The 71380-nt window shown below is 50.9% G+C and overlaps 1 protein-coding gene across 10 annotated transcripts; it reads right to left on the reverse strand.

Moving 5' to 3' along the window:
• Positions 1–982: 982 nt before the first annotated feature.
• On the reverse strand, positions 983–59546 carry Bin1 (bridging integrator 1). Of its 10 annotated transcripts, XM_057788265.1 has the most exons (20): positions 59277–59546; positions 30261–30341; positions 24084–24138; positions 23862–23956; positions 23396–23491; positions 22316–22423; positions 21586–21678; positions 17062–17147; positions 16846–16921; positions 15259–15341; positions 13967–14011; positions 12514–12661; positions 11122–11250; positions 8175–8282; positions 7786–7809; positions 6240–6347; positions 5310–5381; positions 4954–5064; positions 4643–4744; positions 983–1578 (listed from the first exon to the last, which is right to left on the reverse strand). In XM_057788265.1, the coding sequence occupies exons 1-20, from the start codon at positions 59358–59360 to the stop codon at positions 1471–1473; spliced, it is 1812 nt and encodes a 603-aa protein (XP_057644248.1). In that variant the 5' UTR covers positions 59361–59546; the 3' UTR covers positions 983–1470. The 10 variants fall into 10 exon arrangements, with proteins under 10 accessions (XP_057644248.1, XP_057644249.1, XP_057644250.1 ...); XM_057788266.1 differs by lacking the exon at positions 13967–14011; XM_057788267.1 differs by lacking the exons at positions 13967–14011; positions 21586–21678.
• Between the last annotated feature and the right edge of the window lie 11834 nt (positions 59547–71380).

Below are 71380 nucleotides of genomic sequence, written 5' to 3' on the forward strand. Positions count from 1 at the left end.
TGGCTGTAGAACCCGATAACAGCCGAGGACACCTGTATCCTAGGCTCAGGTCTGGGCTCCAAACCCAAGGCTCCCAAGGGAGAAGACTTCACGGAAAGGAAAGAATGAACTGGAAAGCTACAGCTCCCTAGGCAGATGACTAGAAATGAATGTGTTCTATGGGTGTGTCCAACCTTCGGGGCAAGAAAGATGTCTCCTACGAAGTTCACACCCAAGAGCCAAGAATTGCACTATCAAAAAAAAATTCTTATGATTTTAAATAAGTTTATAGTTTTGTGTCAGGCCTCATTCATAGCTATCCTGGGATGTTAGTAACCCGCAAGCTGCAGGCTGGGCACCCCTGCCCACAGTGCTACTTTGGTGGCAGCTCGCTCTATTTGTCCCCTACAGAAGGCTCAGGTTGGAGCTGACAGCAGAACAGCCCAGTCACCTACAGGAAGGCACAGGACTTCATTCTAAACCCTAGTTGGCCTTCTCTGGAGGCCAGGCTGTTTCTGCAGTCCTGGATACCGAACCTCTTCGGCTGTTCATAGCAAACATCAACAGCTATTTCCAGAGGGGTTGTGGGGAGAGGGAACAGAGGGGTAACCACGGAACTGGTTCACCATCTACCTTCGCCCTTCCCCTGCTGGACATGTGCTCTCCATAGAGTCCGAGGTCCCATCGCAGGCCACCAGGGTCTCCTCAGGGCTCCGATCCGCTGTGTGCTGCCCTGGCATCCATCTGCCCACCCTCTGAGTGCCGAAGTAATAAATAAGGTCACCTAGGACAGTTTCCAGGAGGTGCCCATCACTTGTCCTCTAACCAACCACCAGTGGACACCCCAGAGAGCATGTGCCCTTAGCCTAGGGGAGGTGGCATCCATGCAGACAGAGTCTCCCACGCCCAGTACCTGAGGGGCATCAGCAGTATAAAGGCCTCAGCTGGCCCGGGTCCCACTCACACAACAGAGGCGAAGAAAGACAAGTGCACTGTTCCTGGGTGGTTTTGTCAGGTTTTTTGTTTGTTTCGCTGCATTTTGAACACTAGGGCTTATATTCAAACAGCACACGGATGGTCTGCAGAGCGGGACCAGGCTGGGCCAGTGTGCAGGCCCCACCCACGGCAGCTGCCAGAAGAGGACCCAAGCCCCGCCTGGCGGCGCGGCCAAGCATCAGGCAAGTGTGGCGGTGGCTCAGCGCCCCCGGCCCGCCCTGAACATGCGGGCACCGGGAACTCAACTAGGGGACACAGCAGCTTCGGGAACACCGGAGAAGTCCACTGAACTGGGCCGGACGGCTCTTTGGAAAACCACTTCATCTTTGGGGGAACACCTCTTGGCTTAGGTATCCACTCCCCAATTTCCCGACATTTTTCAAGAGTTTCAAAACAAAAACAGAAAAGAGGGGAAGAAAAACAAAGAAAAAGAAAGCACACATCTTTTGGGAAAAGGTGTTCTTCACACACCGGAAGGCTGCAGGGGCTCCGCCGTCACTGCACCCGCTCTGTGAAATTCTCCGGGAAGACGCCCCGGCATTTCTCTAGCTCTTTGTGCTGGTTCCAGTCGCTTTCCTTCACTCCCATGAGCCAGCCTTCATCCTGCGGCCAACAGAGCGTGGGTAACACAGGTCCACATCACAACACCCTCCAGTACACTAAGAAGACCCAAGGAGGCCTGGGAGGAGCCTGTCAGCCTGCCTGCTATTCTGAATCCTCTGTGCCTGACTGCACTGGTCTAAGCCTCAACTATGTCCTCAGTACCAGCCCATAACCATCTGCTCCCTGCAAATGCATCCCTCCTAGTATCCAGACCCTTCAGATACAACGAAGGGCCAGGACAGGCCACACCCAGCAGCCGCCTTCTCCTCTCATAGCTCTTACAACCAGTTCTGGGAAGGGGTCCTAAAAGAGGGGCTGTAGACCATGGCAAACGGCAGCTGTCACATGCTAACTATACCACCACAGACAGTCCTAATCCAGTCCTTGTGACTCCAAACACCTGCCTCAGCCAGAAATACAAGCTTACACAGTATCTCACAGCCTAGTTGTGATTGCTGATGATCCTAGGCACACTCCCTTGTCCCAACACACCCGCCCCTCCTTTCCTCTCCCCTCTCCCTTCTCTCCCCCTCCCAGCTGAAACTTCCTTCAGATCCCATTGCTTTGTCAACTCTAAGGAACCCGGAGGGTGCTCTGACACCTGTGTGTCTCTCTAGAAGGGGTTTCCCAAACCCTAACAACTTCCAAGAGGACCCCAACTGTCCACCCAAGTCCCCAGATGTCTATAAACAGTCAGAAAGTTCTGGAAGTACTAGCAGTTAAAAGCTTCTAATCAGACCTTCTGAGGTGGGGGTGGATGGGGCTGAGAAAGGATGGTAACACGGTCAAGGCCAGCCTGGACTACAGAGTGAATTCAAGGTCATCTTGGAACAATTTAGTGAGTTCCTGACCCAAAATGAAAACTTAAAAGAGAGGGCTGTGGATCTAGTGTGGTGGTAGGGTATGCACGTGGTCCTTGATTCAACACAACACCCAGTGCTGAAAAAGAAACATGGGAGGGGAGGAGGGGAGTGAGGTGGCTCCGTGGATAAAGGTGCTTGCTACCAAGCCTTACAACCTGAGTTCAATCCCTGAGGCCTGCCTGGTGGAATGAACGAAAAAAGGAAAGGCTCCTGTAAAGTGTTCTCTGACCTCCACTCATGGACCATGCCACATGCATGCACAAGTACACACACACACACACACACAAATAAATAAATAATGTAATAAAGATCTCAAGCCTCTAGTAGATGTGTCCAACGTTTAGATGCTGTGGCAGCTGCTCTCCTCTACAAAGTTCACACTCAAGAACTGTTCAGTGGAGTTGGAAAAATAAAAGAACAGAAATCCCCTACTGCCGGGGATTGGGATATGGTCGAGCTGGCAGGGTGCCTGCCTGGCATCCACCAGGTTTCGTCCCCGACACCGCACGAACAAGGCATGGTGGTCAGCAAGCCCAGAACTCTGGAGGCAAAGGCAGGAAGATCAGAACTTCAAGGTCATTCTCAGCTGCACAGTAAATTCTTGGTCAGCCCAATACACATGAGACCTTGTCTCAAAACAAGATGTTTTAAATAGGTTCACTGTTTTATGTTAGGTCGCATTCACAGTTAACCCAGGGCACATGTGAGCCACAGGCTACAGGTCAAACATGCTTGCTAGAAGGTCCCAAATCCAATCTATGAAGCCCTTCAATCCCAACTTGCTTCTTCAACACTAACCCGCACAGGGGTTTTCTCTGCAAGCCCTCACTGCTGGAGTTCCATGACTGTCCCAAAGCTGAACTGTACCTGGCAACCTCCCGGGCCTTTGCAATTTTATTCTATCATTATCTGCATTGTTATAGATCTCTGCACTTTACTGAGTCTGTACATAACCCATCTCAAGCTCTCTAGTACCCATACCCAACCTCCCTGCTGGCTGGTGGCCAGGGTTTATGCTTCTCAAAACCCCACCCAGCTAGGAAAGACCCACCAAAGTGGCCAGAAGATACCTCTGACTTTAGAACAGCAGCAGATGGGGCTAGAGAAATGGCTCAGTTAATAAAGTCCTTGCCACTCAAGGCATAAGGCTCTGAGTTTGAACCCCAGGACCCACATAAAAAGCCAGAAGTAGGGGTATGTATTGAAATCGCAGCACTGAAGGAGAAAAGGGCTAACCTTATCACAGATATAGGTAGATGGCTCCTCAGGAATAAGTAAGATTGTCTTCTATACACATACACACACAAGGCACACAACACACAGGCATACGCATGCACACAGGTACACAAAACATACACACACACACACACACACACACAAGCTGCTGCGGGATAGTCAAGCCTGGGCACTCCCTGCAGCTCGGCCCACACCTACTGAGGGCAAGAGCCAGCCAAGGTGCTCAGTGTCAGCATGGGTGCTACCAGCAATGTAAAGGCTCGCTATGCCAACAGTGCACTGGGGCAGAGGAGTCAGCCACAAGCAGGTCCATTAGGGGCTGCCTTCCCAAGTTAACTGATGTTAAGGTGGTGGCAGCCGTGAGAAAGACCTAGAAGACCCAGCTAAGAACACAGCTGAGGAGCTGGGCAGAGTGGAGCCAGCTCGGACGGCTGATGTGAGCCTGCCTAGTGCTCTATCACTGCAGGCAGGAACCCTGCAGAAAAAAAGGACAAGCCTCGTGGCCAAGAGCATGGCAAAGACACGAAACAAACTCAGATGCAGAAAGTTGGCAGGGCAGCTGGAAGAAAGAAAAAGAACAGGCTAAAAAGAGAGGTACAGACAGAGGGGGGCAATGGGAAGGAAAGGCCGGAGGGGGACAGGGAGAATAATACAAATAAAATGGGGGAGGAAAAGGGAGTGGCAGGTAATGAATGGCAGTCTAGACGCGCCCTGCTACAGTGGGCCTCTGCTGCCCCCTACTGGCCATACCCACCACTGCAGCAGCCCCGGGATTCCCGTCCTCCACACCCCACACTACCCTCTCAAACACCCACTCCACTAGGCTCACCGGAATTCCCATCCTACCGCACCCCACACCCCCCCCTCCATCCCCTACTCCACTAGGCTCACCGGAATTCCCATCCTCCTACATCCCCGCACTCTCCACTCCCCCACCCCTCCACTCCCTACTCCCCTCGGCTCACCTGCTCCTCTGGGTTCTGGAAGGGGATCACCAGCACCACATCGCCAGCTTTGAGTTGCAGCTCGTCCGTGTCAGTGGCTGTGTAATCGTGCTGGGCTTGCACCTGCGGAAGTTGGGAGAGCATGTCCGGGGGCTGTGTCCCCCATCCAGCCCACAAAAAAAATGGAGGCTTTTCTTAAAGTAGACTCAGAGGCTCCGTTAAGAGTGAGCCACAGGGCTCCTGGGCTAAGCATCTTAGCCTGTAAATGAGGGTGACCCTGGCTCCCAAGGCACCTGGGACAAAGGCTGCAGGGTTAGCTAGGATAAGCTCACCTTGAACATGAAGCCCGGGGGCAGGTCCAAGCGCCCGGTCCCACTGCTGCCCTCCACGGCACCGTTCACAGTCGCTGAGAAGGTCTCCACCACCACCGCAGGAAGAGAGCTCTGCGAACAGGGCGGGAGAGTCAGTCGCACCAATGGCAGCGTGGGTAAAGTTAGGGCACCACGAGGGAAGGGGACGCGTTCATGTCCGGTGCCAAACTACCCTGCCCGGTTCTCTTCCAGGTAACTGTGGCCTGCACCAGCATGGGTGAGGCACACAGGGAAGCTGCAGGCAGGCAGAAGACAGACAGCACTAGACAGACAGACAATGGGGAAGAAAAAACAGGGCATGGTCCCTGCCATCTTACGGAGGCTGCTTCACTGGCCGCTGTCTCCCCTGGCTCCTGGGCTCCACCCACCACCTCGGAGGCCTCTGCTGGCTGCAACATAAAATGCCAGCAAGGGATCAGACACGGAGCGGGATGCCACATCCAGGACACATCACAGGAGGGCAGGGTACAAGTAAAAGATCCTGGTTGGCCCAGAAATGTGTCTCGCACAATCCAGGAGCATCCCGCAGGACAGACATCTTTGTACAGGAGGCGACTGGTGAGCAAATGCTGACTGACACAGGGGTGACACGTGTGTGCAGAATGCTCTACACCTCACCGAATGGCATACTACCATGCATGCTGCCCCCACCTCTGCCTTACAGGCCCTTCCCTCTAAATACCCAGCTTCCTTCTGCCCGCTCTGTCAGCCACGCTGGCCCCTCACAGCTTAGATGGAGCCCGCTCCAGAGCACGGACCCACGAAGCATGTTTAGGATGTCAGCCAGCCTCTTCCAGCCTGGATGCCATCTTCTCCACAGGGACAGCATCAGAGCCAGCACCACAGGAGACCACGGTAAAGGCTCCACTATGGGCTAGCCTCTACCCACACTCAGACTCAGCCACTTCTGAGCACTGGAACTTAGTTACTCGACCTTTCTGCCCTCCACTTCCTCAAATGTAGCAAAAGAAAGTATCTGATTGATTGGGTTATGATGATGACAGGCCAGGAAAATTCTGGGAAGTGCCTAGGAAAACCTGTTAGGGCCTCTGAAATGTCCCTCTCTTCCCTCTCTGAAGGGCTGCTCTGAGGTAAGAGGGTGGGTGTAATCTGAACCACGATTACCACTAAGGTACCACCTAGTGACACCATCTCAGGTCTTGTCCACACTGTGTGTTCCCTCTGGCTCTTTGTCCATGCTACACCCGAGATGGGAAGACGCCAGATGGGGACAAGGGGGCACTTACTTGGACAGGCCCTGGCTCAGCCGTCTGGCTGGGCCAGGCCACAGCAAAGGTACCCTCAGCAGAACTGGGCTCCCCGGAAGGCAGGACGCCAGCTTGACTCTCTGTGGGCTAGTGACAAGCCACCAGGATGGGGAAGGGGTGAGAAGGCCGGGGTGGGGGAGGTATATTGGACAAGGGCAGGAGACAAGAGAGGGTGGTCTTGAGTGGACAGCAGTAACAAGGGATGTGGCCTCCGGTAGCAGCCTGGTCAGAATTTTGTGAGGTCAACTGCCTCCCATTGCTCTGGTCCTGCCACCATCAAGGGGTCAGGCGGGTGTGATGCCACCTTATAGCACAGGATCTACCAAAAGGGTCATATGACCCTGCCAGCCCACTCCAGCCTTATTTCTCTGGCAATTACAAAAAGACGTGTGTGTGGTGTGGTGTATGTGTGTGTGCTATGTGGTGTGTGTACATGTGTGTGCTTATGCACATATGTGATATAGACGATCTTGTGTGTGGAAGCCAGAGGTCCAGCTCTTTGTCTCCTCAGTCACTACACCACACACACACACATACACAGACACACACACACACAGACACACCATACACACACACCCTTGGCTTTTCTGAGGCAGAGTCTCTCTCTGAAACTGATGCTCCCTGCTATGTCAGGTAGGCCAGCTGGCAAGCAGTATCCAGTGATACCCCCACCTCTGCCTCCAGTAACAAGTGCTGGGGTTACAAGCGTGGACCACCATAGCCGGTATCTTTTTAAAAGATTTATTTCTATGTATTTACTATGTATTTACATGTATATGTGTGTGCCCGTATAGGTGTATATGTACCAAATGTGTGCAGGGGCCTGCAGAGCCTAAGACTCAGACCCCACGGAACTGAAATTACTGGCAGTTGTACACCAGCTGGCGTGGGAACCAGGACTAGAACCCAGGAAGGGCAGGAAGTGCCCTTAACCACTGAGTGACCATTCCCAACTAATGCCTGGGGTTTTTACCTGAGTACTGAGAATCAAACTCAGCAGCACTTTATAGAACGAAGCTTTTATAGAAACTTTTGAGCCCCCCCAGAGTCCTGGCTGATATGCAGCACCTGCCACATTGACTGGGCCCTTGTTAGATTGTGTCCTGGAACCCACATTTTATGCAACTGCTTACTGGGCACATTCCAAGTGTGCGTCTCCGAGTCTCTCCAAGTCTCTGAATCCCCATGCCCAGGGCTCCCAGGGGTGGGTCCCCAGAAAAACAGTGTTCTAATACTGCCTTGTAATCAGGACTCCTTGACTCTTCTAGATGACCTGCTGGCTATTTGTCAAGGTGAACAGCAAGACCTGAACTCTAACCAACGGAGGACACGGTCTTGAGACACCAAGGAGCCCACTCCTGTGGTTCTGACAGAAGGCTGGAGTCTCAGTGGCCCCCTGTGCACATGAACATGGAGAAGCGACTGTGCCACATGCAGACTGGGTGCAGGGACGAGTGCTCCTCCGCACAGAGAGAAGCAGCCACCAGGGCTGTGGGCACTGGTGCGGAGCAAGGGCGTGGCTTACCTCCCAGAGGTCCCACGGGATTGGCTGAGTGAAGCAGTAACGGGAAAAGGACAGAGTTAGTACAGAGGTTAGAGACAGCGTAGCAAGCACACCCAGGGACCCTACCCACACCCCAACCCGGCAGGCTCTGAGGGCTTCAAACCCCAGTTCAGGGAGGCCCACAGTCTGGGCAGGATGCTGGAGTGACCGGAGGTTGTGGGACATGTCCGGAGTGACAGTAACCCAGCTAATCCACATCTACTCTGCCCTATGTCCGAAGAGGTAACGAGGCTAGGGCACTGGGCAAAAGGCCAGTCCCCTCACCCCCGAAGACTTGCATCTGTATGGCTCACACAAGCACAAGGCCTGGTCCTCAGGCGCATGAATGGGCACTGGTGGGCACAACCAACCTGACCAGAGGGTGTGGGTGCCTTCACAGGGCTTGCCACTGGCGGAAGGGGGTCGAAGTCCAGGTCTAGTAGACTGGCCTGCTCTGCGAAAGGCCCAGGGGCCTCAAACTTGGTAACAGCAGCAGCAGAGGAAGAAAGCAGTTAGTAACAGACTGAGCCTATGCCTTGCGCACACCAAGGAAAATGGAGTCACACACGTACACATTTGCACACACGCGTGAAGAAGTATTGTCCACAACTACACAAACTAGTACAGGCCCCCACCTGCGTGAAGATGCCAGCTAGGACAGATTTTTCCAGCAGCCAACAACAAATCAGTACCATGGCTTCTCAGCCCTTTGCCCCCACAAGCTCACCTGACTTTGCCCTGTGTATCAAGAGCAGCACAAGGCTGTGGCCTGGGCTGAACATGCCCGCCTCAGTCTCCCAACTCAGAGACCCCAGGTCAAAGGTTTCGCACTGGCACCTATCCAAACCCCTCTCTGGGACACCCCAACCTGCCATCCAACTCTAGGGAAGGGGAAAGAGCACCTTCATTGTGGGATCCCAGTGTCAGGCAGTTTGGGGTACCTACATTACAGCTGTAGACAACACCCACAGATACCTCAAGATTCCCTTTTGGGGAACCTGGATGCAGCCCAGCAGTATACATGGAGCTAGATCTCCACCAACAATATAAAGCTCCAGTATACGCCATCATGAGAGGTGTCTCTCTCCAGACCCCCGAAAGCGATCCTTGAACAAATCAGCAGTAGCTGACCAGACAGGCTTCCAAGGCTGGGTGGGTGCTAGGCAACTGCAATTCCCCAGGGACACTCTGACTTAGCTGCCTTCAAGGCACTACAAACTTGTCTTGCTTGTGGGCTTCCCCCTCAGAGCTCTGGCAGACGCCACCCCAGTTCGATCAAGGATATGGTGCAGTGTGCCCACTCCACAGGCCTCAGGAGACAGCAGAGGGGCTACAGTCCTACAAGTTCAGGTCAGCAACTTCTTACCTCCACTTGCTTTCCATGGGGGCCCAACTTGGAGATAACGCCCCAGGTCCATGTCCCTCCCGATCAAGAAAGGCTAGAAACATTGTGATGTGGCCTGCAGCTCTTCAGAGGAACATAGGGTCTTGGGGACACTAAGAACCCAAACAGCATGAGAATCTGGGATCCCTTTCAATTGGGTCCGGCCAAATGGACCCCCTTCTCAGAACAAGTGGCCTCCGCTTGACCCTTAGCTGACTCTCCTTCCAGTCCAGTCTTGTCTGAAAGCTGGGCTAGAGACCTCGTGGCCATGGACTCAGGACGTGGAGGTGCCTGAGGCACCGCTGTCACACAGCCACCAGCCTCACCCCGTCTGCACTTCTTAGAAGTCACCCAAGCCCAGACAGCAATACTCCTGGAACACTGTCGGGGGAGGACCACAGCCAGGGTGTTGCTCGTCTCCTCTCAGTCCTGCCTCTGGCAAATGACTCTTTCCCACACAAGACCAAGACACTGAGACTGCTCACCACATCACACCAAGCAGCCTGTTGGCACAAGCACCGTGGACGACATGAGCCCTCCCCCCCACGCATGCAATACCTCCCAAAGTACTCTCCCACCCCGACAGACCGGTAGTCCCGGCTCCCTGCAGATGGAGATGAGAAGCAGCAAGCAAGGTGTGCAATGACATGGGGGGGGGGGGAGGAGCAGGCATACAAGGAGCCTGGTGGGCCATTCAATGGCTCCCTCTGACATATGACTATGGGAAGCTCAGCAGGTAAACGGGGTATGGCCCCTCACAGGGGGTGTTGAAAACCAAACAAGATGGCATAAGTAAGTAGCTATGACATCTCCCCCCAGCATCTACAAGCTCCCATGATACCCCATATCTCTCACCTTAAACACATGCCGGCCACCTGCCCAGGCACCCTCAGGAAGGGAATGGCCCCACAAGGAGCGAGCCTGGAGATTTTCAGCCCCATTCCACACTGCCTATTCCTACCGGCCTCTGGGCTACCTTCTTGCATAGAGGAGCTTTGGTTCCACCCCCAGTCCTTCCACGGGAGCTAAAAGCCCACCCCCTCTAGGTTCCTGTTGTAGTGGTCCCTGTTCTCCATTCTAAGCTGCCTCTTCCACAGTCCCATCCTCAGACCCTGGGATACCCTCCAGATATCTGGGATGTTCAAATGATGCTAGGGAAGGTAGAGTCTAGAGATACCTGTGAAGGGAAGGGCTCTGGCCAAGTCCCCCAGGATCTAGGATAGCCACCTCCTCGAAAGGGAAGCCCTGCATGGGGTGGGAGGCTAGGAGGCTGAAGGCCAGCTTGAAGCAGGGAGCTGATCACCCCAGGCTGCTTTGATCGTGTGTTAGCCTGTTCCAGTCTTAACAAGATGTTTTCCCAGCACAGAGGGTGCCTCTGTCTTTGTCTCCACCTGAGGGTGGGCATTTCATGACACTTAGAAGCATCAGCGCTGGCAGATTAGTCATTACAGTACCCAACAGGGCTCTGCCTGACTCCTACCTGCACCATTTGGTGAGTCAGTCTCTTGTCCCTTCTGGCCCAGTTCTGATATCTCTAACTAAAACAATGCCTGCGACTCCTTCCCAGGTAAATGTCACCTGCGCCAGGGAACGCCCATGGCTGCCCAGTCACTCCATGTCCCCATTATATCACCAATCAGTGTGAGGTGACAGCCAAGCTGAAGACCGCCATGAAGAACAGGAAGACCTGTCGTTAGCACGTCCCTTTATCCCGCCATGATGCATGCTCGGGTGGGTGGAATGGCTGATGACGGGAGAATGATGGAAAGGGGGAGATGGATGGATCAAAGATGGAGGCTCCAGCCCATCTCTCCAGCCAAATTCTTGGCTCTTGAGAGAAGCTTGGAGCTCAGGGTAGACGATGGAAGGCCATGCATGCCGTAAGAGAAAGAGTGGCAAGGGGAGACGACTGGGCCGCGGTGGACACGGCTGACCTGGGAGGGGGTGGTCACGCTGATCTCGGGGACAAATGCGTCATCAAAAAGGTTGAGAATCTGTTCCTGCTTCATCTCCTTGGATGGGGTGTGTTTGGGAGGCGGAGGGACAGGTGGGCCTTTCCGGAGCTGTGGGCCAGCAAGGGAGGAAGCATGGGAGGCGTGGCGGAGCACAGTACGGGGAAGACAGAGACAAAGCCATGGTTAAATTAGTCAGCCACTCCCAGGCCGTGGAGGAAAACAAACAAGTCATTGATCCCCTGGACACACACCAAGGGAGCAGGCCACCCCAAGAGAAAAAACCAAGACTGGAGGTCCAAAAACACTGTGCAAAAAGAAAGGAGAAAGAGGGAGGAGACAGAAACAAAGGGGGTAAACAAAGGCAGAGCGAGTGACCCATTAGGCCACAATGTGTGACATGTCCCCATAGCCCACTGGAGGAAGGTCCGCCCTACTTACCTAGGAGGGAACTTGGAGTTAAAGGCCGCCTCCCCTGCCCATCCCTTCTCCCCACAGGCCTTACCTCCTCTTCCCTAGGCTGGGATTGCCCAAAGGAGCTCCAGCTCAGGCTCAGGCTATGCCTACGGAAGCCAGCCTGAACTAGGTCCCCACAAGGACCGCATATGTAGATCGGGTGAAGGATTGCCCTAATCTTGGCTTCTACCACTTACCCAAGGCAGTGAGAGACCCAGTGAGCAGAAGGGTGTCCAGCCCTAGCCTGGGACCCAACCTCAACAAGGGCAGTACATTATCAGGTGTGGGTTCTTACTGCCACTCTTGACATCCTGCCCTAATTTCCCATGGGCAGAAGCAAGAGAACTCAATTCTTTCAACCCCACCCAGATGCTAGCTCCTGGGACCTCTGCGGGAACCCAGAGGGCTTGAGAGGACAGGACAGGAAGAGAGGAGAGACTGAGGCCATGTACCTGTCCCCCCCACCTGCCTTTCCTCACGGAGCCCGTTCTCTTTCTGTTCCTTGATGGCGCTGTGAGGCCATCTGATAGGGTTCTTCTCTCAGTCCCTACCAGACAAAGGGCAAGACCTCCTGAATCTGGAGAGAGACTGGCTACTCAGAGGTTGAACATCCAGAGAGCTAGGGAGGATGGAAGATAGAGTCAAGGAGACAGGACAGGGAGACGGGAAAGGGAAAGATGCTCACTTCTGTGGAATGTTTACAGAAACCATGGTCAAGTAGACCAGGAACACCGAGAAAGTCTAGGTTCAGTGTAGCCCAAGGAGACTGAGGTCAGAACCAGTCCTCCACAGAGCAGAACCTCAGGCTCAAAACCTGTGTGGCCCCAGGTAAGGGATGATGGAGAAAGGAGAAGGGACAAAAGCAACAGAGGAAGAGAAGGAAAAGGGTCAGGTCGTGGAGACAGCAAGCATGCCTACCTGAGATGGGGACTTGGGGATGGTGGCCCCCGGTGATGCCCCGCCGGCTGGCTCTGGCTCATGGTTCACTCTGATCTCGGGGGTAGCAGCAGGGGAGCCATCTGGAGGAGGTGAAGGGCTCTTGTTCCCCTTGTCAGGGGCACTGTCACTGCAGAAGGACAAAAGGAGAATGATGTCAGTGGGACCAAGGGCTAGAAGACGCGGAGCAGTTTGTGAGCACCTTGTGGGTGCCCGTGGGGAATGACATGTGTGTATGCGCCAACTCCACGGATTCACATGTGGAGCCGTGTACCTATGTGAGCTCCTGAGATCCGCGTGTGAAGCTGTGTGGATGAGTAAGCCCCGTGGGCCTGTGTGTAAATCGGTGAATCCATGTGTGAACCCCATGAATCCACGTGTAAAAAAAATATAAAATTGTGTGCTGATGTGTGTCCTGGGCATCCTGTCTGGAACTGTGTGCACATGTAGATTGGAAGTGTAAGGAACAAGGCATGATCCTGTGTGGCTCAGAGGGGGCTTGCCTTAAAAGCAGGGGTGAATCAGTGAGAACCAGTCTCTTCCCCGCCTATGCGCCCAACGTCCACAGCACAAACAAGCCATACATCCTAGAGGCAAAGTGAGTCTCTCTTTCCTCAGACATCAGCCTGTCCACCCAGGCTCCTCCCCTCTGACTGCTCCAGCGGTCTTCCTGCCTGCACAGATCAGATCACAGCCCAGGAACCCTGGCTACCTCTGCACTTTCCTTCCCATGGTTCCTCAACTTAGTGCACACCCTGGAGAAACGGCTCCACGCTGGTGGCTTCACTGCAGAGAAGTGACAGTTGAGAGAGGGCAAAGCGAGCAGCAGGGTCCACTTGGGGACATGAAGGGTCGGGGACACACACTGCAGCCACTGGACATGCAGGAGCAGGGGATGGCAGCAGGTAGTAGCCACTGCAGCTAAATAAATTAGCATCACCATCATGGCTTCCAGAATCAAAATACACACATTTCAGCTGCTCAAGAGCCATTGAACTATGGCTATGGTGCTGGCATCTGAAGATCTAGACATTCTAGAAGGACCACTAGAACCAGTTCCCCAGATGCCTAGTCTGAGGAGACCTTGATTTTTAGGGGGTGCACTTGCCTACCTAAAGAATATATAGCAAAGTAGAATACAGTGTAATGGGGATGCTTTTAAGAGTGGGGATCCTTGTCCCTGCTCAGTACCTGTGTGCTAGTGGACTCAGGGTGTGCATAGGACAGGGGTATACTAACCTTCCAACCACCCGCCTTGTACCGCCTCCCTCCCTCGCATCCCAGGTCCTCCACCCCTCCTGACACATGTTCCCAAGCAACAGGACACACCGGCAGGTTAGGGGTTAGTGAGCCCTTCAGCAGGGCACAGGTCACAAGGCACATGCGCAGTCAGGGTGGGGCCCAGAGGCCCACGGCACTGCACTCACGGCGGTACCTGTTCTTCTTTCTGCGCAGCCGTGAGAACAGTTTAGTTTTCTTTCTGTGGGAATGGTGGGGTGTGGGTGCTTCATTTGGAGGAGCCATGGGAACTAGGCTTTCCTCTGATGCCTGCTCCTCCATTTCTGCTCAGGGGCCTCTAAGAAATGACCTACCCTCTACCTGCCCCCCCCCCAGTCTGGTCCATCCAACCTGTCTGACCTTCCCACACTGCCCTCAGCCCGTCCCTGTTCTCTACCTGTTCTTAGCCTTCCTCCCTCTGCCCTTTCCCCAGGATTTTCCCCCGTCCTCAGCCTGCTCCTGATACCTCTGCCTTCACCTTTATCCCTCCTAGCTTCCCACCCCAGGACTCGCCCCCCCCACGCCCTCAATCAGTACCCCATGCTCCTCCTGGCTGTCCTCTGCCGAGTGTAGTTGCTAACCAATCGTGGAAGGCTATAGGACACCAGGGCTCACCCAGCCTGGGCCCCACAGTCTTTCCAACTGGGTAAGGTCTTCCTAAGGTGATCACAGACTCATATCTGCTCGCATCCCCCCTTCTCCCTCCCATGCTCCCCAGGAGACCTGCAGGCTCCTCTTTGCCAATCGCATGTTTTATTTTCAGGGCAAAGAAAAGAATAAGACTGGTTCACTGAAACCCTCAAAGTTTTGGGCAGGGGACAGTTACCCAAGAAGCAGAGACCTTGCAGACACGTGGGGTACTCATGCCCATGTACTCAGTCAAATGTACATACACATACACAATCAATACCCACCCCTCCCCTTCCTTCACTCACACACGTGTGCACACACGCGTGCACATGCACACACACACACACACACACACACACAGAAGGAGTGTAATACCAGACTCCAGGCTGTTTCTGCTGCTTCCCCTCTCCCTCAGGTGATAGGACCCCCTAGCAGCTGCCCAGGAAAGGCAGTGAAGGACAAAGCATGGAGACACTGCCCCCATCCTTGACCCTCACCTTGAGCAGGAGGAAGGAAGGCTGGTGTGCCAGGAACCACAACCTCTGTCAACAATCAAGCTCCGCCTCCACCCTGTCCTTTACCTCTACAAAGGCCCAGGCATTTGCAGGCCTGCTGGCCATATTCTTTCCTCCACAGAACAGGACTAGAGGAGCTGCTTCCTGATGCCAGGGGGCAGAGAGCTAGGAAGGTTCCTGGCGACTCAGGTCAAACGGTGGAGACCAAGGGGGACAAAGAGAGTCTCAGGAAATAGCTGCCCCTGTGGTGCTGGCCATCAAGTCACAGGGCCCCACAGACCTCACCCTCCCTGCCTTGACCCACCTGGGCTGGGCCTTGACTGTGAAGGTGTTGCTCCCGTGTTGCTTCTCCAGGCTGACCAGGACGTCGTTGAGGTTCTGATTGAGCTGCAGGGGAAGAGTGAACAGAAGCAGGCTTGGACAAGCACATCTCCTGCAGGAATCCCCCTTTTTCCTCACTGCGCCCCTGCCTCTACCAGGAGTGAGCTCCTTTGACCCCATCAAAGGAAGAAGACTAACACAATGAACCCCAGACAACCAACAGCGTAATCAGGGGACATGAGCTGGATTGCCGACAGCTCCTATTTCTGAGGCCACCTTTTCTCTCTTGCTCTTTAAAGGGATGTCCTAAATGCCACAAGAAAGCCACTGTTTTCACCTTTTCCCAGTCAGGGAAGAGTTGAGCATTTGCCTAACATGGCTTTGCATGTGTTAGGTAAATGTTCTACTACTGGACCACGTACCCACCTCTTTGTCCATTTCAGTCGGAGATAAGGTCTCACTAAGCTGCCTGAAGCCTCAACCTTACTGGATTTCCAGCACAAGGAACTTCACCATTTTATTTCTTAAAACTCGTTTCTGCAGTCTACAGATTTAATGTTTGTTAACCCTAGTTATTAAGGTCATTTTGGCAAGAAGCTTCTCAACCATCCTACAACTTCCAGAAATTTCTCCAAAAGGCAAGAGGGTTGCCCCCCGCGGATCATGGGTCTCATCACCGACAACATTTCTCTTTTTGCTTTGGCCACTAGGAAGTGCAGAGATAAATTGTTTTCCTACTTAATACATAATTGTGCCTTTTGTGCCTTGAACTAACTTTGCATAAAGATTTTTTTCCCTAAAATACCCGTTTTGAATTTTTTCTCAATTTACGTATTTATTACTGGGGGACAACCCTGTAGAGTCGATTCTCTCTACCATTATTTAAGTTCCAGGGACTAAACTCATGTCACCGACCAGGCCTATGTGACAAGCACCTTTGCCCACTGAGCCATCTTGCCAGTCCTAAGTGTTGTAGGCTTTGCCTCAAGTCTTTAAGAAGGAGGAGGAAAAACAGGAAGAAAAGAGAGGCCTTAAACAGTAGGCTGTGGTCAGGAAAAGGCCCCAAACCAACTCGTTCTCTTTAGTCCCAAAACCTGGGATCCACCATCGTCACTTCATTCCTCTGAGTCCAAGAGACAAAGTCACAACAGCCGCCAGGAGCTGCCCCAGAAGGTGTCTCGAGTGGCCCTGTTACTCAGCTTCCATTCTAACACAGCATACAAGTGTGAGGTGATTTGCCCCTCCTATGCCAGATTCAGGAAGAGAAGCAGCCCACTTCACTATCTCAAGAAACACAGGAGACTTTTTTTATTATTATAAAAATTCCGATAACTTATTTATTATTTCCCTACAGATCGAGGAAAATATCCATCAGAGTTGCCTGAGAAGATTGTTAGAGTTGGAGAAGGGGCGGATCATGTTTCAGCAACATGGATCCAGGCAAGAAGAGAAGGACAAGGCATGGCAGGCTGCGGCTGGACTGGAGCACCCACAGCCGTCCCCAATGTGCCCAAGCTCCCCATCCCTGCCTTTGACTGACCCCTTGCCCTGCAGGATCGCTCTGGCCTACCTTGCTCATCTCTTTATGGAAGTTTTCCTCCAGGCCCGCGATGCTCTGGAACGTGTTGACATAGAAACCTACACGGCTGCCGGAGGGAGAGGAGGCGACATGGTGAGAACCACATGTGACTGCATGCTGCATCCTCAGAGGCACAGAGCCGTGGGGTGGGTAGGCGGACACAGGGTCGGGCTGGCCACCAGGTATATGGACCCCTCCTGACTTCACCTGTTCCACAGGGATGGCAGCTCCTCCTGCAGGTCCACATTCATCTCCTCGAACACCTTCTGGGCTTTGATGAGCTCCTCCTCTGCCTGGGATGGAGAGGCAGTGGAGTCTGTTAGCCTGCGCCCGGAACTCTGCCCTGGGGAGCTGAGGCAGACCTGCCCAAACAGCTGGTACCCTCTCCTGCTTGGATGTAGGCCCCAGGGCCTAAGCAGGATAGACACTAGACTGGATGTGGCTACCCACCCAGAACTTCCCACTGGAGACCTGAGGGCTGAGACAGCTGGGCCTAAGGGGACACTCTGGTAAGACGACTGGAGACAAGGGCTGGGGAGATGGTTCAGTTGGTAAAGTACTTGCAGGATAAGTAGGAAGGAGGACTCGAATTTGAACCCCAGCATCCACATAAAAAGCCTGATGTGGGAGAACACATTTGAAACCCCAGTTCTGGGGAGGTACCTATAGGAAGATCCTTGGAGCTCACTGACTAGCCAGCTGAACTAAACCATGTGCCTCGGGTCCCAGTGAGAGATCTGTCTCAAAATGCTACCGTGGACAACCTCTCAGGGACAGTACTGGAGCTTGATCCCTGGCCTAAACACACATACACACAGCGGGGGCAGGGGTTGGCCACAAACAACCTAGAGAGTTGGAACACAAAGGCAGACCCCAGACGCAGTGGAGCCCCACTTTCATTAACTCCCTTGAGCCAAGTCTCAGCCCTGAGATTCAGCTAGCTGGCAACTGCTTTCTGTGACCCCCTCCCAAAGGTTCCTACTAGCTTTCTTAGGGCCAGAGTCCACTTGGCTTTGGTTTCCAGTTTCTGTTAGTTTCTTGGGGAAGCTTTTTTCCCCACAAATCGCTCTCCCATGACCCGTTCCCACCAGGGGCCAGAGGCAGTGGCTCAGTACCTCTAAGAAGGACAAAGGAATTAGGCAGGGAAGAAGGAGCTGGGCTGAGGTGTCCATGCCCAGTACCCATGATTCTCCCTACACCTCTTATTCTAAAAAGTGCCCGCATCCACCAAACGGTGGCACTAGACCCCGCACCAGGTGAGGCTGTGAATCAGTCACACAGACAGGGCTGACTCAGTCAAGTCTGACTCACAACCCGGCAGCCTCCCATTCTAAGGCTGGTGTTGAGCCCACAGCTGGCCAGAACACCACTCAGACAAAAATCACACCCAGCTTAAGACACACCAGGACCTGCCTGCTGAGCACCCAGCCCCAGTGGACCCCAAGCTGAAGCCTTGGATGGAAGAAGGAACGCCCGTGGCTTCTGATTATCAAACATACACTCCCGGTAACACATAGGGCTCCTGGGTGTGTGTTATCAGAATCTAATTAAAAACGGGGGGGGGGGGGGGCGGGGGGATACACACGACAAACCTTTAAAAGTGAGGCTGGGAAGAGGGCTCAAGAAATCGTGGTGCTCACTGTGTACGCATAAGGACTTCTGTTTGATCTCCAGAACCCACTTTAAATTTGAGAGTAGGGAACAAAGAGATTGCTTAGTAGTTATGTTAAAGGAGCCTTCCTGACTATCCAGAGGACTCAAATTCAGTACCAGCACCACATCAAGGAGGTCACAACCCCTTTTAATTCCATTTCTAGGTGACCTGACTCCCTCTTCTAGCCTCTGAGGGCATCACACACACACACACACACACACCACACACACACACAGCAGGAGGTGGTTGTGTCTGCTGTCCCAGCAAAGAGATAAGTAAGTCTCCTGGGCCTACCAGCCAGCCAGCCCAGTCTATCTGGGGAGTCTCTGGCCAGTGAGAAAGCCTGTCTCGTGTGGTAGAACACTCAGCAAGGAGAAGCACTTGCTCCGGGAGCCTGGCAGTCTGAGCTCAATCCCTGAAGACCATGGAAGAAGGGAAGGAAAAAAACAGCTCCGTAAACTTGTTCTCTGACCTCCACATATTCATGACCACATTAAAAAATTTAAAAAAAAAAAAAAAAAAAGGAGATGGTGCCTGTGCTCCATAGTTTTATGTCAACTTGACACAAGCTAGAGTCATTTGAGAGAAGGGAGACTCAGCTGAGAAAAAGCCTCCATAAGATGTAGCTCTAGGCAAGCCTATAAGGCATTTTTAAAATTAACAATTAGTGGGGGGAGGACCCAGGCCATTGTGGGTGGGGCCATCCATGGGCTGGTGGGTCCTGGGTTCTATAAGGAAGCAGGTTGAGCAAGCTATGAGGAGCAAGAGAGCAATCAGCATCCCTCTGGGGCCTCTGCATCAGCTCCTGCCTCCAGGTTCCTGCCCTGTTTGAGTTCCTGCCCTGACTTCCTTCAAAGATGAACAGTGACGTGGAAGTGTAACCCAAATTAACCCTTTCCTCCCCAAGTTAGAAACCATAACTAAGATAGTACCTGAGGACACTTGAGTCCTCTGACACACACACACACACACACACACACACACACACACACACGAGAAGGGAGGAAGGAAATGTCTATCTAAACAAACAATTCCCTTGGGGCAGCGCAGGTCAGAGCGGCAAGACACGGAGCACAGGCCCGGTGCCCCAGCAACACTGCACAGAACAAGAGCAGGTCCATTTTAAAGCCCCTGAAGACAGGGCCTGAGTCCTTTGACTTGGCCCTCATATCCTGGCCTTTTAGGACGCACTCGGAAGGTAGCTATACACACTATACCACAAATCCCACACCCCAGGCAGTACAGAGGAATGACAGAGCAGGGCAGTGCTGTGGGCAGTGCGGGAGTCCAGCAGCCCCCACGCCCCTCTCCAGTCTAAAAGCAAGGCGCTGGCTAGAGAGACTGGGTCAGTCTTGCAGGCAAGCCTGAGAGACTCAAGCAAGTCTGGAGAGCTCCCAGGACCAACCAGAGCCACAAGAAGCCTCAGTTCTACAAGCTCAGCTGGAAGAGGATACAATGTCTCCTAAACAGTCAAGTCCACCCTCAGGGCAGATTACAGTCTCCAGTTCAAGCTCATAGTCAGCCAACAGCCCACTGGTGACAAAGGTAACTCCCAAACTGCAACAGTTTTCCAGTTAGCATTAGGAGGGGAGGTCCCAAAGAGAGAGAGAGAGAAGTCACAAGGGAAAATGAACAATCTATAGCCCAGCATTTGAAAAGGTAACCCTGTGCCTCAGCCTCCCCTGCTGCTCTCCCAGAATGAACTGAGGGCCCTCCCGAGCAGGATTCCCCGCCCACTCCTGTCTCAGGGGCCCTAAAGAATCAGGTAGACCCCACCCCAGGCCCTACAGCATCCTGGGGGCCTCTCCAACTCATTCAGAATGCTCCTTGCCTTGTCGCGAGGGAACGAACAAACCTGGTCTCAGCTCTCCCGCCTATCCCCTCTTAGCCCATATACTGCCCGATAGTCCTCCTGCTCTACCTCCCAAGGCTGCCTGAGTATTTTCCAGACCTGTCAGCCCGTGCCCACAGGCTCTGAATGACCAGTCACCTTGATCCTAACCTCAGTACCTCCCAAGTGAGCCCCAAACCTTGGCCTTCAGGAAATCAGGCAGAGGGTCAGGTCAGAAATTTGGCAGCTAGCCATGTCAGGTTGGAGCTCCCTCCCTCCCCTTCCTGGACATCTGATATATGTGGCTGGCGATGACGAAATCAGGAGGTGGCCCAGGAAAAATGGGGCACTGTCCAGGAGAAATCTGACCTCTTCCTGGGTCAGGTCTCAACTACCTGCCTTATCCCCACTACAAAGGGAGGGTTTCCTGAGTCTCAGCAAGGTGGGAAGGAAAAAAAAAATGTGATGTATATCTCTTGGTCTATTTGCTTCACCTCCAGCAGACCCCAGCCAATCTTTAGCCAGTTCCAGGTTCAGGATACCAAGAGGACTATAAGATTCACTGGCAGGCCCAGCGTCCAATAGAAACTCTTAAAACCTTCTTCCTTTATGTAACCACCACAGGACCCATCTGGAACTATCAGGTCTCCCTGATAGGTTTCACATTCCAGTCAGAACACAGAGGCCTCCTGGAGTCTCCTCCAGTGGCCAGGTTCTGGGTCCTCTGTAGCAAAGAGGCCAGGCCAACCACCAGGGCTGGAGTTATGAGGCCCGCTCAACGACAGCCATCTCTGGGATACTGGGAGTAAGAGTGCCTCTGGGGGCAAATATGTCTCCTCAGAATAACTTTGGAGCTCCAAACCGCTTAAGGAAGCCCCCAGAGAGGGCAGATACTCAAAGGTGTTCCTGGTTGGGGCAGTTCTGGAAGTCAGCCATCTGAAGAAAGCATAGACCTGGGTAGGATGCCCAGGTTAGCCACAACTCCTAGGCCCCAATCTGCCAGGACACGGCGTCAGTTGTCACCTCTATGGTAGGAGTCTCAGAGGCATCTAAAACCCCCACCTCACCCCACCCTCACCCACAGGCCTCCAGCTCGGACCCCAGCCCTGTCTGTCCCCAAACCCCAAAAAGAAGATAAGCCCTCCCTTGTTCTAAGGTAACGTGTGGAGGCCGGGCAGAGAGACACCCAGCAGAGAACAACAGACCAGAAGGCGCCAGCACGTGCAAGGTTAGAAGCCAGTATCACCTGATTTCGGAGCAGGTTAGTTTGAGCTACAAGATGAGCCTGTAGTTTGCCTTGGCACCACTGGGGGGCGGCTTTCTCAAGCAGCGAGACAGGCTGGGGGCAGGGAGGAAGGGAAGGAGAGGTCAAGGCAAAGGAGAATGGAGAGACAGGAGGGAGGTGGGAGGAAAAAAAACAGAGACATAGATAATTAAACACCAAGCCCACAACCCCACATAGAGACAGACAAGCCAGCCCCTATCCAGAGGCCGGCCCGAAGCAGGTAATGCTTTTCCCCTTACCAACTCCCGAGGCTGCGAAAATAAGGGGAACCCCACCCAAGTGGCCATGGAGAGGGAGGTTGAACTGTAACCGCAAAACAACTATGTAGGAGGAGCTGAGCACACGGGGCTTTGTCACCCACCCACTCAACACCCCTGTGACCAGCCCAAAGGCTTATTCCAGCAACACAGGGTCATATCGGATCCCAGGACGGAATTCCACTCGGTGCATTAAGCAGTGGTAGCGCCACGCCAGGGAAACCTGAGCCGGGTTTATTCTCATTCTGGAAAACTGCCTCGGAGCAGGGCTAAGGGGCAGAAAGAGGCCAGCAACAGCCCCCACCCTCCTGCCTAGGCACCCGAAGGATCTTCGTCTATCTGGCACTGGGCTCAGCACCATCCCCACCCACGATTGGGAACCTTGGACTAACCTCTCTCTGATTCCCTGCCCCTGCCCCTGCCCCAGCCCTTACCTTGGCAATTTTGGCTTCATCTTTCTTTTTGGCGGTTTGAAGAGACTCATAGTGGTGCCGGGCACTGTCATAGTCCACAAGTTTCCGCCCCCGCTTGGCAATGCGAGACTAGGGAGCAGAGGGAGGAGGATTCAATGGGGCCTGATGCCAAGATGCCCAGGTTGAGCCCAGAAAAGGTAGGCAAGGTAAACGCAGCAGAACTAAAGTAGACCCCAACCTGACCATAGCGCCCTCTGCAGGCAGAAGCTCACTCTGCAGGGCAACCAGTCCTCTCTCTATTTCACCCACTTTCCTGGCAACAGAAACTCATCCTAGCCAATGTCATGTGAGCCAAATCTCTTCTTAAACCGGGCGGGGGGATCCTTAAAGACACTTCGCAGGCCCCAGATCTTCTCCTGAACTACTCCATCAGTGCCTTTATACATCTGCACGGGAGCGCAGAAGGGAGACAGTCCTCCCAGCTCTCCTAGGTGCCTCAGACTCCTGAGCCCCTATGGATACAGTTCCTAGGGGTTTGGTAGCATTGGTGGAAACTTCAGCATACAAGGCTCCAAGCATGTATTCAGTTCCAGCAGAAGCAACTGGGTTTCCGAACATTCAATAATATAAACACACACACACCCTACCAAATACACAGCGTAAGGCCTTACATACATCCGCACGCCTAAGGTCCTGGCTGAGGCTATATAAGTGGTATCCATTACTGGGGAGAGGAGATGCTCTGAGTAGCCATGCTGCCTGCAAGATGAACAGGGAGCTCCAGGGATATACCTTTGTAAGCTGTCACTCACGCTAGGGTAAGCATAACTCCAAGAAACTCAACTAGACTTGGGTGAAATCGTTTCTTTGGTGTATCATCAATGCCCTATATCTCCCCCCAGGAAGTCACGCAAGCCGGCTGGTGGTTGGTCGCAGAGAGGCCAGTACTGAAAAGACCAACTGCCAGGCTAAGGAGATACCTGACCACAGGGCAGTCACCTCCTGCCTGAGCCAGTCCTGCATGACAGGCTCCCCAGACTCCAGCTCCTTCCACAAGTTCCGAGCCACCAAAGCAAGACAGTGGGCCAAGAGGTCTCTTACCTTGATGTCAGGGAACTGGCCCAGGTAGGTGTCCATGGTCAGCAGAGCCTGATCCACCAGCTTCTGGTGGTAGTCCATCCATAGTAGGTCATTGTTCTGAAAACACAGGGGAGAGCTAAGCCACACAGTCCCCAGCTCATGTCCCTGAGCCCATCCCCTCAAAGCTCTGTGGATTCTCAGAGCCTTGGTTTCCTGAGGTTGCAGTGTCCCTAGGATGACAGAAAGGGTGAAATAAATACAGTAAAGACTGGCAGGGTCAGCCATAATCCACTTTCGCAAACTCCAGTGTGAAGAGTACCAAAGGCACAGCCTGCAGAAAAGGAAGGCAGCTTGGCCAAGGCGAGGTGACAAATGAGTCCCGGAGAATCTGGTGCAAGCTTGCACCAGAGGGTGAGACATCCCGGGAAAAGGAGCTGAGGCCAAAGGGTCCCTGGGGGAAGAACCAAGGCCACACTCCCAAGCTTACCTCTGCAATCTTGTTTGCTTCATCTCTGCCAGGCCACTCGGGCTCATACACCTCCTGGAGACACTCACTTAGCTTCTTGGAGGCCTCGTGCATGGCTGTGGGGTAGGGAGAAGGCACATGAACTCTACGTGTCCTTCCCCATCCAGACATCAGCACCATAAACATGGTCCAGCTGCCCCAAAGCTCTGCAGCCCCAGCTCCTTGCAGACAGATGTACCCTACCTTTAACAGAAGCCAGGTAGGTCCGGAGATCCTTCTGCAGACGGGTACCCTCTGTCTGCCAGAAAAGCCAAGAACTAGGTCAGGGTCTGGGGACACCAGTCACCACCCCTATCCTTCCTATTACCCATCTCATGACAAACCAGGCTTCCTTCTTGCCAAGGGCCACCAACCCATGTTCTCTCTGCAAGCTGGAGCCTCAGAGCATGGCAGCTGCGGCCCTCTGGCTATTGTTACTGTCATTGCTACCTCCCTTCATTGTCAGCCACCACTCAGTGGTGTCCCAGGAGGCAACCATCTTGCCTCTTCTCTCTCTGGTGGAGAGGGAAGGAGACATGGCCACAACCACCCACAGGAGACCTAGAAGGTGCAGGACTCTGACCTGAAAATTATCTCTGCCCATACTGGTCCACCTCCAGGAAGAGCATTCAGAGACTGACCACCTTCCTGGCTCACTCCAGCACCCTCCAACCTCTACTTCCCTGTGCCAGCAGGTCCTTCCTCCTCCTCTGGGCTCTGCATTTCTCTTCCTGGTGCCCACAGCCCTGTGTACCACCCTATCAACATCAGTACAACCACTTGACAAGGATGCTGTGAGGTCAGCTAGCCTCTCAACATCACTATCACCACTTGACAAGGATGCTATCACCACTTGACTACAAGGGCGCTAAGAGGTCAGCACTCAACACTGTACAAAGTCCGGGAGATTCAGGAAGCGCCTGCAGCCAGCGGGTTTAGGCTAGGTGTGTAACTGGTTACAATGGCTTCCAAGAAGTTCCTGAAATGTACAGATTTATAAGGTCCCTCCCCAGTGTTATATAAACAGTAACAGTTGCTGGGGAGAGGAGATTCTTCAGCCAGTCACACTGCCTGCGAGTCAGGAAACTCCAGGGATACAGCTTTGGTGAGTCATCACCCACGCTGGGTGGGCTTTTCAGGGCACAGCTGCCTTTGAGTCACCGTGCTCGCTCCAGTAAACTCACTGGTTCACCCCACTAGACTCGGGAGGAACCCTTTTACTGTTTTGTCTTCCGTATTCCATCTCACATCCCATGCCACCAGCAGCGGCAGTTTAAGAAAAACACGTGAAACGCCACATAATAAAACAGAGAGAATGAAAGGAACAAAATCCCTCTCTGACACACTTTCAGTGCCCCTAGAGGACAGCTGTACGCTGAGAAGCATCGGGGATTCATCTGGGAACCCTGTCAGACACCCACACCCATACCCACAGATGCACAAGCCGAAGACACAGAATCTGCACAGGACCCACGAGTCCTCCTGTGCACTGTGCCCATCTCTACACAACTCATAATGCGAAGGAGATACAAATAGAGCACGGCATTGCTTCTGCTTGTACAGTCTTGTTTGTTGTTATTGTTGTCTGGATTGTTCTAGAAAAATCTTCGCTCTGCAGTTAGTGAAATCCACAGATCAGCAACACGCAGATGATGGAGGGCGGACCACCTGGCATGTAACCCTGGTCAGATATAAGCCTGAACACCCAAGTTCAAGGCTCCCCGAGTACAAAAGAAATGAGGAAACAAAAGCCTGGCCAAGAAGTGTTCTGAGACAGGATCCAGAGCTTGCAGAACAAGAGGAATCCCAGCTCTCCCAAGCTTCCTCACGTTGACACCTTCAATGCTTCGCCGTTATAGATGAGGATTAAAGTATGCTTGCAAGGTGACGCTATAATGTCTCCTGATGCCACAGAACCTTCCAGACCCAGCTTCTCTTCCTGTTCGGCATCCCTCGTCCCAGCCACACCTTTGTCTCCCCTTCCTATCTCCTGCTAACACCTCCCCTTACTGTACCCAAGCATGAGGTCCCCCTTGGGTTGGCTATGCATTTACTGAATTTACCCAAGCTGCCGGCTGTACCAAGGCCCCCTCTGCCTCCCAGACGCTGAGCAAGGGGTTACCCAGAACAGCCACCCCTATACAGGACAGCTGGGCTACAGTTCTCAAGAACTTCCTGGTTTCAGGTCACAATGCCAATAGAGTCCAGCTGGGGAAGAATATTCTGGGCCACTGTTGAGCTGGGCCCACAAGTGTTACTTAGTAAGGAGCTGACACCGCCAGAGGAAGCCAAGCCCAGGCAGCCTTCATACACCCCTGCTGGGCCTTCCTCCGTTCCCAGTCCCACCCTAAGCCTACAGAGAGAGGTTCCCAACTCCAGTGGTTTCCAGGGGGATTGGGCTTCAGCCGTAATCCTTGCTGCTGGCATTCAGTGCTAGGGACAGGCTTTCACATCACAGTGAGCCCCAGGGTCCAGCAGTCCGGAACCAGAACGGCTCTACAAGTGGGAGCTCAGCCTGGAAGCCTGCGACGGCTTCTTGGAATAAAGTAACGTTCGCAAGGTATGTTAGTCAACCACGAGGCAGTTCCTGTACATTACTAACCAGCCCTAAGCTGTGAGCCCCAGTAGCCCAGAGCTAACACCCACTGGAACAATATGAAAAACCAGAACTCTGGAGGCAGCCCCAGACACGGCATCTCAAGCCTCTGCACGGATCCCCACTGGCAAAGGGACTCTGAGAGTTGCCTCCTTGTGACTTTGGCTCCAGCAACCATTGCATTTCCTGCACCTTTGCTGCACTGGTCAGTGCTGACCATTGCACTCAAAGACCATTGGGAACTTCCAACAGCACCATCCTCCAAGCCTGCCACAACTGAAGGACTCAGAAGCATGGGTCAAGCCTGCTCCCCAAGCGCCTTCACTGGAGAGGATTCCCCAGTGGAATTTTCTGCCCAACAGTTTGCCACTTGGTGTGAGGCATCTGTTTGCATGAGACTACCATAATCTTTGTATAGCATGGCGTTGTAAGAAATGTTTGTGTGGGGGCTGGAGAGATGGCTCAGTGGTTAAGAGCATTGCCTGCTCTTCCAAAGGTCCTGAGTTCAATTCCCGGCAACCACATGGTGGCTCACAACCATCTGTAATGAGGTCTGGTGCCCTCTTCTGGCCTGCAGACATACACACAGACAGAATATTGTATGCATAATAAATAAATAAATATTTAAAAAAAAAAAAGAAATGTTTGTGTGGATAAACTGAGCATATTCGAAAAGCAGACCTCAATCCTAATTGCCAAGCGCCTCACAGCCTACCAGCTCTGCTCAGTACAGCCAGTCACTCAGGACAGAGCAGACGTCAACTACTGTGACTAGCACCAGCTGGGTCCAAAGAGTCATTCACCTAGGTCGCCTTGAGAGGAAGTAACATCAGAGGCGACAAGAAGGAGTAAGGAGACCTACTGCCCTGAAGACCGAACACACTGTCAGCCTTACAGTAACCACGCAAGAGCTGAGCTCACTATGCTGAGGACGCCAGCCAGAGGCACAGGAGAAACTGTAGCTCTCACTTCCCACACCCCCCAGCTCTGATCCCAGGTCTGTAGGCTGGCAGAGAGCCAAGCTCACTGCAGCTCCTGGATTCTCTCCCTCAAGAATAGACAACAGCCCCCATGCCCTTGGCAATCCACTCCTCACCCCCAACCCCTTGCCGAGTCATCCCTCACACACCAGGCCATTCCAGACATGTATAACCTCCAAGGGAGGGCCACTGAGATGCAGAGGAGACCGCAAAACTGCACTCTCCACACTACCCCTAACCCTAAGCAGTCAGACACCACGCCAGTCCAGGACAACCTGAGCCCCAGTACAGGTGAACCTCCATGATTATCTTTAGTCTCTGGGCCTGGCCCCTCAGTACCTGCCCAGGAGTACCGAGAGAGGGCTTGTTCAGGGGCAGACACCAAGCACAAGTGACCCTGAGGAGGCTGTAAAGTAGGCATTGAAGATTAGCATCGACAGAAGTCAGCTGGCAGAAAGAAACTCTTTCTAGCTACGGCTGACCTGTAACAGAGCATCGTAGAAAAAGTGCATCATGTATAGCCATCTGCATCTGCCCAGCACAAGTATCACTGAGCGTCTAGCTCTTCCCAGGTCCCTAACCCACATCCTCACTCAGAGGAGTTCTCTGTTACTGTCCATGGGTTAATGGTTCAATTCCATGTTCTGGTACATAACTTAGAAACCCCAAGCCCATGCCTATAAACACTGTGGGAAGCATAGGAAGAGCGGCTCTCTTGGGCCAGGCCATAGGGACCCCAGCTCCTACTCTGTGCTCCACCCCCACCATCCCAGCCTGCTTTAAAGAGACTTCAGCATCCTCACTCCAAGCTCACCGCATCTGGTGGTCCTCAGGGCAGGGTGAACTTGGAAGAAACTTAAAGGCCCAGTGTCCTAATTTTAATCTCCAAGCCCCCTAAACTAACCACGTGGCCTTAACTGCCCTATAAAGCCCAATGCTTCTTCATCTGACAATAAGGAAACAGCTGGAGCTGAGGGGTTAGCTCAGTGGGTAGAGTGTTTGCCTAGCATACGCAAATCCCTGGGTTCGATCCCAAGCACACAGACTGTGTAGTAGAGCAAGCCTATAATTCCAGGAGGAAGAGGAAGGAGGAAGGAGGAAGGAGGGAGGAGGGAGGAGGAGAAGGAAGAAGGAGAAGGAGAAGGAGAAGGAGAAGGAGAAGGAGAAGGAGAAGGAGAAGGAGAAGGAGAAGGAGAAGGAGAAGGAGAAGGAGAAGAAGAAGAAGAAGAAGAAGAAGAAGAAGAAGAAGAAGAAGAAGAAGAAGAAGAAGAAGAAGAAGAAGAAGAAGAAGAAGACCACCTCATTTCAAGGCTGACCAGGCTATGCATGGCCCACAGTAAGTGCACAGGTAACAACAGTCTCCAAAAAGGTTTCAGGGCCTAAAGGAAATAATAATTAGGGGACACACCCTGCCTTACGCTAGACAGAAACAGAGGCCAGGGCTTCTGACTGCTTGTTCATGCTTAGGTTTTCCAGATGATAAAAATAAGGCTCCAGATGTCCCCTATCAGGGAACCTACTCAGGCCTTGAAACACCTCCCATTCCTGGTCCAAGGGACAAGTAGCCGTGGTGGCTCCTATTCCTGCCCTGGAGAACCTCTTGGGGTAGACATCTCTGATAAACTAGAGTAACTTATCCTTAAGCCCTCTCCTCACATGGTTTCTTCTTCCTGCTGCTTCCCAACCTTCTCCCAGCATGCTCCTTGGTCTCTCCCAGCATGCTTCAGCCCTCTCCCAGCATGCTTCAGCCCTCTCCCAGCACACTCCAGCTCTTTCCCACCAATGCTATCACTTACACCCATATCCCAGGCCCAGGCCAATGAGACCCTTCTGGGTTCCAGTACAGCTGCAGAGGCTTTGATGGGCACCTTTAAAGCTATCAAAGACCTCAGTTATAGACAGTTTTCCATGAGATTGGAGTCTACCAGTTTGGGGCCGACTCTGCCCTGTTTCCAGCAGAGCCCTAAGCTCACCTCCCATATCCTGCCCCATCCTTGTGGCCTCAGATTCTCACAGGAGCGTCCTGAAGTTGCGATAGGCCAGGACTCAGCTCGGCCTCCCTCCTGCTACCTTGCCCTTTCCCCACTCCCATCATGGATGGTGTAGGTCATCTCCATTTGGGATGCTCAAGGTGCTCCCTTTAGTAGGGAAGTCCTCCCTTGTATCTAATTATTGCCTCCAGGCTGCCTACTTAATTAAGCCTGGAATGTGTCCTTGCAAGGATGCCCTCGAAGTGCGTCCAGGCTTTGGAACCAAACAAATGGCCTGTGAATCTACCTCCAAAGCTGGATGACCTTGGGTAACTGGCCCTACTTCTCTGAGGATCACTGCTTGATACAGGAAAGGGGAAGGCTGAGACAGCGGCTCTCCAGTGCTGTCTGGAGATACATGCAGATATCTACAAAAGACCAGCTGGAACTGCCACACCGCTGGGCTCTCATCATGTCTGGATGAAGCCTAAGTCAAATCCAGCCTGCTTGGACTCCACATGAAATGCCACAGATGCCCCTCTCCTAGCAAGAAGTTTCTCTAGCTCCCACTGACCTTGACATGTGAGCTTTCCCACGGTCTGGCCACAGTACCCGGCCCTTTCAGCCCTCCTCTTCCCTGCTTCTCACTGTAAGTTTTCCCCAAAACCTGGCCTCTTCTCTCTCATGGTCTCAGCCAGGACCAGGGCAAGCCCCTCCAGGAAGTCCTTCCCGAACTCACCAACCCACACCATTCCCCGTTCTGGACTTCCTACTCCACAGGTGTGGTCCTCACCATCCCCCACCTGGCAGCCGCTGCTCCACCTCCAATACTCACCAGCTGCTTATTGAAATTCTGGACGCACTGTTCAAACTGCTCATCCTTAGTCTCATCCGCCTTCCCCAGTTTCTGCAGAACCTGCCGGCACAGAGAGAAGGGAGGGTCATCAGCTTAAGAAGCACGGTGGCTGGAACAAGGAGGCTCAGTCACCGAAGGATGGGGCACAGGGGCCATGAGGGCTGTCGCTGTGCAATGATCAGAGTGTTATCTTAACAAGGCAGTGTGGGCAGGTAAGAGCCCATGGATGGTAACCAGGACAAGAGGGCTTTTTCTTCGCAGATAAAGAACGGATTCATTATTAATGGATTAGGTCAGCTACTGAGAGTGGTTTAGTTGTGTGGGGTCCTCAATATTCACATAATTGACTCCAGGACTCTGTCCCAATACCAGATTCCATGGGTGCTCATTCCCTGTATAAAACTGTAGTATTACACAGTCGTGCACACATCCTCCCTAAACATATCAGTGTGGATAAGCACCTCTCCTAGAACTGTCTTCCAAAGGCCCATGTGTCAACTTGGTCTCAAGCCTATGGTTCCACTAGGATATGGTAGAACCATTAAGTAGAGTTTAGTGGGAGAGAGTTCAGTCATTAAGAACATGCCCCTGGATGGCTGACCAGGACTCTGCCCCCTTCTCTTTCTTTTGCTTCCTGGTCGCTACAAGATGAGAAACTTTTCATCCATGCATTCTCCCCATATATGACATACAGGCTTGCCCTGGGCCCAAAAGCAATGAGTCAAACCCACTGAGGATTTTCACTGCTAAACCTCTAACATGCGCGCCAAGCAGGCCTGTCCTCTTTTGTGCTGTTTTTTGTTTGCCTCTTTTTAATTGAAAAACAATTTTTCATATAATATATTCTGATCAGATTTTCCCCGCCCCCAACTCCTCCAAGAACCTCCCACCTCCCTACCCACCCAGTTTAACACTTTCTTTTTCTCTCCTTCAAAAACAAAAACAAACAAACAGACAAACACGCAAATCAGGTATCTAAATACATAAGCAAAGACCAACAAGACACCCACAAACTAAACAATATGGAACAAAAAGCATACAAGAAGGCTATAGAGCTTGCTTGCTGGTCTACTGCTGGGCATGGGGTCTATCCCAAAGTGTGGTTAACATTCCCAGTGAGACTCCGCTGAAGATGGGAATCAATTGCAGACTGCTTCTTGTTAGGAGTGGCAGCCCTTGTCCACATCCCCTTCCCAGCGCTTGGCATGCTGCCACAGTATCTAAGGGCTCCTGTGCACATCAGTCCTGCTGTGTCTAGAGAACACAGTTTTCATGGAGTCATCTCTGGTTCTCACAATCTTTTGCCTCCTCTTCCCCATAGATCCCTGAGGGGAGAGCCTGATGAAGACGTCTGATGTAGGACTGAGAGCTTCAGCATCTCTCACTCCCTGCACACTGTCCCATTGAGGATGTCTGCATTAGTTCCATCTCTGATGATGGCTGAACAAAGAACAGATCTATGGGTGTGGCAGAATGCCATAAGTAGTCATTTTTTTCACTACTTTCCTTTAGTAAAACAGTAGTACTTGGCTTTATCTTGGGTTCATGGTCTTACAGTTTCAGATTCTTGACTACCTGAGCAATGGCAGACATGGGTTCTATCTCCCTGAGTGGAGCTAAAGTATAATCAGAGAGTGGTTGGTTACTCACTCACACAACGTTAGAGCCACTAATGCACCAGTCTATCTCGCAGTCAGATCACCATAGTAGGTTGCATGGTTTATAGCTGGGTTGATGATTACCTTTCTCCATTGGTAGTGTGCCAAGTACCTTCCAGTACCACGGACACTAGGCAGTGGAGGTGAAGGCTCGTTAGGTACCACTTCAATTTCTGTGTTCAATGAGATAGCAAGTGCAGTCTTTAGCAACAGCACCTTACCATCAGGTTCTGGCCATGATGGATAATCTTGGTATGTGTTCTTAGATTCTGTTTGCAAGTACTTTATTGTGAAATTTTGCAACTATGTTCATAAGAGAAATTTGCTGGTATTTTTTTTTTCTTTGTTGGGTCTTTGGTTTAGGTATCAGTATAACGGTAGCCTCATAAAAAGAATTAGGCAATGTTCCTTCTGTTTCTATTTTGTGGAATAATTTGAGGAGTGGTGATGTTAATTCTTCTTGGAAGGTCTGATAGAATTCTATGCTGAGTCCACTCTTGCCCTGGGCTGTTTTTGGTTGGAGAAAATCTTAATTACAGTTTCTCTTTCACTGGGAGCTACAAGTGTTTGTCTGATTTTAGTTTAACTTTGGTGAGTTGTATATAAAGAAATTTATCCATTTCTTTTAGGTTTTCCAGATTTTTAAAGTGTGTCCTTTTGATTCTCTGGATTTCTTTGGTATCAGTTGTTATGCCCCATTTAGTCTCTAATTGTGTTAATTTGGATCTTCTTTCTCCATATTTTAGTTAACTTGGCTAATGGTTTAGCAATTTTATTGATTTTTCTCAGAGAACCAACTCTTCATTTTATTGATTCTTTGTATTGATTTTGCTTTCTTGTCATCCACTCCTTTTGGGTGTAAGGTCTTTTTTTTGTTGTTGTTGTTCTAGATCTCTCAGGTGTACTATTAAGTTGTTAATATGGGATCTGTCCAATTTTTTCAATGTAGGTATTTAATGCTATGAACTTGTCTCTTGTCTATGAACAACTTGAATTTTTCTATGAACAGTCTTCACTGTGTCCTATAAATTTGGTTATTTTGTGTTTTCATTTTCATTCAATTCTAAAAAGTTTTTAACATTTCCTCCTTAATTTCTGTCTTGTCTCATGTTTCCTTTAGTAGAGAATTCTTTAGTTTCCATGAATTTGTAAGCTTTCTGTGGTTATTGATATCCAGCTTTAATACATGGTGGTTAGGTAGAATTGCAGGGTGTTATTTCAATTTTCTTGTATCTGTTGAGACTTGCTTTGTGTCAAGTATGTGGTCAGCTTTGGAGAAAGTTCCAGGAGGTGCAGAGAAGGGATTTTGTGTGTGGCATGCTTGGGTGAAATGTTCTATAAATATCTGTTAGGTTCATTTTGTTCATAGCATCTGTTGGCTCCAGTATTTCTCTGTTTAGTTTTTGTCTCAATGACCTGTCCATTGGTGAGAGTGGGGTACTGAATTCATCCACTATCAGTGTGTGAGGGTTGATACGTGGTTTTAGCTGTAGTGTTTTTTATGAGCTTGCATGTCTGTGTGTTTGATGTATAAAGAAATGTTTAGGATTGCAATATCCTCTTGGTTGATTTTTCATTTGATGAACACTTAGTGTTCTTCCCTACCTCCTCTGATTAATATTGGTTTGAAATCTGATTTGTCAGATATAAAAATGACGACACCTGTTTGCTCCTTGGGTTCATTTGCTTGGACTAACTTTTCCCATCCTTTTCCCCTGAGGTGATGGTGAGGTATGTTTCTTGGATGCAGAAGGAAGATGGATCCTGCCCTCTAATCCAATATGTTAATCTGTATCTTACTGGCGAATTTAGATGATTAATATTGCGAGTTACCAATGAACAGCATTTACTGATTTTATTTTATTGTTCTGGTGTAGGGTTTTTTTTTCTCCCTCTTTTAATGTATTGTTCTGGTATTATTTATTCCTTGGGTCTTCTTGGGTGTGGTTAGCCTCTTCAGAGTGAATTTTTCCTTCTAAAGGCATCTGCAGAGCTGGATTAGTAGATAGAAACTGTTTAAACTTGTTTTATTGTGGACTGTCTTTCTTTGTCCATCAATTATGATCAATAGTTTTGGTGGGTACAGTACTCTGGGCTAGCATCTGTGGTCTCTCAGATTGTAGAACACTGGCCCTTCTGGCTTTCAGAGTCTCCATTGAGAAGTCAGGTGTTAGTCTACTGGACTTGCCGCTGAATGTTATTTTGTCTTTTCCGCTTGCAGCTTAATATTTTTTTGTGTTCTGTATGTTTAAGATTTTGACTATTACGTGCTCAAAGGAATTCTCTTCTGGCATTTTCTATTTGGTGTGCTGTATGCTTCTGACGCCTTGATAAGCAACTGCCTTCCCTAGGTTGGGGAAATTTTCTTTTATAATATTTTGTATTTTGCCTGAGTTTCTCCTTCCTCTATTTCTCTTACTCTTATTTTTGATCTTTTCATAGTGTCCCAGATTTCCTGGATGTTTTGTACCTGGATCTTTTGACATTCAACATTTTCTTTGACTGAGGTATTCATTTCTTCTACCTGGTCTTCAACGCCTGAGGTTTTGTCTTCCATCTCTTATAGTCTGTTGGTGAGGCCTGCCTCTGAGGCTTTTGTTTGACATTCTAAAATTTTCATTTCCTGTTTTGTTTCTGTTTCGATTTTCTTTAGTGAGTCTATTTCTACTTTCATGTCTTGAACTGTTTTCATTATTTAATTCAATTCATTACTTCTTTTGTGTTCTCATGATCTTCATTAAGAGATTATTCGTATCCTCTTTAAGGACCTTGAACACATTCATAACTGCTATTCTGAAGTCCCTGTCTTGTGCAGCAACTGGTTTGCATTTCTCACAGCCTACTCCAATAGAGTTGTTGGGTTCTGGTGCAGGCATTTGTCTTGGCTGTTCATCTTTGTATTTCTGTACTGGGGTCTAGACATATAGACTCACGATGACCTGGGTGTTTCTAGGTGTTGATATCATAGTCTTGGCTTCATTGCATGGCTGTTTTGTTCTTTGGTGTCTCTTGCCCTCTCTGGATCTTTGGAGGCCTGGTAGAGAGTGCTTCTGCAGGTCAGTGGGGTGACGGAAAGGAATGTGGACAGGCTAGGAAGAAAGGCTGAGAGAAAGACAGGGTCCACCCCAAGAGGTAGGGTCCCAGGGAGTAGAGTGGGTGGGAGGAGGGGCTCCTGCAAGTAAGCTGCAGGAGGACAAAGAGTAAGGCTGGAGAAACAGGGGCGAAAGGACTAGGGGGATTCTGGGTATGCACCAAGAGACAGAGTCTCTAGTGAATGGAGTAGGGAGGGGGGGAAGGGCTTCTGCAAACGGGGTGCTATGGGAAGGACTCCAGACAGAACATAACAGGAAACCAGAAGGGTAGTGAAAATCGCTACCCAGTGCTCAGTGTGGCCACTGTGGGTCCCTGGCAGCACTGGGGGTGTTTCTGGGTGTTTCTGACACAAGGGAATGTAGATGGGCTAGATGGGGGGCTGAGAGGGTCCAGGAAAAGGAACTAACCAGAGGCAGAATCCCCTGTGAATGGAGGTAGGGTGGGAGGAGGGTCACCGGCAAGCAGAAAGTATTTGTTACAGAAACAGCAAACTAACTGAAATGTTTTTTCTGGCTCCTCTTTCCTTCCTTCCTTCTTTCCTTCCTTCCTTTATGTATGGTATATGCCCTTTATGTCCTTGTTCACAGGATGTGTGCAAATGTGTGCACGTGCATGCAAGGGTCAAAAGTCAGTATCAGCTGTCAGTCACTCTCACCTTATTTTTGAGACTGAACCTGAAGTTTCCACTTTGACTAGACTAGACTGGCTGGCCAATGAGTTCCAAGGCTCTGCCTATCTCTGCTCCCCCAGCTCTGGGATTACAGACATGCACTACCATATCTAGTTTTTCCATGGGTGCTGAGGATCTGAACTCAGGTCCTTAGGTTTATACAGCATCCATGCCCCCAACTGAGCCATCACCCTAACCCCAAAACATTTTCTTTTACATTACACTCCCTGTATCATACCAGCGAAGAGTCGATGAAAACGGTTAAGACAGAGGCACTCAGGGCTCCTGACCTTCTATCCAAAGTTCTACCAACAGCCAAGAAAGGGAATCTCAGATGGGCTGTCATGACATCACTGAGGAGAAAGCTTCAGAGACAGCAGAAGACTAGATACCCCTCCCTACTGATCTCACTGAGCTGCTGGGAGCCCCACCCACTCAAAGTGGGCTGAGCAGGAAAGGGGCCAGAGTGTCCTCACATACTCAGTGACACGGCTGCCTGCACCAGGCTCATGACACTGCAGGGAGGTCCAGGGTAGGCAAAGAACAGACCACCACAGAGCAGAGAGGGTAGGAAGGGCTGCTGGGCTGCCCATCTGAGTAAACTATTAGCGGTGACATGGGCATAGGCACTGCTTCTTCCTCCATAGCCAAGCAGGCAACACTGACACACACACATGCCCATAATGATGGTCCACTCCCAACTGGAAATCTCCAAGTGGCCTGACTCTGGACCTCTGGCCTTCCCCATCAGTGCTGGGGAGATGAGGTGTAAGACAGAGGTATGGTGTTGGGAGGCAGGAGAGGTAAACCCAAAATTAGGAGAGAAGTTAGGTCAAAGAGCTGAGAGGACGCCCTGAGCACAGGGCCTGCCCAACAGGGCTCCCCACTTTCTCCACAGGCCTTGCTCTCTCCAACCCCAGAGCTCTCCAGGATGAAAAGGGGAGAGAAAAGAGACAAAGGGGGGGGGCAGGCAGTCCAGTGATCACGGAGCCCAGATGCATCTGCCTCACACCAGAACGTTCTGATACACACCTCCTTTTGACGTCCCTGAGATAGGCTGCGCTGCCTGGAAAGGACACTTGGCCTACTCGGGGCCTCGGCGAGGCCCTTCCCACCCCACTGACACCCCGTGGACCTTCATTGTCCCAGGAGCCACAGTACACCCAGTCCCAATCCCTCATGTCAGCTTCTTGTCAAGCTGCACTCAAAAAAAGCACATCAACCGTGGACTAAAATATCTCAACTATGAACAAATCTTTTCATTTCCCCTTTTTTTCTTTGGTTTTTCGAGACGGGGTTTCTCTGTAGCTTTGGAGCCTGTCCTGGAACTACCTCTTGTAGACCAGGCTGGCCTCGAACTCCCAGAGATCCGCCTGCCTCTGCCTCCCGAGTGCTGGGATTAAAGGCGTGCACCATCACACCTGGCTAAATCTTTTCTTTTTAAAAACTGGCTGTCTCCTGTATTTGTTATAGTAACAGCAAGCCGACTAGAATATTTTCTTTCTCAATTATTCCCCCACCTATGTTATGCCCTACATTGCTGCTAAAGCCACACAGGTGACTCCTATGTGTGAGCGAGGGGGTGGGGCAGAAAAAACAAGACTCCGTGGGAGGCGGTGGCAGCTCAGGTAGAGAAGAGACAAGGGATGAGTATATTATAGGGGAGCAGGATATCTACTGGCTCCAGGTCACTAGAGGTCACAGGATGGGAAGAGAGATAAGAAGGGTAGACCTGACCAACAACTTTGTAAACTTTCACCTCTGTAGTGGTTTAAGGGACAATGCAACAACTTAGGGTGTAGTCAAGGATCAGGGAAGCAGCCCCTCCGGGTCCCACCTCACCCAAGTACCCCATTGCAGAGATCTGAGTCAATGAGACCTTGTGGCTACTGGGTGCATCAAGTTCAGGGCCAGCAAGCGATATGCAGTGGTGTATAGTTATGAATACAGACTAACACAAAATGATGGAACATCAAATTCTTCTTGTATTATTTATATATATATAATCCGACTGCACAGCTGCTTCGTGAGCGTAAACTCTGTAGGGACTCACAGGAGGAGGGAAGACAAATGACCACGGCTGATTCCTATCTATACCATCCACACTGGGCACCCGTCCCATCCCGGCCACTGAGGGAGGCCTTCCTGACCAGTATTAGCACCCAATCAGTTCCCTAACATGAATGTTGCTCACCCACGCCATTCTGGGGCCAGGAACACAAGATACTCACTTTAGGTCTAACAGTGCTTTCACCAAGAGACATATGTTTACACACACACACACGCACACACCCCACACACACATGCCACACACACACACACATGACACACACACACACACACACACAGCCCATTCATCCCTTTCATTGGCATCTCCTGTGCTGAGCTCACAGACACAAGGCAGTGGTCCTCAGTAACTACAGCAACCTGAACCAGAAGAGGAGAAACACAAGAGATTAAGGTGAGCCATGAAGGATGAGAAGGGAGGAGTGACAGTGGCCTCAGTGGCACCTGGATATCCAGAGTTCTATACCCAACAGGAGAAGTAGGAGACTAGAGCAGAGAAGAAGGTTCCAGAAGCATCAGACAGCCATGTGAGAGGCTGAGGAAATGACTCAGTGGCTAAACCACTGGCCCTGCAAGTCTTAAGGACCTGACTTACACCATGTCTGGATGCCAAACTAGCCCAAGAACTTCCAGAAACCTTCCAGTCTCCACCTCTGCTCTAGCCATAGCGTGCTGGTATTGCAGACACGGGCTGTGCATGGTTTCCAGTGATCTGAGCTCAGGTCACCACCACACTCGGGTTAGCAAGCGCTTAGGCGCTTCACCGCAGCTGCACCTCCCAGCCCCCTCTTTCCTCTCTGTAATGAGCTGTCTATCTCTATCACTACCTAGGGGTTCCTGGTTCAACTCCTTATTGTAGGACACCCCTGGGAATCCTGGTAGGTGTCACCTAGATTTTAATTCACACCTATAAGGAAAGGGAGCCCCAGACCTTGGAATCACCGACAGCAGCACACACTCATAAAGAACAAAGAGGAGCCTTTCAAGTGGAACAAAGGCTAAGGCTCACACTGGCCACACCTCCATGTGTAAATGCTTGCCAGGAGGTCACTCAGCAGGCCCAGAGCCAGCAGTCCAGGAAGCCTTATCGGTGCACCACTCAATGTCACCTCCTATCAGAGCTTCCTTTCCTCACATCCTCAGCTCTTGGCCAGATGCGAGCAGAGCTGGAGTATCTGTCAGCGGCGGCCTGCACACCTCCACAGATGGCTTCAGACCTCCTTCCGCAACACCCAGCTGCGGAGCCCCATGCAGCGGACAAATGAGACAGCCACTTCCCCTAGGAAGGCTGAGATGAGGTGCCGGGCATAGGTCAGTGCCTGTTGGAGCCCCCTGTGCCTCCGGGAAGGGAGGAAGTCCTCCCTAAGCCCCCTATGTCCAATGCGGCCTTCCTCATGATCTAGAGTAAGTACAGAGGTTCTGGATTCAACCATGCCCGAGTGTATAAGACATTCTGCCAAACTCTCCAACACACACACACACACACACACACACACACACACACACACGTGCACAGAATAGGTAGGAATAAGCACGTTCCAGAACCTAGAGCCAAATCCAGAAGCCCAGGAGGAAAAATGAAGGGAAGCTGGAAAGCCCAGGCCAGGCAGAAAAACTGAAGTTCTCTGCGGTCCCACCCGCTATGGGAAGCAGACACTGGACCCCACCCACTACTAACCCGGTTTTGCCAGCACCCTAACACACAGGCATGCCTACAAACCAGAGGCACAAGAGCATGCGCTCATTCACCTCCCCTCCCAGGACCCACCACTCCAGTGCCGAGACCCTCAAAAAGCCACCAGGCCTTCACCTTCCTCATCATCTCCTCCGGGCGCATCTGAGCTGTAGCCGCGGCAAGAAAGTGTCTCCGAGTGAAGCTTCACCCTGTGAGGAGGGCGTCTCCCCATCCTCCCCACTGAACTTCTTCTTCCCAGCGCAGGCTGTGGTTGGGGACCGCAGAGACAGGATGCACAGTCTAACACTCTCGCCCTCACAAACTCACTCTGGGGCTAACAGGAAGGCAGCAAAGGCCCCGTGAGAAACCAGACAGGTTTCCCCTATAGAGGCAAAAAGGAGGAAGGGACCCCAGAATCAGGTCAAAGGTCTCTCCATCTGTCCAGGTACCCCTGAGTTTTAGACTGATTCCCTGATACTCTGGGGTATTCTCCTGTGGGTCCTTCCTCACCTCTGCACCTTGAGCATTACATACGCCTGCACATGTGTGCATGCACATACATACACGTGCGCACACACAGGCACACATACACACACAGAAGACAGCTGGGATCAGTCAAGCTAGAGCTTTGGTTCAGAACACAGGGGCTGCCTTCCCCTGTGTTCCTCTGCTGATCGGAAGAGAGGGTCGAAGCCCATGCTCCACACCAGCCTCCATAGCTCTCTCAAATTCTCATTTTGAAAGAATAGACCTAAAACCCGACGGTGGTGGCACACACTTTTAATCCCAGCACTGGAGAGGCAGAGGCAATGAACTCTGTGAGTTTGAGGCCAGCTTGGTCTACAGAGCGAGTTTCAGGACAGGTTCCAAAGCTAGAGAGAAACCCTGTCTTGAAAAACAAAACAAAGAAAAAAAAGAAAGAAAGAAAAAAAGAGCAAGGGAGGGAGGGAGGGAGGGAGGGAGGGAGGGAGGGAGGGAGGGAGGGAGGGAGGAAGGAAGGAAGGAAGGAAGGAAGGAAGGAAGGAAGGAAGGAAGGAAGGAAGGAAGGAAGGAAGGAAGGAAGGAAGGACTTGCAAAAAGCTGAACAGACAACACACCACACCTGCACTCTTCTCCATACTCACCAGACAATCCTTCCCGCCTGCCACATTTGCCCTTTGGTGTTTCTGTTGTTTGTTTGTTTGTTTGTTTGTTTGTTTGTTTTTCACCTTTGAGACAGTGTCTCAGGTAGCCCAGGCTGGCCTCAAACTCACTACACAGCCAAGAATAACTTTGAACTTCTGATCCTTGTACCTCTACCTCCCAAGCACTAGGAATACAGGTGTGTCCACTACACCCACTTTTGTGGGATCAAACACGTGCATGAGGACCCAAGGTCAGACCCACAGCAGCCACATAAAAAATGCAAGGTGTTATAGAGCATGTCTATGATCCCAGCACTGGGGAGACAGAGACAGGTGGATTCCTGGAGTTTGGGGCCAGCTGCAGAGCTGGAGTAGCAGAATCTGTGACCCCCAGGTTCAAGGAGTGAGCCTGGCTCACAAAATAAGGTGGAAAGCAACTGAGGAAAATAATAATGTTGGCCTACACACACACACACTCACACACACTCACATACACACAGCACACACACTCACACACACACATAAACACAAATACACACATACAACTTTAGTAATCAAAGTGAGGTGCCTCAGGTTTTATCGCTGTAATAAAATACCATAATCAAAAGCAACTTAGGGTGGGAAGACTTTAATTCGATTACAGTTCCATATCACGGTCTATCACTGAAAATAAAAAGTCAGGGCAGGAACTCAAAGCAGGAACTGAAGCAAAAGCCATGGAGGAGTGCTGCTTATGGGCTTGTTCCTCATGGCTTGCTCAGCCTGCTTTCTTAAAGCATCTGGAACTACTTACTGCTCAGGGGTGGCACACAGTGAGCTGGGACCTCCCACACCAATCATCAATTTAAAAAAATGCCTCACAGGCTTGCCAACAGGCCAATCTGGTGGGAACATTTCCTCATTTGAGATTCCCTCTTTCCAAATGTCTACAGCTTGTCAAGTTGAGGCAAAATTAGTCAGCACAGGAGGCCTGTGGACCAGCTACGTAACTATCAGCCAAGAGCGTGATGAAGGAAAGGAACGCCAGGATCCATCTAATCCTGCTGAGTTAGCTTCAGGTGCCCCCCAGGCAGCCCCCCCCCAGTTCCACGCAAAGGGAAGCCTGAGGTGCACTAGTTCCCATGGCCCAGCCCACCCCCTCTCCCACCCCCGTCATGTGCCCTGGCCTTCTTTAAAGAGCTTCCCTGCTTACCTCTGCAAGGCAGCGGGAAGGCTAGCGCCAGAAACCCATGCTGGCACTTTGTGTTCACTGTGTCACAGATCTGTTCCCATCATTGTTCTTTCACGCTCAAATGTCCCACATGTGGCTAGGGGAGCCTCCCGACATATCCCCATTTATCTTTGGGCACTTCTGTCTAGTACCGCAAAATGCTCCAGGCCCCACTTGTCCTGCCCTGCCTCTACCCCAGAATCAATGCTTTCTTCCCTGTGGGTTTATCACTGCTACTGGGAATCCTTGCTCCCTTGCGCCTCAAATGTCTGAGTATTGCCCTCTATGGTGATTAGTATTGTTGACTTGACAGGATATAGAACAGCTTAGGAGATGAACCTCTGGATGTGTCTGTGAGTTTCTAGACTGGGTGGGAACACCCAGTGGGCAGCCCCATCCCACAAGCTGGGGGGCCGAACTTAAGAGAAAAGGAGCTGAGCCCCAGCCTTGGTCTCTCCTTGCTCCCTGATTTTGGATGTCATGTGACCAGCTGCCTCGTGCTCCTGCCATAACGAACTGTATCTCCTCAAACTGTAAGCTGAAACAAACCCTTCCTTCATTAAGCTCCTTCTTGTCAGGATTTGACCATAGCCATGACAGGAGTAACTAAAGCACCCTCCTTCAGGCCAGGGTAGACCAGATGGCTTGATGGGAAGAACCTCTTATAGGAGAACCAGAGTCTGATCTCCAGACTCCATGGTAGGAGAGAAGACACACACACACACACATACACACACACACACACACACACACACACAAAATATGCACGCATACACAATAATAATAGTAACAATAATTTTTAAGTAATAAAAAGGAAGCAAGCCACGACACCATTGGCCACGTTGCTAAGCAGAACAGGCCAGATCTGTGGTCAAGAGCCAGCGCTGCTCAGATCTGTCAATGTGGGAAAAGAGACAGAGCAGGGCCCGCAGCCACCCAGAGCCATCAGCACCTGCAGGCCACTCTGGCCAGTATTGAGTGTGATGGGCTCCCATAGAGATCACATTCCTCCAACAGGGGACTCTGGCTCAAGGATGCTCAAGGCCTGGCCAGCCTCACCTTGGTCTATGCTGTCATTTGAGACGCCTCCAACCATAGCTTCCACACTTCTTTTCTGGAACGAGCAGGCTATGGCAGCCATTTTGTGAGAAAAGAAACCAAGGCACACCAAAGAGGGTGGCACAGGCCAGGACTACAGCCTCATTACCAGGTGGCCCCTGGATGTGGCTCTTGCCACATGCACAGGTCATTGCTCACCTCACCAAACCCAGGTGAGCTCTGCCAATCTCTCCTTGGACACCGAGTCCAGATGCTGAGTTCTAAGCACTTTGTGATGACTCATATTGGCTGTATGTGTCTGTGAAGGATTGATGAAGATGGGAAGATCTACCTAGGATACAGGAAGCATCATTCCATAAGCGGGGGTGGGGGGTGGGGAGTGGGGTCCTGGGGTGACTAGAAAGGAGAAGGGGAGCTGAGCACGAGCGTTCATTTCTCTCTGCTTCTTGACTGCAGACACAATGCGGCCAGCTGTTTCACGGTACTGATGCCATGCCTTTCCCACCGTGATGGATACATCACCCTTTCCTTCCTGAGGCTGCTTTAACCAGGTATTTAACTAATCCACACTCCATCTCTTCAGAGTGGCCCCAGCGAAAGCAACTGAGACTGCTACAGACAGTTCAGGCCTGCAGAACCGATCAAAGCAGAGCTGTTGCTGTGTCTTACCCCCGCCTCAAAGAGAGCGAGGCCAGAGCTGGGGGTGGCCTCTCGGGAAGGCTGCGGGCTGCTGGACCAAGGCCCTACACCTGCCCCAGCTGTGGGACTAGCAAAGAGGAGCAGCCCAACTTCCCACATGCGGGCTCAGTCTCTGAAAGCAAATCTAGGACGGATAAAACCGTGGCCAGGAACAACCCGGGGTGCTTCCGGCAGAGTAGCACCAGTGGATCAGCCACTAGCTCTACCTTCCAAAGCAACCTAAGTATCTGGGATGCTGGTCCTGAGAAGAAGCCAGAGACAGAGTTCCATCCCAGCCCTGGAAGACCAGAACATTTCCCCAGCCCTCAGACAGCCCCTCCCCCAGAGCAGCACAATGCCAAGCACTCATACCCAGATATGAAATGACACAGCTGCGCATATACTCCCTCCCTAGCAGGGCCCTCTGCCGCGCTCTCCAGCTGCCTCTGGGCATGTAGGAAGATGGCAAGAAGCACGAAGAAGTCGAGGAGCCGGACCTCAAGAGACATGGGAAGAAAGACCCCAAATCAGAGTGAAGGAAAGCTGGAGGGACTGAAAGGAATGGGAACTCACAGGGTAGAGCCCACACCCCTGTACCGGGGGTAGAAGGCTCCCCCAACCACAGGCTCGGGCTAGTACTCAGTGAATACTTAGTTCTGGAGAATGGAACTCAGGTCCTCATGCCTGTATAGTAAACGCTGTACCAACTGAGCCATCTTCCCAGCCATCAAAACGGATTTTGATTGACCTCCATTCTATCATGACTTCCATGCCACATGGGGACATTCTTCAAAAGAATAGGGCAGGGGATCCATTTGGGCAAGACTGCAGTGGTCAGACAGGAAATGGTGAGAATAATCAAATATGGTATGATAATGGGTGAGATGTGGGGGGTCCAGGTTTAGCAACTAGAGAAATGATACCATCCCCAAAGATGGGGTGATACATGGAGTAGTGAGGTACCCAGAGATGCCAGGAAGTGGATACATAAGGATCAGGGTCACAGAATCCAACCTTGGAGTCATGGCTGGTTCCATTCCCGTCCCCTCTTCTAGATACTAACCTAGGTAGGATGGTTTCTACCCGCGTCAGAGCCCACCTAGTGCCCACCATGCCCAGCCCTCCACATGTGTCCACACAAACTCTGGGATTCTCTTGAGCTCACACGTAGCCTTCCTCAGGGATGGACACCAGCTAAACCCACAGCTCATAGACCAAGCTCCCTCCAGCAGCTTGGCTGCGGTTCTTCAGGATTCCACAAGAACCCGAGCCCATTGCCCTGGTCCCTTGGTTAAAAGGTAAGGCGGGTTGGAGAAATACCTCACTTAGTAAAGTGGTGGTTGTCTTGCAAACGTGATGACCTAAGTTCAAGCCGTAGGACCCACATAAAAAGACAGGCATGGTGGAATACTTGTAATTCTAGCACTGCAGGGGCTAAGACAGAGGATCCCCATCAACCTGGCCTATCAGACCAATGAGAGACTCACTCTCAAAAAAGCAGGATAGAGAAGATGGGCCAGTGCTTAAAGAGTTAGTTATGTAAGCAAGAGGGCTGGAGTTCAGGGTCCCAAAACCCATGTGACTGTTGGGTGGGCACAGCAGCTCCCTGTAATTCCAGCCTTAGCATGCAGACACAGGGGATCCCCAGAGAAAGTTAGCAGGTGAGATAGGTGAGCCCTGGGTTTGATTGAGATCCTGCCTCAGAAGAATAAGGTGGAGAGAGACAGGCAACTCTGGCCTCCATGCAAACGCCATACACAATGATAAGACAAGACAAGGTCTTCAAAAACCAGCAAAAGGGAAACTTGAAGTTTTATCCCTCTGGGGAGCAGCCTTGCAGAACCAGGAGCAGCCACTATGGGGAGCCCTGACTGGGCCTCAGTAGTCTGACCCTAGGGCCAGGCCAAGTCTGACAGCCAGGCACCACCATGGAATGTGAATGCCACAGGGTGACCCCAGGGCCTGTCCTGACAGGCACATGCCCCACCCCTAGCTGTATTTCTGTGCCCACCTATACCGATATATCATCAGGGCCACCCCTCCTTGGCCCAACACACATGTGGCTGGCGAGTGTGGGATTATTCTCAGCCCAGCATGGGGGTGGATCTGCCTCTAAAGCCCCACCTCCCACCCCCTCAGCACCTGCTGCCTGGGCTGGGAAGAACACACACAGTATACCAACTGGCTTAGCAGGCATGAAGCCCTGGGTTCCACTCCCCGCACTACCAAACGAAAACCAAAGCTCTGAGAAGAAATAATATAATTCCATAAAAACAGCCTAATGTCTTATTCCTACCTCCTCTCCGAGCAACATCAAGAGTAAATCCCGAGGCTTGGGAGATGACTCAGTAGGTAAAGTGTTTGCCTTACAAACATAAAGACCTGTCAACCGACCCTCTCCCCAAAAACTATATGGCATCGTAGTACATGCCAGTAATCCCAGTATGGGGGAGACAGAACAGGGAGGTCTGTGGAGTTCACTAATCAGTCAGCATAACTGGATCAGAGGGCTCCAGGCCAGGGAGAAATTCTGTCTCAAAATCACAGTACCTGAGAAGTGACACCTGAGGTTGACTTTTGACCTACACATGCATACATGCACACACACACATGAAAACACACACACACGCACACATACGACAGAATAAACTATGGAACTCGTGTTTCACTTACAACTTTCCATAGTTCCTCCCTAGAAGGGAATAACCGCTGGCGTGGTGGTCATGTCTGTAGTCCCATCACTCAGGAGGCTCAGGTGGGAGGACCATGAGTTCAAGGCTAACCTGGGCCGCACAGCCAGACCCCTGCTGTTCCTGTGCTCGCAAAGAACACGGCTTAGAGAGCATGGCAGGCAAAGAAGAAACCGAAGAGAGGTGAGAGACCAGAGAAGCCATTGTCCTCCTAAGTCCAGATGCACACGTCAAGGGAAGTTTGGGAGGGAGCGGCTCAGTCGGCTTGTGTGGTATTATCAAGGCCAACACAAGGCTTCACACTCCGGGTCCTAATGACCACAGCAGAAGGGAGCGAAAAGGCTCAGAGAGGTTGAGTTCTGCCTGGCTTGCTGCCCAGTGTGAACAGTATTGCAAACTCAACAGCCTTGCATGATTCCTGCCTGGCGTCCTGAGCACCACTGGGCTCAACACTTAAGGGGACCACCAGCTCGGAGAAACAAAGTGAGAAGCAAGAAAGCAGCCGGACAATGGTCACTACACTGCAGCCTTGGGCATGTCACCCCTCCACTGGAGCAGACACGTCCATCTATGACTTCAGAACTCTAATAGACCCTGCCAAGAACTGGGTCCCACCATCTGTTACTAGCGGAAGGGCTGAGAGGTGATCCCAGGGAGGACAGCACGGAGTCCCCAGCATCTGGCCCCAGAACCCAAAGCCAAGCCTCAGGCACCCTCTTATCAGACGGTCCCACTCCCTAGCTGCCCCTGCCCACAAGACTGCTGTCCAAATTCAACAACTGCCAATCCCAAGAATGGGCCCAAGCAGGGGACAGGAGAAAAGGGTGAGGCTGGGAGTGGATAGCAGCCCCACAGATTCCACAGGCTGGCCCTTAACCAAGAGCTTGCTTGGCTGCGTGGCCTGAGGGCTGGTCCCCTGTGAAAGCTGACTTACTTCCTCCTCCCCCACTGAGTCTCAGGCCCCACCATCTGGACCCCGAGTTGGGCCTGTATTGAGCATAAAGGCCAAGCGCTCCAGGGGAGGCCACAGAGCAGTCTCTCACACACACACTGGTCGAAGGTATACCACGCACCTTGTAAAAGGCTACAACCTGACCTTCAGTGACCTGGACTAACAAACGGTGACAGCTCAGCTCTGCCGTGGAGAATGGTGTCCGGCTCCACAAGCATTGTTCTCAATGTCAAAGGGATAGGAAGCAGGGTCTGCCCTTCAGCTGAGGACAAGAGTCAGCCTACACTGCTGAAATTGACCCTTAAGCCTCCTGGCGGTCACTAATGACTCATGGTGTCCCCGATCTTTCCATCGTGGAGGTGGTGGGTATACCTTGACCCAGCTGTTACCATCATCTCGGGATTGGGTTAGCTTTATTCAAATCCAGTCCTGAACCTCTGAGGACCTTTAGGCATAAGAATACCCAGGGCTTAGTCCCTCTGGCCCGCTTCTGAAGTCAACGGAAGATGCAGGGTTGTGGAGAAATTCCTGACACAGTGAAGGGTCCACTCTCTTTCTCTAGAGTGCCAGCCTCCCAGGTCCCTCCCCACCTCCCAAACACACACCAGGGCCTCAGTAACAAAGGCAGCTCACATAAGTGTTCATCTGGAAACAGGGGAGCTCTGGCATTTGCTCTAGGGTAGACACCTCCCCTCATCCACCCTCTTACTCCCTGGATTCAAGAGGAGGCCAGTAGAAGGTGGGTGAAGACAGGGCTGAGGAGATGGCTCAGCAGGAGACAGTGTAAGGACCTGGGTTCAAATTCCTAATTCCAGCACTGGGTGGGTGGCAGGGGGAGAAACAGGAGGAATGAATGCTTGGACTTGTGACTGCTGGCCCAGCTCAAGTTCAAAGACCTTATCTCAAGGGAATAAAGCTGAGAATGGTATATAAGGACACTCATGTCCTCCCTCTGAGCCCCATGTATACACTCCACCCCCCAATACAGAGAGAGAGAGAGAGAGAGAGAGAGAGAGAGAGAGAGAGAGAGAGAGAGAGGGCAAAACCAACCTGGGCTCAGAATGAGGTCCAGGATCAAGGAAATCCCAAGACTTCCCTGAGCAGACAAGGGGAGGAAGAAGGAATCTGCTCCGTGCTCCTGTCTGACTCCTCCACCTACAGCCCCAACCTGGAGCCACACACAGCACCTCAGATCAGTTTCTAGAAACCTAACAAAAGCACAGAGGAAATGCAAAGGCCACAGTGGAGCAGATTAGTCCTGTCAGGAGTGGGGTGGGGGAACAGGTTCTCTCTCTCTCTCTCTCTCTCTCTCTCTCTCTCTCTCTCTCTCACACACACACACACACACACACACACACACACACCCTTGGCCAGAGGACAAACCCCCTCTCCTCTCTCAAAGTTCTCAAACTATCCCTAAGATGCTACTACATTTTCTTCCTCCCTTTTATCCCATCCAGCTTCAACTCTCCTCTTCTCTACCGTCCCATCTAAGTCAGAGCCCCATCCACCCATCATACATGTTTGAACACTCAGTCAGTCCCAAGGAGTGTGCAGCACGGAGCAAGATAGCTCATGCCATCTTGAACTAAGAAATAGGGAAAACACAGCAGGCTAGAAGCATGGAAATGGGGTCCATTGAAGACCTCTGGGTATCAGGCCAGTCAGTGCCCAGGGCTCAGTGGTAGGGCCCCTGCTTGCCAGAGCTCAGGCATCTTGGCAGAAGTCCCAGGGAGAGGGTGAACTTAGAAAAAGGTCCAAAGAAAGAAGCTGCAGCTGTTGGAAGGGGGCTGAACCGGTCGAGGCTGTCCTGTCACCCTATCCCCCTTCCGGCCCTGAAGGCCCAGCAAAGCTCCTCCAACCACAGACAGTCATGGAAATCTCCACCTCCTCACCAGCCAACAACTACCCCATCCTCCTCCACACAACAGAATCCAGGATCATCATCTCCCACCCAGCAGCCTCACCTACAGCCAGGCATGCCCACAGCTGGCAGGACCCAAGAGTGAGGGACAGTCCCTTCTAGGCAGTAGCTAAAGAGGGTGAGTGGGCCCTGACATTTCAGCTCACCAGGTCTGCTGGTGTCACCCCATCTTCATACACCCCATCTTCATACACCCCAGCCATTCCCCATCCCCTCCTCAGGCCCCGAAGAAGACATAAGCAGGACCAAACATCACAAGGCCAATACAGGAAGCTTTTCACTAGCCCCACCTGGCCCAGGCCCTTAGGCCTCTCAGAAATAGTTGATTTCTACTCTGGCCAAAGTTACTGCCCCTGGAAATATATAGCGCACTTCCTCATCCCAACTGACCTGAAATCTCCATGCCCGGAGCCAGTAATACACCAAAACAGTGAATGTTTGGTTGAGTAAAAGTTGGAGAGATGGAATGGTTCTGACTACACCTGAGGAAGAAAACTTAAGGGCTTGACCAAGGAGGCCAGGAATACAGGTCAGTGGGTGAGGTGTTAAGCCCCAAAACTCACATAGAAGAGCCAAGATATTGGTAGCCCACACTCGCAATCCCAGTTCTGGGAGGAGGAGTCTGGCAGATCCCTGGGGCTCAATAGCCAGGCAGCATGATTTACTGGGTAAGTTCCAAACCATGAGAGACCCTATCTCAAAAGACCAAGGGTAGAGAGAGCCAGGAAGATGGATCAGTGGTTAAGGGCAATAGTCAATTGAGCCTGATGACTAACACCCTGGGACGAATATAAAAAGCCTGACGTAGTATTGTGTACTGTAATCCCAGCACATGGACACAGAGAGAGAGAGGGACATGGTCTGGAAGTGCATGAAGTATACAGAGCAGCAGCAGACACAAGAGGCCCATCCTCAACAAAGTGAAAGGTGGGAACCAACTCCCTAAAACTGTCTTCACACCTCCGCACATGCTCCCTGACACAAATCTACACTCACACACACATTCGAGATTAATTCATTGACTTAAAAGTTGATTTAAAAAAATAAGATCGGCAGAGTGCTGAGGACCGCCCCCCCCCCACACACACACATGTACAAGAAGCAGGAGTCAGACCCAGTCTGAGGCAAAGCCACCGTTACTTCCCCCACCCCGCCTCCATTTAGCTTTTCGCGGCCTCATGTCTTATCCTCCCAATTGCATTAACTCTCCATCTCAAACAGGCCTTGAAAATTCTACTTTCACGAATGCCAGAAACACGTCCCCACAGCCGTGTCTGCTACCTTGCCCTGGATCTCAGCTCAGGTCTACCTCTTCTGGGAAGCCTTTCCTGATCATCCAGGCCTGTGGGGGCACTGTACGAGAGGCAGGCAGTTCCACGGGGACTGCAGGAATCTCCCTTTCTGACCTATCCTGGTCAGGTGCTCGGTGAGAGAAATAACCTCAGCCCAAGAGAGCCGCAGTCTCCCCCAGAGTCTAATTCAGGTCAGACATGCTGCATACAAAATGAGGAGCCCGCAGGGGTGGCCCAGACGTGGTGCCAGGGTGGCTCCAGAAGGAGCGGAGCCTGCGGTGGTATAGAAGGTCTTGGATTTGCAGCAGCTCTGACAGGGGAAAATCCCTCCCTAGCCAGTTTGTAGTAGCTTCTGTCTGTGGCCACCCACTCACTCCCATGATGACCTGAGGCTCCGCTGAGTGCAGGGCCCTCACTGCAGTGGAAAGACAACGCCGCCAGGCACCCTTCCAAAGGACACCAGAAAAACAAATGCCCTTTCCGGGGGCTACCAAGAGATAGTCTGGGGCTCCCCCTCAAGCCCCATGATAAGTCCCTAATCCATCTATTGTGGCACCTGGGGCAGGGAATGGGACAAAGGTGCAGGGCCTGGAAGAAGAAGAAAAAAAGTCTAAGGACCATGTCTAAGGGTGGAGGCTCACCAGCTGTAGCAAGCCACACTGCCCTATCCCTTGGTCCACACGACCCGTTACCTCCGTCACTTGTAAGTTTGCTCATATAGAGCATTGCTCTACTGAAAGCCAAGGGCCTATTTGTCATCTGACCTAAAAACAGGCAGCCCCCACCCCAACACACACACACAGTCCTGAACAGCCACAAGAACGATTTCGCCAGGCAGCAAATCTGCAGCCACTGGAGATTTCAGTGAGTTTTACTCCACCGCATGCCTGAGCTATTTACTCATCCATCTTACCATGCAGAAAGGGAGGCCTAGATTACCCCAACGCGGCAGAGTAGGGTGGGACCCTAGCCCCGTCCTGCAGCAAGCATCCCTGGTCTCGATCATGAAGCACAGTCATCTTTCAGGCCTGTCAGTCGTCAGCCCTGTCTCCTGATGTCAGAAGTCATGCATCCTTCTGCAGTAAGGACACTGGTCTTCCAACTGGACAGCCACAAATTCAACAAACTGAATAGCAAAAACATTTCAAAGGACAGAATGGTGTCTGAACACACAGAGATGGTTTGTTGTTTGCTTGTTTGTTTGATTTTTTTGCTGTTGTGTCCTGAGAAATATGTGATACGTCTGTGCCCACACTGACTTGGGCATTATAAACCATCTAGAGACAGCTACAGCATGTAGGAAGATGTGCATAGTTTCTATGCAAATACTACATTAATTTACGTAGCAGGCATGACTTCTAAAGGATTTGGACATCTGCAAGGTGGGTATCCTGAAATCAATTTTCTAAAGTGCTTTAGAGGTGATTTCAAGCTTAGAATACCTGCTGTGTGCTGAGCTGGAGGCCTGGACACCACGAAGAGGAGGTAGTGCCCTGCCGTTGAGAACAGAGACACGGGGCTGCTCTCCAGGCTGCACACTGAGAAAAGATTTCAACAGCATAGCTATTTCCTCCTCGGAACTTTCCAAACACCTAGTATCCCTATCATTTTATAAAAGAGATGTCATAGCAATGATGGGAACTAAAGTATACAGAATATAATTCAGAATAGAAAGTGTTTCTGCCCCGGGCGGTGATGGTGCACACCTTACATCCCAGCACTTGGAAGGCAGAGGCAGGCAGATCTCTGTGAGTTCAAGGCCAGCCTGGTCTACAGAGCTAGTCCCAGGACAGCTAGGGCTGTTACACAGAGAAACCCTATTTCGAAAAACAAAACAAGAACAAAATTGAATTAACAGCAAAAAAAAAAAAAAAGAAAAAAGAAAAGGAAGGAAGGAAGGAAGGAAGGAAGGAAGGAAGGAAGGAAGGAAGGAAGGAAGGAAGGAAGGAAGGAAGAGTGGTTCTGAACCAAGGAAATGACTCAGTGGGTAAATGCAAACACAAGGACCAGAGTTCAGATCCCGAGCTCCCATGTAAAACACGGGCACAGCAGTGAGCACCTGTAACTCCAGCACTGCTGGAGGCAAATCCAGGGGCCTCGCTGACAGCAAGATACAGGCTCAATGAGACATCTTGTCCCAAAAGACAAGGTTCTTTGGCCTCCGAGTGGGCACACACACACACACACGTATGTGCACACGAACATGCTCACGCTCGGTCTACTCTGTCCTCAACTGTGAGACTTAACTGTCATCTCAGTCTTGCTCTGGAAACCCAGTCCTTCCATCACCTAGACTACCACACACAGCATAAACCTCCACCTCAAGTGGGATTGAAGATACATCCTATATAAGAATCAAGCATCTCAGGGGCCAGCGTCCACTTCATCTGGATGCGTCTTCCCACCTTCTAACTGCAGAAGTAGGAACCCGTAAGTCTGGCTGACCCAGAGGAGTCTGAAGTGTCAACCACTGGACCAAGCTTCAGTTTCTTTCTTTTTAAAATAAATATGACTATATATTTGTTTATCTATTCATGTGTATCCACACGTGCATGTATGCATACATGTGGAAGTTCCCTCTCTTCTTCCTCCACACAGGACCCTCAGGGATCGGGGACAGAGCTCTGGTGGTCAGGATGATGACAAATGCCTTTTTATGCCCCAAGCCACCTTGCCAGCCTCTTAGTTTCTTCACGGGGTGAGACTCACAAGACTGCAGCAAAGATGGCAAGGCACAGGTATGCTGTAACCCACAGCTCTTACTATTAACTTGATGGGTGATGAGGCTTCCCTTGGGCAGGAATAGCAGCCCTTCCTCTTCTCCATTCCCCAACCCCTGTGCAGAATCCAGTCGCCTTGTGAGGAGGCGGCAGCCTGTTACCGGGGGCTTTAGAGGCTTTCCCTCAAGGAACACCTTCTATGGATTAGGGCAGTGAGACATGAAATCAACCCTACTGGTGGTTCCTGGGCCTCACCTGGCCTAGCAGCACCCATGCAGATTTCCATTTCCGCTTCCCAAGTGCCCAGGCAGTAGGTATCATCCCCGGTTTTCAGAGGGGAAGACTGAGGTCAGAGAGACTGATGTGATTTGCCCAAGGATAGGAACATGATGTGGGTGTGGGGAGATGACTCAGCCCCAGTTCATGAGGCCTGTGACCTTCTACTGCAACATCACTTGTATGGGATCTTGGAAGTGTACCCCTCCAGACCAAGCCACCTTTGACACCTTTGGGAGCATCCAAAAGTACCTCTCCCATGCTCCCCAAAGTGTACTCTGAACAGGCACCATCACCCACCCGTCCCTACATAAACACCCACTTGAGGCTACATATTTGCCCTGGCCTGCCCTGCTATGGTGTAAAATTTTTAGGATTAGTATGCTTTGCTTTTCTTTGCATTTTTTTCAGACCCAGTGGAAGTATGCCAAAGCGGAAAATACAACATAGCAGACAACCAACAGGAAGTCCCTCACTACTAGGCACAGCCTCTTACCTGGAGACCAGATTCTTCCCCTAGCCTTCCCCCATCAAGGCAGACACCCACGTCTGCAGTTACACCCAGCTAAAACCTAGCCACAGGCAGAGGTCTCCACACAAGGAACATGCTCCTGCTTGTGGCCACTGTGTGGTGACCATGTCTCCAGCGAGGACACCAGCTCCACAGGATATGGCTTTGATCCCCACTTCCTCAATGTTCAGAACACAGTGCATGGTACATATTGTGTAGAAGAATAAGTATGAGAACTCATCACCACTCCATCAGTGCCAAGAAGCAGAAGACTAGAGAAGGGGGCCCAGGTTAGGGTTTATCTGTAGGAACTGAGTTAACTCGAAAATAGTCTGATTCTTAAGTCCAAGCCTTCTGTCTGCATGACTGCCCCTGTACATACCACTTACATGTGAGTGCACCGCACACATAACAGGCACACAGTACATGTGCATCACACACACACACACACACACACACACACACACACACGGGGAGTTGTTATCCTAAGCTCTGACAGGCCAAGGGCTCAGCAGGGATTAGCTGTCTACCGAGGCCTGTATCGGACACTCCCAGGGATTGATTTGAGTAGTGGGCCTTGTAGGGAAAGACGGCTTCCCAGGAGGTTCTGTGGTTATCAGTCTGCCTGCCTCACTGGTACTTCATGAGCATGTGCTGTGTGGCAGGCATCTGTCAAATTCTTTCTGCTCTTCACAACATGCCTGAAAAAGCAGCATCATTATCTCCAGTTTATCCAGTAAGCGGGCCGGGGGCTCCAGAAGGCCCTGCCACCTGACTACGGTCCTGCAGCCGGTCAGGGGGACCCAGAGGCCCCATGCACGACCCACGGTGGTGTGCAGGATGGAAGATGGACCTGGAAGGGAAAGAGCTCTATGAGGCACGTCCTTGGCTCTCAGCATTTCCTCCTGGCTTGGAAAGAACTTACCCAAGGCCACCCAGTGCAGAAGCCAGAGAAGGAAGGTGACAAGGGAACCTCAGAGGATGATCCGTGAGGAAGTGGCAGAAACTGGTTCTGCCTCAACTGCTGTGAGAATCCCTGGGGTACACTGATTTTTTTTAACCCCGGCACGCATCACTTAATTAAATCTGGCCCGAGGCTTTCACCCAGCCACCCCTCTCCTTGAAGGAACTGAAATTCTCACCATCCTCACTGGCCCTCCATACCTGGCCCATACCTGTACCCTAGGCATTCCAGCAGGCTCCCCCTTCTTCACCCCTCCAAGTACAGTAGCATTGCCTGGCTTCCACCTGCCACAGTCACTGTACCGCCACCAGGTCTGAGGGGGTTCAGGAAGATCCCAAGGACCTGCTCACTGCTCTCCCAGACCTTCCTGAGACCATTGTCTCCAGAGCATCCCCGGGACTCTGTCCCCCACCACCCAACACCCCATCCGGGATGCAGGCTCCTGTAGGGAAGATAAACCATTTACGTAAAGAATTTTCAGGAAATCTGATCTAGGCTGGAAGGTTCAGCAGAGCCTGTCCAAGTTCAAGGAAAGAGGCCCAATGCAGAGAGTTCTAGAAAGAGAGGAAAGGAGATGATGGGGCGTGGGAGGTGGGGACTGAGAACAGGCCTTTAACTCTCCAGGGCAGAGAAAAGCGCAACAATAGAAAAAAAGGCTGTAGAGTATGCCTTGCATGGGAGGCAGCTGTTTAGGCTGGGTCCTCAGACTGGGAAAAGCCTGTGTAAGTAAAATCAGTGGCCCAGATGACCTCAGTTGCAAGGGCTCTGTGATTCTAGCAGACAGTCCGGTCTATGCAGCAAAAGTACATCCAGTTAAAGGGGACCTATGCATCTACTCCTGCAGGTAGCCTAGCTGCTCTTTAGGTCACTACCAGAAGCTTGACGTTCCAATCCAGCTCACACTATGGAAACTGGTGTGCCTACCACAACGAGAGACCTTGGCCACGCACGGGAACACAGTGCAGTCCACTGCCCTGAGTCAGGGTGGCCTAACAGCAACATGGCGCAGTCTACCACCACGTGTCCAGGTCCTATAAATAACCACGCTGCCCCTTTGCTGAGCATCTGTTCCACATGCCAGAGATGTGCGGTGCACTGACAGCCCCAAACTTCCCACCCCCCCTGGTGCTCTCCACCCTCTCGCAAGCACGCTCAGGGACAGCCACAGCCATCAAGGAAACATTCCCGCCAAACCCTGTGCTCAACCACTGACCCAGTACTGGGAGAACAAGGCCCAACCTCCCTCACACACTCTTCCCTGAGGACTCCTAGGCCATGGGCTTGGGCAGGCAAGATTCCACACCCCCCCCCCAACCCCAGCTGTCCTTTTCCCCAACTACCCCATCCCCCAATGGGCCCAGCCCGCCAACCTCTAATCCTCTTGTCATCTGACCCAGCCTCCACCCTAAAATGGCTTTGCCCAGTCACCCTTCTGAGGCCCAAAAATGGACACAGTCATTTATAGAGGTTCAGCTAAGCCAAATGCAATGGGGAGATGACCTCATGAAGCCCATGGGTCTGGGCTCCAGGCACACACACACTCACTACAGACACAGCAGCAGTGCAGGAGTGAGCACCACGGAGGCCTGAGCCATATGCTTCCCGCCTGAGGCAGCATGCGGGGGACTCAGCCTAGGACAAGGAGCCCGGAATGTGTGCAGGCAGGAAAGTAGAAAGAATACAACCCGCTCGCTCCCAGGTCTGGGTCAGTCGGGGCTCCAAGACCAAGCACCCAAGGACCCACATTATTTCGTAAACATCCTCTAAACACCCACCAGAGCCAGAGAAACACAAGAGTGTCACAAGTACAGCTCTGCCCAGGGCAGTGAATCAAAGAACAGCAACCCAAGACCCACTAGGGGTCACAGAACCCCAAGACACTAGAGGGCACACTGCGTTGTCACTCTCTGAGTCTCCATAGCTGTTAGGGTTGAGGAGTTGGGAAAAATTAATGTGAACCAATAGGGTCTTCCTTCTATGTTATTCTATAGACTGTAGGCTTTCTTTTTCTTTTTTCTGTGTGTATGCACTTGCATGTAAAGGCCAGAGCTCAACATCGGGTCTCTTCCTCAATTGCTCCACCTCCTTTTTTGAGAGAGAATCTCTCGCTGAACCTGGAGCTTGCTGATCTAGGCAAACTGGCTGACTGGCAAGTCCCAGAGATCCTCCTGTCTCCACCTCCCCAGTGCTGGGACTACAAACTCACAACACTCCTGCGCCCAGTTATACACATGGGTTCTGGGCTCCAGGCACACACACTCTCTACAGACACAGCACCATGGAGGCCTGACTCAGATCCACTTGAGCTATTTCCCTTTCTACCTGCCATCCTTGCTCAGAAAACACCCTTCTATGACAATAAAAAATCAAAATTTCCCTGTGACTAGTTTATTTGACCAAGAAAGGTAGACTCAGTGTCAGGAGTGCTTGTAAGATCCCATTAGCAGTGGGCATTGAATAGATTATGGGTAACCACGAGAAGATATTGGGGAGGCATCCAGTCAGTGACAAATGCAGGTTCCAAGTATCAGGATAAATAGAAGAGGACAGTATCTATGTAAGACACACGGTTTCCTGAAGCAGAGTCTGTAGGGCCAAGGAGGGAGAGGATGGGAAACAGGCTACTGTCTCAGGATACCTGTCAGACTGTCTTGGCTTCTCCTGGGCAAATGGTCCCTCACTAATGCCCATGGGGCACAGAGCAGCCGTGGCAAGAGGCAAGTGCAGACCCATGAAGCCCAGGCTCAGACAAGGCCAGCTGCTGGCTAGAGACACGGTCCATAGCCAACCAGCTGCCAGCCAACTGCCCAAATCCTCTTTGCAGGCACTGAAAAGAGAGATGGCAGCAATACGGGAAAGGGAGAGAGCCTACACTTACAGCCCCCAAGGCTGCATCAAAGGGGCCTATTGCTAGAAAAAAAATGCATCTGGGCAGAGGTGCACACCAGCAGGCAACGGCGAGGAGCAGGAGCTGCATGAAGTTGGTCTTCATGTGGTGGGGGCAGGGAACTTGTCTCAGCTTACTACCAATGTTTCCATTCATTTCTTTCAGCAGTGGGAAATAGGCTCCAGGCACCTTAAATGAATTACTAGGTCATTGGGAGTCAGGGTGGCTGTATCTGTCTATTGCTCCAGCCACCAGCAGACTGGGGGGGGGGGGGGGGAATCTAATCCCTCTCTCTTCCTTTTCCTCCTGGATGGGGTAAGGCGCTCTAGCCAGATCTGGAGATTAGCAAGAGCTTCTCCATACTCAAATAGTTCACCCCCCTCCTTAGCTAGTAACCACAAGGATGAGGAGGAGGGCTCTAAGGAAGCTCTCCCCCCCCCCATCATATCACGTGTCTGCATCCTTGGGGAGCTCACAGCTCTCAGCTGCAAAAGTCATTGTTTATAAACAGCCCCAAGACTGGCAGAAGAAGGCAAGCCTGTCCCTGTCCCCACCAGGCCCCGGCCCAGCTAGAGCCATGGGGGGCTATCCCTAGCAGAAACACAAGATTGTACAATCTCAGATTTCAGAGTCGGAATTGGCAGGGGAAGTGGCGTCAGCAGCTGGCGTGATCCAATTCAATAAGCCAGGGATGGCTAAGGGTAAAAGGCAGGCCAGAGAAGGACCCCCGCCCCCAACCCCCGCATTTCCTGCACAGTCAGGGTGTCCCAGGAAACCCTGATCCCATCCCCTGCAAAAACCCCAGAGTACTCTCAGACAACAGGAATAGGGTTTCCTGTGGCGCCCTCCACACCCCTCTTCTGGGCCACCCGTTTAGCCTGGAGGTCCCACCATCACTCTCTCTCCAGCGGCTGAAACCGCCAAAGCCCTTCTGGGGCGAGGGGTGCAGAACCCTCTGCAATCCGGCGGGTCTGGGCGGGACCTTCTAGGCCTCAGGCACCTCCTGGAAGGAGAAAAGCAATCCCTCCTTCAGGGACTAAGGTAGAGAAGCCGTAGGAAGGAGAGGGCAGTGGGCGCCCGCACAGGGCAGTGGGCGCTCGCACTAGCCAGCTGGGAAAGTATAGCCTTAAAGTCTGGAACGTGTACAGCCCTAGGGGCGGCGAGACAAGCTCCCTCCCCCCACACACACACATGCAAGCCCCGCCTGGATTGTCCGCGTGGGTCTAGAGAGCTGGGGGTCACCTCCCAGCCTCCGACCCTTGGACTCCAGGGTAGGATGAGAGTGGACCCCGTGTCCGAGAAGCAAACCAGAGCGTGGGCCTCCACTCCTCTGCAGAGGAGCGGCGAAGGTGTAAACCGGTGGGGGAAGGGGCAGACCGGCTGGACAGCTGCGCCCTCCTCTGCCGGAGCCCGAGTGGGGAGAAGGGGACACCTTAACTGCAGGGAGACCAAGCTCGGGGACTCCTCGGCCACGACCATCCGGAAGTGACCAGCTCGATCCCAGGGGTAGGGGTGAGAGGTGTGGCAGGTTTACCGGTCGCTCACCTTCTCCTGCGCTCGGGTCAGCTTCTTCTGCACGTTGCTGGCGATCTTCCCCGCCGTCACCCCCTTGCTCCCCATCTCTGCCATCGCGGCGCCTGCCTCGCCCGTAGCGGGCGCGGATAATGGCGCGGGGAGGCGGTGCGCGCCGCACTCGCAGCCTCCAGCCCCGGCGCTCCACCAGCCTGGGCTCTGGCTCCACGCCGCGCACTAGAACAGCTCAGGGGACTGACGGAGACGGAGCGTGCGCGAGGAGAGCGAGTGAGCAACGCGGGGATCCAGAGAGGGAGGGACCCACGGGGGAAGGGAGGGGGCGGGGAGAAGGGACTAGCCGCGGGCGGGTCAGCGCCCCCAGCCCGCCCCCTCTGGACACGACACTGCCTTTTAAAGGGCCATTCTGGAATCCAGATTCCAACCCACAGGAGGAGGGAGCCTCGAGGGCAGGCGCTGGGGGCTGCGAGACAGGGACTCCCCGGACGGACGTGCTGGCAACTTCGTCTGGGGGTGGGAACTACCTACGCTGTCCTTAGTTCAGCGCCACCGCGATCCTCCTCCCAAGCAGGTACCTCCTGCGACCCTAGAAAGGTAACCAGGTTAAGGAGTTGGGTGCTTTCTAAATTCAACGATAATGTGCGGGGATGGATGCCTGCGTGACCCTGGAATCCCTGAGTCGCCAGAGGCTGGGAAAATGCCCTTCCAGGGATTCCCCTCCCGCTGGAAGCCCGGCGTCTGCCTCCTCCTGCACCCTAGGGCATGTCTCTCTGACCCTTTCTCTATACCTAGTCCAATGTCATCCAAGCACTTGGTTCTTTCCAGTCTGCCTTTAACTATCACCCTAACGAACCTTAACTGCATATTTAATGTGCGCCTGGCATTGTGCTGAGTGATTTGGTAAGCATTATTTCACCCAGTCACCAAATAGTGAGGGAGAGGCTCCAATTTATTACCATTTTACAAATGAAACACCAAGAGGGTAACTGCATCCTAGGCTTTGCCACCAATGCATGGGGGCAGGAAGAAGGGGTTGCCTAATCCTGTAACAGGGAAATGATTAAGGGTCATTCAGTATTCGTGAAGATAAGCTTATCCAATGACTCGTACTACTTAGTCACTAGTGGGGGAGGGGCTTGCTACAACTTCTGGGAACACCAGTATTCCCGGGATACTCAAGTCTTTCATGCAAAAAGACACCTCGGGAACCAGAAACAGGCTGGCTGTTACCTGAGGCTTGCTGGTCAGCAAGCCTACTGTACTTGGGGAGTTAGGGGCCAATCAGAGATCCTGTGTCAAAAGGGCAGCTAAAGCTGTACTCTGGCCTCATGTGAACACCACACACACACACACACAGGATCATGCGCACAAATACACATGGCAGGGTGTTTCCATATAACTGATACCTATTCCCCTACATACTTTAAGCCATTTCTGATGACTCATAATGTCTAATATATGCAAATATTGTGTCGATAAATTATATTGTTTTGTTTAGGGAATAAGGTCAAGGAAAAAGAATTCAATATAGATATTCAGTGCAGATAAATTTTTTCCCTGAACATTATCAGTACTCAAATGAACTGAGTACCCCTGGGGCCTAGCTATGTCCAAAAAAGCATGGACAGGAGCCAGGGTGTGAGACCTACGGAATGCTCACAGTAGACAGAGGAGCAAAGGTAGCTGGGACAAGGTCTCATATAATGGAAGTCCCCAGAGGACTGAAAGCACTCATGTAGGCATGCCACCAAGTCCTTGTACAAATGGAGAAACTGAGGCCTAGAAACCAATGGTTCAGCCGGCCTTCACAATGGCCCATCTCATCCCCTGGAACTCTCCTGGAAGTTGCCTGGCTACATCTGGTTCTTCCAACCTGGACTCCTTCCTGTTGCGGCAAAAGGGCAGGCTCAGCAGCTGGTCACTGGCGATAGTCTCACGGATGGCATATGGCAAGCAAAGAGCCGGCCCTCACAAGCACCAAACCCTGTGAATGGAAAGGATTATGTTGAAATTATCACTCTAGGACCTGTGGAGGCCCCCAGACACTGCAGGCACACTGGTGGGCCCTGGGCTTGGGAAGCACAAGCAGGAGGATCCCTGGAGTTTGCTGGCCAGCCAGGCTGACTGAAGGAGTCTGAGTTCCAGGTCAGTGAAAGATAACATCTTAAAAAAGGTTGGCCTTTGATCTCCATGTGCATATGCACACACACACCACATTTATATGCACACACACATAAACATACAAATTTATTATATACTTATGCCCAATTTATGAGCCCCTTAAACAGAATCTAAACAGCCTGGGTTTCTGAATCAGCATTCTTCTGAAATATATTTTTTGCCTCATGATCTCTCTCTCTTTTTTTTTTATTTTTATGTTTCAGGGTTCCTCTGTGTAACAACTGGAACTCGCTTTGTAGACCAGGCTGGCCTCGAACTCACAGAGATCTGCCTGCCTCTGCCTCCTGAGGGTTAGGATTGCCACCACCCAGCTTGATCTCTTTCCTAATTTACAATTGTCTACCATTCTCTCAAAGTAATTACTTCCCTCTCTCCCTCCCTCTCTCTTTCTCTCTCAGGAGTCTCTTACATCCCTTGACCTTGAACTTCTGATTCTCCTGCCTCAACCTCCTGCCTGCAAATGCTGGGACTACAAGTATGTGACCTGGTGCCCGATTATAAAGTGTTATTTATAGAATCCAGAGCGTCATGAATACTAGGCAAGTACTCTACCAAATGAGCCACACCCCCAGGCCTGTCAAAGCAATTTCAACACTCCTTGAGAAAAGAAATGAGCAAAAGTCAAATTCTATTACAATCAGCCCCTGGGAACGGAAGATTCTGCTTTGTTGGGCTTCTGGTGTTTCCAAATATAGCAGAAAATACAAAGCAGCAGACATGTTCCTCGGTAGGAAAGGGTCAGCTATGCCAACAAGGCAGTGAGAGGAGTCACAGAGGAATCCTTCACAATTGGGAAACAATATAAAAGTGCTGCCCACGGCATAATCACAAATGAAAACACAACCAAAATATATGCATATGTTATCCTTAAATAGATGTAGGAATTAATTAGATGCTCAGAAGAACTATATACATCAAGAAAGAAGGCTTGGGCCCAAGTTCCATCTCCAGAAGCCAAATAAAAGAGCCAGGCTCATTGGCCAGCCAGCCCAGCTGAGTAGTGGATTCCAGGTCAGTGAGAAACTCTTTCCCCAATAACAACAGGGACAGCTCCTGAAGAATTATACCCAAGGTTAACCTCTTGCCCACACACACACAGACAGATATACACAGCCACACATGGGGCAGGGTGGCAGGAGCCATCCTAACCAAATTAGCAAACTCCAGGTAAAACTGAGCAATCTTGTCTCCAAAAGAAGAGAGAGAGTATCTTGAGGAATGACATCCAAAGTTGTTGTCTGGTCTCCATGTGTACCCATACACACAAACACACAAACATAAATTGTAGACATAAAAATTCGGAGGAAGCTATTTTTGAGGACAGTGTTTGGGAAACAACAACATTGATGGGAGAGAAAGCAAAAACTTGGGACAGAATATGTGTGTTGTACACCTGAATCTAGGGCAAAGGCTTGCCTGTTTCTAACTGACTTTGTGTTTCACAACAGTTTAAGATGTATTTTATTTTAAATTGTATATGCGTTGGGTGGGTGCATGTGATTGCAGATGCCTACAGAAGCCAGAAGAGGGTCTCAGACCCCATGGAGCTGGAGTCACAGGCAGGTGACATAGGAACTAGGAGTCAAACACAGGTCCTCTGCCGAAGCAGAACGTGCGTAACTGCTGAGCCATCTTTACGTTTGCAGCAAAAGTGAACGGAAGACGTAGCCATTCCCTGTGTACCTGCCATTCACACTCGAGTGGTACCCTAGTTTCATTTCTGTTGTTGAGACAAATTACCCTGACACGAAGTAAAGTGGGGGAGAAGGATTTAGTTTATCTCACAATTCCAAATTTCAGTCCATCGTGGTCGGAACGTCACCACAGCAAATGCCTAAGGGAGCTAGTCACGTCAAAAGTAGAACGGTGCCTACTTGATGCTCAGCTAGCTTTGTATGAGCTGGTACAATACAGGGCCCAACAGCAGAGAATGGTGCCACCTACTTCCACACTGGGTCTTTCGCCATCAATTCCAGCAATCAAGACATCCCCACAGACATGCCTACAGACCCCCTTGACCTACACAGTCTCTCACTGAGATTCTCTTCCCAAGCCATTCTAGGCTGTATAAGATTGACAGAACTAACCATGACATGTAGCCTTTCCCACCATCAATATCTGCATGAGAGTGGCCCATTTATTATAAACCTGATAGTCTCTTTATCCTCTAAATGCCCTGGTTTCCATTAGGGCTCAGTCTTGGTGGTGTACATTTTATGGGCTTGGACATGTGTACAATGACATATTTACCATTTTAGCATCATGCATGCCATATATGGTGCAGTTTCACTGTCTTCTGTGTTCCAGCTCTTCACCCCTCCCGTCCCCAACCCCTGTCAACACATGATCTGTTCACCCACCACCCCACTGGTATCCCTCTTCCAGAATGTCATAGCGTTGGAACTTCATGGTACATAACTCCTTCAGTGGCCTCTTTCACTTGGTGATCCGTATTTGAGATTTCCTCTTCACCGCTGTCACGTATGTAGGGAGATGGCCCAGTGATTAGCGTGCTTGCCTCACAAGAGTGAGGACAAAACTTTAGATCCCAGATCCCACATTAATGCTGGGTGGGTGTAGCAGCCTGCCTGGAATTCCAGCCTTAAAGGGCAGAGATGGGATCCCCAGAGCTAACTGGCTAGCAAGACTAGCGGTATCAACAAGATCTAGGTTTGCTAGAGAGACCCTGCCTAAGGTGGAAGAGCAATCAAGAATGGTTCTTGGCATCAACCTTAATCCCTCCCCCCCCCCACAGGCATGCACACACATGGAAAACACGCATATGCATACAGGTATAACACACATGGGGGGGACAAGATTCCTCTATCTCTTTTCATGTCTTAATAGCTCGTTTCCTTCAACACCGTATAGCATCCCACTGTCTTAAACGTCACAGCTGTCCCGCTCACCTAGTAAGGGACATCTTTTTTGCTTCTAATTTTGGGTAATTGGAAATATGGTAGCGGAAAGCACCCATATTCAGGTATTTATAAACATAAGTTCTAGACTCCTTTGTATAAATATTAAAAAGTGCGATTGCAGGACCAAATAGCAAGAATAAATTCAGTATTAAAAGGGTTTCCCACACTATCTTCTAGGGAGCCTGAATCATTCATTTTTGCATTCCTACCAGGCAAAGTCAATTCGCCACTCTGTCTGCTCCCTGCCAGCATTTTGGGTTGTCACTGTTTGGGACTGGGAGGCCCCGATAGCTGTGCAATACTGTCCTTTGTGTAGGTACGCTAAAGATGGCCATTGTTCCCTTGTGGAGAAAGAATTTTCTTATGTTTCTTTTATACAGATATAATAAAGGTCAGGGGTCACAGAGGAAGAGGGAGAGGAAAGATGGTAAGAGCCAGAAAAACAGGAAGTTTCCTGTGAGAGCACTCCTAAAAAAGTCAGAGAAGCCCCACGTATGCAGTCTCATCAACACGGCTGCCTAAGCAGGACTGAGCAAGGATTACACCAATAGATGTGTTCCTATGGAAGGGGGGGTCTATAGGGCCTCAGCCATAGGCAGAGAACTAACTTTGGTGACCAAGGAATGCTAAGAGCATTAGAAATATGTCTTCTCCAGATAAAAGCTCCCATCACCACCACCCCGTCCCCCACACTGGTTATCCAATAACAAGTGGCTGGCCCTAAAAAAATCATATCCGTACAAGTAACATTTTACCAACTGCGGTGGTTATGTTTATATATTTAGGAATATATATTATATATAAACAATTTATAAAATGGAGGCCATGAATTAGAGAGAGAGCAAGAACAGTGGGGAGTATATAGGGTTTGGAGGGAGGAAAGAAAAGAGGAAAATAGTTATATTTTAACTTCCAAAAAAAAAGAATCCCTTATTACCACCCCTTTATAGATGGAAACTCAAAGACAATGAGTTTAACAAGGACACTTGGCTAGTAGGCCCTTTGTGAGTTTAGTTAGCACCCCACCATCTCTGGAATAGACCATCACACTGGAATGGGCTTTGCCTCTTAATATAGGAAAGGACTATCTTAGCCAGGATCTAGAAGAATTGGCAAGCAGAACCAATTGTTGAAGAGAACTGAAAGTGTGATAAGGTCTCTAAGAAGTCATGACTTTCATTGCCTCTTAGTAAAACGTCACCTGTCTGAAAGTGTTGTAGAAGCAGAAGACAGATGTGGGGTCAGAAATCGGCTCCGTGTATATCACTTCTCATGCGTAGGCATCTCACTAAACAGCTCTAATCCTATCTGCCACTTGGGAGAAATGTCCTCTTTAGTTTATCGTGGACAGAATAAATGGTGACACATAGTAGACACGGAGTATTGTCAAGTCAGTGCCCCATTCAATAGTCGTCTTTCTTATAACTCCTTTGGGCTGGAAGCATGCTTAATGTAACAATATTCACAAGTGTGACTTGTTTTTTTTAAAAAATGATTTATTTATTAATTTATTATGTACACAGTATTCTGCCTGCATGTACATCTGCAGGCCAGAAGAGGGCACCAGACCTCATTACAGATGGTTGTGAGCCACCATGTGGTTGCTGGGAATTGAACTCAGGACCCTTGGAAGAACAGCCAGTGATCTTAACCGCTGAGCCATCTCTCCAACCCACAAGTGTGACTTGTTAAGGGTGAAAGGTGACTAACCCGTGGAGCGCTGTACTCAGAAAGCCTTAGTGTAGCTCTCTCCTGGTTCAGTTAGTTCTCGTGAGAGCAGGCTGTTATAAAATGCCTTGCCACATGCCTGCGTGACTGCTGTACCATGCTGTAGGACAGCCACAAAGCCCTCAGGAGAGGCCAGCCGAGGGACGTCCCCCCAAGCTTGCATAGTCAGCACCTAAAGCTGTGCGCTACAGAAACATCTTCATACACATACATACACACATACATGTATATTAGCCAGCACCAGGCATTCTCTTACAGCTCCCTAAAATGGACTTGGGGGAAATGATTTGGGGAAAGCTTCTCTCTTGCACCGGTTTATGCACACCTTAGCTTCAAGGCATACAAATGTGATCCAAACAGAGAATTTAAGACGCTTTCTTGGGGGAATGGAGAAATGGCTCCGTTAAGAAAGGGCTTGTCACACGAGCATGGTGACTTGAGTTACAGCCCCGGCATCCACGTTACAAGTGTGCACCTGTAACTCTAGGGCTGCTGGGGCTGAGTGGAAACAGAACAATCTTTAAGGCTTGCTGGCCAGCTCAGTAACATGCGTTCCAGGCTCAGTGAGAAGCAGCCTCAAAAATTAGGTGTGTGATTGAGAAAAACGTCTAAGGCTGACCCCTGGCCTCCACTACACATGCACTCATGAGCAGCGTTCTGGAGATAACAACAGGAAGATCACAAGTTCGAGGTCATCCTCAACTATATACTGAATTGTAGGCCAGCTTGTGATGCGTGAGACCCAGTCTCAATAAAATAAGTGGATAAATGAATAAATCCAGTCAGAGATCAATTGTAATGAAAAGAGACATGCCCATATGCCACTAGCATGTAGTTTGTCCTTCTGAGAGTCAGCTCCAGCACAGCTCTAAGCCTACAGTCATGTCCAAGCTGCTCTCTTGTATGCATTGACCTTAACCTGTCTGTATTAATGTGATGTTTCACATTTGGGACAGATTTTAGTCATAGGAAGAAAAATAACTATGCCTGAGAAGTAAGCATAAACTATGAGTATCCTAAGCAAACGGGATGCATTAATTGTCCACTTGACAAGATCTGGGGTCACCTCGAAGGCAACTCTCTGGATACGTCTATGAGAGTTTCTAGACTGGGTTAATTGATCTGGGAGGACCCCTAAATGTGAGTGGCACCAAGCCGCCAGCCTGGGTGCCGGACTGAATAAAGTGGAGAAAGGGAGATGAGCGCCACCATTTGTCGCTCCCTGCTCTCTGTCTTCCGATTGTGAGCAGCCACCTCAAGCTCTTGTTTCCATGCCTTCCCCGCCAAGATGGACTACAAACCGTGAGCTGAAATAACCCTTTCTCCCTTAAGTGACCTTTGTCTGTTATTTTTTGCATAAATGAGAAAAGTAAAGTACTCTTGGACATGTGCATGGCTGTCCTCAGGTTAAGGACAGATGCCAAGAGACAGATTGGGTAAAGGGGCTAAGAACAAGCCCTTCCTAGTCTGTGCTGAGCACTGACGACTGCACATCATTTCCTGGGTTTGTCCGGTTTCTTTGAGGCCTGGAAAGATGACTATCTAAAGAACTCTCCAGAAGAACCCGTCTCCTTCCACCCCAGCTTCCAAACCTACTGATGTGGAAGTTTAGAGGAGCCTCCGCCGTGAGTCAGTCACTTGCCCGCCTGCTAGCTCCAAAACAGCAACAAGGCTTCTGACCATATGTAAACTAGTCCTTCCTTTTGCCATCAGAAAATGAAGTCCTCTAAAGGGAGGGGCTTTCTGGGCCGAGTATGTTCCTTGGTGGTTAAAGCCCAAGGATTCAGATCCCCAGCATACATGGTAGCCTTGGAAGGCTGAGACAGGGAAACCCCAGAGCAAGCTGATTGGTCAGACCAGCCGTATCAGTGAGCTCTGGAGTTGATTGAGAGAGCCTGTCTTAAAGACTATGTTGGAAGAATAATGAAATTAACTTCAGGCCTCCACCTGCACACAATCCCATGATCTACATGCATGTGAACCTTCACACACACACACACACACACATACACACACACACACACACCACAAAAAAAAAAAAAAGAAAAAACCTTTCCAAGATGACAGTTTCCTTGTTTCTGTTGTGTCTTTGTTGAATTCTCAGTCCAGGGTGGACCTAAAAGCCCATGGGTTGAGAAGAAACACAGCAATAGTTTAGACTTGGCACCACAGTAAGTGGTTCTTCTCTCCGCATTGGTCACGTGGTCCTAGGTCGATTACTGCTTGCTCTTTTTAAAGGAAGCCAGCAATCGCGCTGGTCTGGCAGGGCTGTAGTTAGGATATGGAGGTAACCTAAACTCCCCGGGCCCTGCGCCAAAGGACCTAGTACATGGGGACAATTACCACTGTAGGCAGCCTCCCTAGTCCGTGTAGTATGTGGCCTATATCACAGGGAAGGCAGGAAGGAGTCTGACCTTTGCCGGCTTTACCAATGTAAACAGAAGTAGCAAAAAAGCAAACCGCCCTTTGCCCAGCACTCCCGCAACAAATCTCTACTGCAGAGAAGCAGCTCTCTCTCTGTACCTCTGGGCAGTGACCCTTTGGGGGTCGAACAACTCTTTCTCGAGGGTCTCAGATCAGATCTCCTGCATATCAGATATTTACATTATAATTCATAACAGTAGTAAAATTACAGTTATAAAGTAGCAATAAAGTGATTTTATGGTCGAGATTACCACAACTCATTAAAGCTGTATTAAAGGGTCAAAACATTAGGGAGGCTGAGAATCACTGATCTAGAGTTATGAGCCCCATCCTGGGACATGCTCCCTGGAAATTTACTCTATCTTTATGTTAGCCGCCAAACAAACAAATCAGGGCTTACTAAGCAAAGTGCAGGTGCAAAATTATCCGCTTTTTAAAGTATTGATAAAGGTTCACTAATCTATAACTAAATCAGTAAGCTATAGGGTACCTAGGACGATGACTCGCTCCCTTGGATCACACTTACAAGGCGCAAGGCACGCTTTAGGAGAGCAGTGTCCGGACACATAACAAACGCATGTTTGCATCCTGAGGTCAAAGCACGGAATAAGTGCGGTGGTGAAAACTGAGCCCATATGGATGGCGGTTGACTCTGTCTAATTTAGGTCTGTCTATAACTAGAATATAAAGCCACCATTAAAAATAGCTGAATATGGCAAGATGGCTTGTTGGGTAAAAACACTTGCCAGGCCAGTCTGATGACTTGAACTTAATCTCCGAAACCCATGTAAAATGCCCAGTGTGGTGGTATTCCTCTGTGGCATTCTCCTACGGCACTCGGGAGGCTGGGTGTTATTGTGTGTACATGTATGTGTGTAGGTATGCGCCTGTTCCTGTGGGTGTGGGTGCATGTGTTTCCAGAAGATAGCCATGAGTGTTGTTCTTCCGGTAGTGACTCTTTTGGTTTTAGAGATAGGGTCTCCCATTGGTCTAAACTTGTCAAATAGGCAAGGATGAGTGGCCAGTGAAACCGCAGGGACTAACCTATCTCTGCCTCCCCAGCTCTGGGTTTACAAGAGTGAGCTGGGCCCAGCTTTTCTTCATGTGGGTTCTAGGGGGAAATTTGAGTTCTCACGTTTGCAAGGTATGCACCTTACCAGCTAAACGATCAGCCAAGCATTTCCCCCTTCTCTATGAACATTGCTTAAAGTCGATTTGAACAGGACTTAGGGTTTTAAGTCACTGGCATATTTAACTCACTTTTCCCCTGATGCTCTGTATCGAAGTCAACATCTACGCAATTCCAGGAGCGGGTGGAAGCACGGGGGACGCAGCTGGGCTTGGCCTGAGTGGACCTTGAGGACAGGCCCACAGGGACAGACAGACACACATTCACCAGAGCGCAGGTGGCCAGCATCACTCTTGTAGTGAAATCATGAGTTTTGCATTTTGCATTTTACAGAAGAGGACACAACATAATCATCGTTTTTGTTCACTCGAGTAAACATCTGACAATGTCCAATTCAGCGGGCTCTGCCTCGGTCACAGCAATGTTGTCAGATGTGTGGCTCACCCCATCATCCTGACAGTGCGAGAAAGGCTGGGCTTTTTTTATCCTCCTTTTTCTTTGTGTGTGTGTGTGTGTGTGTGCGTGTGCGTGTGTGCGTGTGGAGGTCAGAGGACAACCTTAGCTGTCATTCTTAAGAACCACATACCTTGTTTCTAAGACAGGGTCTCTCACAATTTACCTAGGCCGCCTGGTCTGCAAGCCCCAGAGATACAGCTGCCTCCATGTCTCCCAAACACCTCTGTGGTTGGCTATTTGTTTGTTTGTTTTGTTTTGTTTTGTTTAGCATACTGAGAGGGAAAGACAGGACAGATACACGGGAGCAAGGGAGAAGAGGGAGGAGAGGGGAAAAGAGAGAAAGAGAGAGAGAGGTTTAGTATATAGAGAGTATCCCATATTCTAAACATGAGACAACTGTTTTCTGAGGCTTTGGTTTGTCTGGTAGCCTGAGACTTGGCATAACCACATGCTTGTCGCCAAGTCTGGCAACCTGAGTTCAATCCCCGGGACCAACATGACAGGAAGGAAACTGTGGCCAGTTGTCCCCTCACCTCCACACACATGCCACACACAAATAAACAAAGCTACTGATCAATTTTTTACTTACAAGAAAATAGATCGACATGTTTTTGAATAGGCACAAGTGTCCCATGTCACCATGGAAGTGCCTGATGCTGGCTGGACGCATTGCTAAGGTGGCGATGCCTCATTGCTCCCTCATGACAGGCGCTGTCGCCTTGCACTGAGCAGAGGAGTTGCAGGCAGGGTGGTCATTTGTCGCTGTACAGAATCTAACCCTCAGTGACCTTCTGTTGGGAACTGTCTGTGTCCAGAATGACCATCCCCTGACCTGATTTCTCCCTGGGGACCACAAGTAGAGATTTTCCAACTCTAGCATCTTTCTCCATTTCCTGTTAAAAATTACAAATGCATGATTGTTTCTAGAATGAGGAAGTGGTGGAACAGTCATCAGTAGTGGCGGATGAAGTGCGTCTCCCCCCTTTTCGATTTCTTTTTCAGCATTGCTGAGAACACACTGAGGTTTTTTAATTATTATTTTTTAGTTAGCTTACAGAGTAGCTGGTTTCTTTGTGGCATGTTCATACACACTTAGTTCTGATTGACCCTTTCTGCAATCTCTTTGCTCCCTCGTTCCTGTTCAAGCCTCCACCCAGCACTCATATGCTATATCACCTCCCTCCTTTCTCCCTTACAGCCTCTTTGCCTTTCTCTAGGGCCCCTCTCTAGGCTTGCTGGCCCCTACACTCACTTACGGCTCACAGCTGCACACACAGAAG

Source organism: Chionomys nivalis, chromosome 14 (assembly GCF_950005125.1).
Source record: "Chionomys nivalis chromosome 14, mChiNiv1.1, whole genome shotgun sequence".
Taxonomy (NCBI): Eukaryota; Metazoa; Chordata; class Mammalia; order Rodentia; family Cricetidae; genus Chionomys; species Chionomys nivalis.

What these genes read in the sequence shown, in the direction of transcription:
- Bin1 (XM_057788265.1), bottom strand. Translation starts at nt 59,360, where the DNA reads ATGGCAGAGATGGGGAGCAAGGGGGTGACGGCGGGGAAGATCGCCAGC. An exon ending in CTACCTGGCTTCTGTTAAAG is followed by an intron (nt 23,957 to 24,083) that starts GTAGGGTACATC and finishes CCTACCCCACAG; the next exon opens with CCATGCACGAGGCCTCCAAG. An exon ending in TCCAGAACCCAGAGGAGCAG is followed by an intron (nt 1,579 to 4,642) that starts GTGAGCCGAGGG and finishes TGTTGGCCGCAG; the next exon opens with GATGAAGGCTGGCTCATGGG.